We start from the raw sequence: 72,089 nt of genomic DNA, 5'->3' as shown, positions 1-72,089 counted from the left end.
CCAGGGTGATCCTCAGTGCCGGAAACATGCTTCTTCACCATGGAACTACACCCCCACGGGCAGTAGATGAGGGGGATGAATGGACCGCCGCCGCGGCGAGAAGAGCGGCAGGAGCTCGATGCAGACATGCTTCAGGGGAAGAACAACTCGTTGCAGAAGCGGCGACGCCGGCGGTGAGCGGTGCTGGGCGGGGAGTGGGTGACGACAAGACGACGCCGGCTAGGGATTTGGTGGCCGACGGCGAAAGAGGAAAATGGCTAGGCATTTGGAGGACGGTGGGGGAGGGGGTTTTAGTACAACGCGAAATTTGCAAAATAGCCCCCCAAATCAACTCGCCAGTGCAAAAGAACCCCCGCCTCGCTTGCGTGGCAGGTCAAAGAGTCAAACAGTACGCCACGTGGGACAAATACGGCGACGCAGCGTACGCGGTGACCTGCGCTGTTAACAAATGTAATGATAAGCACCGTAATCTGGGTATTCGGTAATCCAATGACCAAAGTGAACTTTGTGATCAAATACAGTGACCGCGGGTGAATTTAACTCTCCTCCCACCCATCCCAAACAAAACAAGCAAATAAAGCGTAGGCCCCCGGCGGCAGGCTCCTCGGCCCACGCCTCTCCTCCCTCCCAAAACCGGCAATCGTCAGGAAGAACACCGCCGCGGCGCATTACACGCACAGACAGCAAGCTGCCCCCCCTTTCCCCCCACCAACGTGCCAAGCAAGAACCTCCCTCTTCCTCCCCCACCGCCCAAGAACCTGGAATCCAGGATACCAGAGGTGGGTTTCTTTCTTTCTTTCTTTTTTCTTCCTTTTGTTTTGAATCAGTTGGTAGATTTTTGAGTTCTTGATTCGTTCGCCCCGTGTAAAAGTTGCCTGCTTCCGTCAAGAATCTGGCGGAACCCTAGCCGCCTTCTCGGATCAAGTTTGAATTCTTAGGCCCTCACGAATGATTCGACTCTCCACCCCTCCCAAACCCCTCCATTTGGCGTTCTTGATTTTTCCCACGCGTGGCAACTGGCAAGTTAATTATCGTCTCCCCTCAAGAATCCGAACATTTTTTTTTTCAGTTCTCAGCGGAACAGAGGAACCAGGGTTTCTGGCAATCTGTTCTGCCCACTCCGCAAGATAAGATCGAATTTCAAGATGGAAAGGAGAGGGTTTTTCCCAACTCCCAACTTCTGTTTCCGCCGCCATAAAAGAACCCCCTTTTACAAGCCGTATTTACGAATTGCTGGGCACCATTCGATTTGTTGTTGCTGTCATCTTTTTCTGTCAATCCTTAGTACTAAACCACTGCTGCCATGTGTCCAGACATGCCGCCGAGGGGGAGGAAGCACTGGTGCAAGCAGTGCAAGAGGAGCTTCCCTTCCGGGGCCTCACTCGGAGGCCACATGGCGGTCCACAGGAGCCGGCGCAAGAAACAGCCGAGCGGCACCCCGAGAATCGCCGGCGAGAGATACGGCCTCCGGGAGAGGTGCCCCAAGACGTCGTGGCTGTTAGATTCTTCTTCCAGCGACGACGATCGGTGGGCGTTGTTCCCCAAGACTGAATGCCAGTTATGCTTCAGGTCTTTTGCCTCCCCTGATGCCCTGTCGATGCACATGAGGATGCACAAGCGCCGCAGGAAGATGGCATCGGTAGGTGATGGTGATCACAATGCTCCTCTGTCTGCTGCTCCAGTGATGAAGAGGAAGAGGTCGAGGAGGATGGTTATGGACACTGTTCCTTCCCCAGTGATGAAGTCATATGGAATAGAGGAGGCCGATGCCGCACGGATTCTTGTGACGCTTTCAGGAGATAATGGCATGTGCTCAGCTTCTGTTGACTGCGGCGAAGGCGGTGAGATGGACGCCAACGTGGCATTGGCGTTCGACACGCTCGTGACAGAGACGGGGCTGAGTTCTCCTGATCATCATGGCCCGGTTGGAGATAATGAGTTGATGGAGCCAGAGCCTTCTAGCTCTTATGAGGAAGGGAAGTTTGTCAGCCTTTCAAAGGTGTTGAAGGCAACAGCTAGCTATGACTGCAAGCTTTGTGGACAGGTCTTCACGTCTGGTCAGGGATTGGGAGGCCACAGAAAGCGTCACAGTTTTGCTGATCATGGTAGAGTTGCAACAACTCAACCGTGTGAAGAGCTGCTTCCACCGGATCGCCGGTCGCTCTCTCTCAGCCCACCAGCTCCCAGCATATGGAACTGCAGCAGCACAATACCAAAGCCTGAACCGAATCCGCTGTTGGTCGCAAGCAGCCTTTGGGATGAACGAGTGCTGGGTGTTATCTGAAATTGGTTACAGTTTCTTCATAGATCTTGTAGCTAATCCACATTTTTTGCTAGCAGTCGATAGCCAAAGAGTATGATACCAGGAATGATCTCTGTAGTCTGTACAATCGTTCTGGACAACTCTGTCTTTTGGATTTGGCAGTGGTCTTACATGTTGCACTGCCTTTTTTGGTTCCCAAACATTGAAATGTACCCATTAACAATCAGGGCATTAGTTCTAGATTGGTTATTCCCTAGTAAGTAGAGAGCAGCGTCGTCCAGGTTGCAGCAATTCAATTTTATTTTTATTTTTGCCTCCGAGAGTCTGTGGCAACTGTTATGATCTCCAAATTGTTCAGCTCATTGTAATTTCCTAGTTTAGTTTTGGCTCAGCTTTGCTTTGGCTTCCAAATTGGTTCGCCTGATCATGTTTCAAAACAGCTTATCGCTCAGCTCTAGCTTTGATCAGTATGTAGTATCATATGTGGCTGTGAAGATTCAATGCTTCAGTTTCCTGGCATTCAGAATGTGTTTTGATCTTTCTTGTGTGCTTTCTTCATTCCAGACTGATACTTTCCACATGACAGAAACCAAATTACAGAAATCTCATGCATGGATTGTTGCGGATAAAACCAGTTCATGCAATCAATGATTTGTAGTCTGTGCTCTTCATACCAGGCAGCACCTTTCTGTTGAAACGATTTGTAGTATGTTCCTTGTATCCAGCAGCACCTTTCTGATGAAGAAATATGCTCACTGAATCATGCAGATAACGCTTTCTGATATCGTCTCAGCGTGATAGCGGTCTCATGTTTCAAAGTGGCCTGCCTAAGCCCTTGATTTTTCTTTTTCTGATGAAGGCTCCTATTTCTTCAACTCTAGAGGTCATTAGGTGTTAGCCCTTGATTCAGTTGCTCCAGTAGTTGTGGTTGTGCGAAACATTTTCCAAAATGTATGGCTTTGTTTTACAAGTGCTCCAAAGGTTAGGGTTCTGTGGGACTTGCATGGAAATCCTGAAGAAAACGGTAACATGGAAGTTAAGGTGAACAAAATACTTGAGCAACAGAATATCATCTTACAAGTTCTTCCCTGTTGGCGGACTCAGCGTGGTGCCTTGGAAAGGGCAAATGAACCTCAAAATCCAAGGAATTTTTAGATTAATTTTTCTCTATTGTGGTCTGATGTGTTTTTCCAGGCTCAAAATTTATAGCATACCATATGATATGAGAAAAATCATAGCAAGCAAACAAGACTGCAGATTGTGCAATAGCAGGCTCAAAACAAAAGTACCTTCTTCCAGAAATCAAGTATCCATACCATAAATTTTTTGACAGTAATGGCAAAGAGCCGGTACATATATCAACATGTCGTGTACGCCATCAGATTAACAGTTTCACAAACATGGCGTGACCAGGATGAACAGTTCCCAAAATACAACCTAACCAACTGGAGAAGGCCTTGAATGTGAACTATAATGACATACAAACATGGATGCTAAAACATCAGAAAGTTTGTGGAGCACTGCATAACAAATGACTCGAGCAATGTTCTTGTGAGAACGTAAAACAGAACGCCGAGGGTGATGGACACCGGTAGCGCGGGCAACGCCTTGCGGTAGAATGCCAGCAGTAGCAGGGTGATGCCGAGCCCCGCAATTATGGCAAGGTAGCACGCGTAGACTGTCATGTAGTCATACATAGCCGCCCTCCCGACGAGCACGCTGTAGAATATGAAGTCCCCCAGCCCAAGCTTGATTGCCCCTGATGAGCCCAACCCAATGCCATCTTCATCGTCGTCGTCGTCGTCATCGTCACTGGTTCTATCTGGCTGTGGCTGGATCAACGGTACCCTCAGTTCAGCAATATGCAGTCTAGTCTCCGGCAATGCAAGCGCCTCTCTGGCTTGTGCATTGGCAGAACCAGAGCTCAAATCTGGCACCGGTGACTCCCTGAGCCTTGAATTACTAACAGCACCAGTCAAGTTCGTCTGCTCCCCGGCTTGGGTCGTCGAATTGGGTGAATTGCCAGCTGAATTGAGAAGAGGATTTCTCCCCAGCACCTCACCAATCACCTCAACTGTGGAGCTGGGGTCCAAATCCCCGCCGGGTTGCCGCGCCCTTTCCCTCCAAAGCCGCCAATTCTGGCCGTGCCTGGGATCCACCGGCCTTGCCTCGTAGACCAGCGCCGGTATCTCCTCGTTCCTCTCAATGGCCAGCTCAAGAAGAACTCTTAAAGGGCCACCGGGGATGAGGACGGCGCCGAGGTCGTAGACGGCCATGGCCACGAGCAGCGCCCAGGTGGTCCACTCGGGGAGCAGCGTGAACCAGAAGGCGGTGAGGACGGCGATGGCGAGGAGCGCGGCCTGGTGGAGCGCGATGGGGACGGAGGCCGGCGAGATCGCGGCGACGGCGAGCGCCGCGGCCGCGTTGGGGAGGAGCAGCGCGCAGGAGACGACGTCGAGCGGGAGGCGGAGGCGGGAGAGGAGGAGGAGGCACATCTGGCCGCCGAGGAGGAGGAGGATCCAGATCGCGGAGAGGCCGAGGTAGGCGCGGAGGCAGGGGGTGCAGCGGAAGTAGAAGAGCAGCGCCATGAGGAAGGTGGCGGCCGTGACGAAGACGACGAAGACGACGGCGGTGACGAGGGCGCTGGCGAGGTCGTCGCCCCCGCCCCCGCCCCCGCCGGCGCCGCCGGCTCCGGCGGCGGCGATGGGGGCGACGAGCGGGGATGGGGACGAGGGGGAGGAGAGCAGGGAGACGAGGAGGACGACGATGAGCATGCAGGCGGAGACCGGGCCGACGATGCGGGTGATATCCTCTCCGAGAGTGTCGAGTATGGTGGCAGATGCCCCGCCGACGGGGACGGCGGCGGCCGCCGCGGGGGCTGGGGCTGGGCCCTCGTCCGCCATATCTTCTCGGTCTCGCGGCGGAGATGGGGATCGTTTGGGCCGTGGTGTTCGATTGCTGTAATAGGAGGAGGCCTTTCGGGAGTTTTGTCTCACTGCGCCGTGGGTCCTACCAGGGTCTCCTCGCCTCCCTACAAGTCCAGACTCGATGCGAAAGATACTAAATTTTGGATTTTATTTCAGTTGTCCTTTCAGGTCTTCTTTTGGAAAGGATCAGGTCTACTATAAAGTTCATCATAAGTACTCCCTCTCTTTTTATTCGTATAATTATCTTTATTATGCGTTCACACTGGTCACATTGCTTTAGAAAAAACATATCTGCTTGTATTTATTCGGGTTTTCATTTTTTTAAGTCATATCTTTTGAACCTTATGTTCGAATTCAGATCCGTTTTCATCTTTGAAATCCTTACGACGATATCTTTGAAACTAGATCCCGCATGGGTATATTTCAATGATTTTTTTATGCCAACTGTAATGCTATATGGTGCAACTCTGTTAGTACAATGTGCAACTTTAGTACTGCTTGGTGCATTTTTTTTCAAAACCAATTTTTTGAGCTACGTGATCCAACTTCCTATGAGGTTGTAACCTAGCAACCGTGGCAACCAACCTTTTTTGATGTGCAAGTAGTATGCTGGCCCTGCCAACTACCTTGTAATCGATGTGCATCTCTTCACTACTTGTGGCTATGTAATTTTTCATGCACGCCCTGTCCCACCCATCTTACCAGCAATATGTGCAACTTAGTCTATTCTTCCAGCCAACTTTCTAGTTATCGATGTGCAACTCCTTGTGTAGTTTGAGTTGACAGGGGTAACATGTGGAGTTGCACATAGTCTGCTAGGCAGTTGGTCGGGGCAACAGACGAAGTCGCACATCTCACCGGCAGGAATAGTTGGATGGTGAAAACTGGACATCCAAGCGGTACTGAAAAGATGCATAGAAACGGGGCGCTAAAGTGGCCCATCTCACTAGCAGGGGTGGTTTGGACAGGGTACTAGCTGGGAAAATTAGACTTCCACAGGGTAGGGGGAAAAATTGCACATCACTATTAGACAGTTGGTCGAGGAAGCATCTGAAGTTGCACATCCACTATTAGGGGGTAGGTTGGGGGAAGTTGTACATTAGCTACTAAGCAGTTGGCCTGAGGAACTGACGAAGTTGCACGTCTCACTGTTAGGGGGTTGGTTCGGGTGGACGTGCCATCAGTGAAACTACACGTCCATGGCTAGGGAAAAAGTTACACATCAACTCTGAGATAGTTGCACATTTACTACTAGGTAGTTGCACCTAACGGGGATTAAATTGCATACAATAAAATCTGTCGAAACATACTCATGCGGGATCTAGTCGAAGAGCATGCCGCGCAGGGTTCAATGGTGAAAGCGGATCTTAGCTCCGATGTTCGACTTAAGTTATAACTTTTTAGAAAAATGAAAACTCGAATTAAATGGGTTTATATCTATTCGTGTGAGTGAAAAGTGAACGTTCACTAGTAGGAAAAAGTTGCACATCGACAGTCATGTAGTTGCACATTGACTCCTAGACAGTTGCATCAAATAGGGATTAAGTTGCACACAAAAAAATTCATCGAAACATACCCATACAGGATCTTGTTTCGAAGAGCACGTCGCAAGGGTTTCAACGGTGAAAACGGATCGTAATTCTGACGCGCGGATTGAAAGTTATGCCTTTTCTAAAATTTTGAAACCATAAATTAAATGCACAAGATAGCAAAATGCATGCCACGAAGGATATGGCTGTACTGGCATTTAATACGCCATGGAAAAAGAGATTAGAGGAGTAATTTTTCGTAATTAAGAGGAGGGACAAGAAATATCCTAAAATGGCCGGCCACTTGTTAACCATCACGAGCGGCTGAGCGCTGGCTAGACGTGTCCGTTTTTATTTAGTCCGCGTATTAGATTTGATCAAGTCATATTTTGTAAACTTTGACAAAGTTTAGAGACAAAAATATTAACATATACAATAACAAATTAGTATTATTAGATTCACTATTGAATACATTTTCACATCATATATATTTGTTATGGTAAATATTTATATTATTTTCTCTAAACTTGGTCAAACTTCACATTTGACTTCAGTCAAATTTATATGCAGACTAAATAAAAACAAAGGGAGTACTACAAAGCATTTCAAAAATAATAAAAAGTACGTCATTATTATAAGACCACCGAACGATCGCTACTGCTGCCAGAACGAGCCGTCGACGCGCTGCTGTCGTCGCTCCCCTACCGGAGCCGGCTTGACCTTTTTTGGTGATAGTCTGGAAGTCTTCGTGCACGTGCCCCTAAGAACCAGTGCCTTGGAGCCGGAGTAGTCGCCATTGAAACCTTGCATAGATCTAAAGCATCTGACACTAAATCTTGCCACATGACGAGAAATCCTAACCTCATCGCCCCCACGGAGACGACAGAAATCTACGCCAGAGCTCCATCGACTACGTTCAAACAGACGAACTCGAGAAGGATCAAAGCCCGGAAGACAAACCTGAAGAAGAAGCGTCGTAATCCGCCCGAGCACCGCACCTGCGAGGACTAAAAAACCGTAACCTAAACAACCGACCAGAAATGGAGGCACTAGGATTCACCTTTCCACCACTGGCCGCCAAAGCGGTAGGCAAAGGGGAGGTGAATCCACATGCTCGTCGGTGAAGTCTGCAGGGAAGAATTTGCCCTATCCGCCTAGAATTAGGAGAGAAAACGAGAGGAAGTCATTGTTTGTTTTAAAATAGTCTATGTAGGTTTAACCAAGTTTTTATGTATATAACTTTGTTCATACTCGCAATCACTATATAATCAATACTTCGAATTTAAGTTCCAAGAAACTACAAAGCAACTTCTACCATACTGTCCATCGCAAAAAAAAAACAAAAACAAAAAAAAACTCTACCATATTGAAATATAGGGTTGCAGGCGGAAGGCGTCCACAAAGCCAAAAAAACTAAACTTTTTTACTTTAATAATTGTGTTAGTCTTAATTTTCACCCCGCCTGAAATTGCTCAGTGACATCTTCTCCGTGATTTTACTCTTTGCAAGACAAAATAGTGCCAAGATATTGGTAAAGAAACTACTACCTCTGTTCATTATTATAAGCTGTTTTATAAAAATAAATTCTAAAACAAATATAGGCGCATTTTAGTGTGTATGTCCACTCATTTCAATCTATATTGAAATATTTAAAACTTTTTATAATAATGAACGGCATTGCCACTCTTCCACCTTCAAGAAAAGGTTTCTAGAAGACCTTTGAATCACACAACTAAGAAGATAGCAAGCCATGACCAATGAACGGACTTGGACTGAAGATGATCAAGAAAAGAAGTGCAGGTCATCGAACCACATGATCTTTACCATTGTGTCAAGAAAAGATTTCGACTCTACAAAGAATCAAATCAACAAAAGCAATATGACACAATAACATAAATTCATTCGATCTGAATAATCAGCTCTGCGAAGGCACAAACCTCTCTGACTAGATACACCACCAGAAAAAGAACAAGAATTTTATTCGTAAAAACAACACGACCACCACTGGAAAGACGCTAATGAGTGACAATGGTCACAAAAATTCTCAAAATTAGGAGGTTCTCCACCTGTGAGCATCTACCTCGTCTCCTATGGTCTTAGGGCCATGGAGGCGTGGTGGATCCTAGCCCTTGCCGGCGAGGGCTCCTTTTTTATGTTTTTTTAGTTTTGTTAGGCTTTGTGTCCTGCTCGGAGAGGCGAGGCGGCAGCGGCTCTCTGAAGATGGAATATGGTTCTTCCCGCCTAGTCCCTGTGAAGGAAATATGCCCTAGAGGCAATAAAAAAGTTATTATTTATTTCCTCATACCATGATAAATGTTTATTATTCATGCTAGAATTGTATTAACCGGAAACATAATACATGTGTGAATACATAGACAAACATAGTGTCACTAGTATGCCTCTACTTGACTAGTTCGTTAATCAAAGATGGTTGAGTTTCCTAGCCATAGACATGAGTTGTCATTTGATTAACGGGATCACATCATTAGGAGAATGATGTGATTGACTTGACCCATTCCGTTAGCTTAGCACTTGATCGTTTAGTTTACTGTTATTGCTTTCTCCATGACTTATACATGTCCCTATGACTATGAGATTATGCAACTCCTGAATACTGCAGGAACACTTGTGTGCTACCAAACATCACACCATAACTGGGTGATTATAAAGGTGTTCTACAGGTGTCTCCGATGGTACTTGTTGAGTTGGCATATATCGAGATTAGGATTTGTCACTCCGATTGTCGGAGAGGTATCTCTGGGCCCTCTCGGTAATGTACATCACTATAAGCCTTGCAAGCAATGTGACTAATGAGTTAGTTGCGGGATGATGCATTACAGAACGAGTAAAGAGACTTGACGGTAACGAGATTGAGCTAGGTATTGAGATACCGACGATCGAATCTCGGGCAAGTAACATTCCGATGACAAAGGGAACAACGTATGTTGTTATGCAGTTTGACCGATAAAGATCTTCGTAGAATATGTAGGAACCAATATGAGCATCCAGGTTCCGCTATTGGTTATTGACCGGAGACGTGTCTCGGTCATGTCTACATAGTTCTCGAACCCGTAGGGTCCGCACGCTTAAAGTTCTATGATGATCGGTATTATGAGTTTATATGTTTTGATGTACCGAAGGTATTTCGGAGTCCCGGATATGATCACGGACATGACGAGGAGTCTCGAAATGGTCGAGACGTAAAGATTGATATATTGGACGACTATATTTGGACATCAGAATGGTTCCGGGTGAATTCGGGAATTTACCAGAGTACCGGGAGGTTACCGGAACCCCCCGGTAAGTGTATGGGCCTTATTGGGCCTTAGTGGAATAGAGGAGGAGGAAGCATAGGAGGGGGAGCCCCCCCCAAGCCCAATCCGAATTGGGTGAGGGGGGCGGCCCCCCTTTCCTTCTTCTCTCCCTCCTCTTTCCTACCTCTCCTACTCCAACTTGGAAGGGGGGAATCCTACTCCCGGTGGGGGTAGGACTCCCCTATGGCACGCCCTAGAGAGGGCCGGCCCTCCCCCTCCTCTACTCCTTTATATACGGGGAGGGAGGCGCCCCTTGGAGTCACAACAATTGATCATTGATCTCTTAGCCGTGTGCGGTGCCCCCCTCCACCATAATCCACATCGTTCATATCGTAGCGGTGCTTAGGCGAAGCCCTGCGTCGGTAACTTCATCAACATCGTCATCACGCCGTCGTGCTGATGAAACTCTCCCTCGAGCTCTACTGGATCGTGAGTTCGCGGGACGTCACCGAGCTGAACGTGTGCTGAACACGGAGGTGCCGTACGTTCGGTACTGAGGATCGGTCGATCGTGAAGACGTACGACTACATCATCCGCATTGTCATAACGCTTCCGCTTACGGTCTATGAGGGTACGTGGACGACACTCTCCCCTCTCGTTGCTATACATCACCATGATTCTGCATGTGCGTAGTAATTTTTTTGAAATTACTAGGTTCCCCAATAGTGGCATCCGAGCCAGGTTTATGCGTAGATGTTATATGCACGAGTAGAACACAAGTGAGTTGTGGGCGATACAAGTCATACTGCTTACCATCATGTCATACTTTGGTTCGGCGGTATTGTTGGATGAAGCGGCCTGGACCGACATTACGCGTACGCTTACGCGAGACTGGTTCTACCGACGTGCTTCGCACACAGGTGGCTGGCGTGTGTCAGTTTCTCCAACTTTGTTTGAACTGAGTGTTGCTACGCCCGGTCCTTGTTGAAGGTTAAAACAACACTAACTTGACGAAATATCGTTGTGGTTTTGATGCGTAGGTAAGAACGGTTCTTGCTCAGCCCGTAGCAGCCACGTAAAACTTGCAACAACAAAGTAGAGGACGTCTAACTTGTTTTTGCAGGGCATGTTGTGATGTGATATGGTCAAGGCATGATGCTATATTTTTGTATGAGATGATCATGTTTTGTAACAGAGTTATCGGCAACTGGCAGGAGCCATATGGTTGTCGCTTTATTGTATGCAATGCAATCGCCATGTAATTGCTTTACTTTATCACTAAGCGGTAGCGATAGTCGTAGAAGCAATAGTTGGCGAGACGACAACGATGCTACGATGGAGATCAAGGTGTCGCGCCGGTGACGATGGTGATCATGACGGTGCTTTGGAGATGGAGATCAAAGGCACAAGATGATGATGGCCATATCATATCACTTATATTGATTCCATGTGATGTTTATCCTTTATGCATCTTATTCTGCTTTGATTGACGGAAGCATTATAAAATGATCTCTCACTAAATTTCAAGGTAAAAGTGTTCTCCCTGAGTATGCACCGTTGCCAAAGTTCGTCGTGCCGAGACACCACGTGATGATCGGGTGTGATAAGCTCAACGTTCATCTACAACGGGTGTAAGACAGTTTTGCACACGCAGAAATATTCAGGTTAAACTTGATGAGCCTAGCATATGCAGACATGGCCTCGAAACACTGAGACCGAAAGGTCGAGCGTGAATCATATAGTAGATATGATCAACATAATGATGTTCACCATTGAAAACTACTCCATCTCACGTGATGATCGGTTATGGTTTAGTTGATTTGGATCACGTGATCACTTAGATGATTAGAGGGATGTTTATCTAAGTGGGAGTTCTTAAGTAATATGATTAATTGAACTTTAATTTATCATAAACTTAGTCCTGATAGTATTAGCATATCTATGTTGTAGATCAATAGCTCACGGTGTAGCTCCCCGTTTATTTTTGATATGTTCCTAGAGAAAAATAAGTTGAAAGATGTTAGTAGCAAAGATGCGGACTAGCTCCGTGATCTGAGGATTATCCTCATTGCCGCACAGAAGTATTAAGTCCTTGATGCACCGCCAGGTGACAGAACTATTGCAGGAGCAGATGCAGACGTTATGAACGTTTTGACAAAAGCTCGGTATGATGACTACTTGATAGTTTAGTGCACCATGCTTTACGGCCTAGAACCGGGACGTCAAAAATGTTTTGAACGCCACGGAGCATATAAGATGTTCCAAGAGTTGAAATTGGTATTTCATACTCATGCCCGTGTCGAGAGGTATGTGACCTCTGACAGTACTTTGCCTACAAGATGGAGGAGAATAGCTCAACCAGTGAGCATGTGCTCAGATTGTCTGGGTACTACAATTGCTTGAATCAAGTGGGAGTTTATCTTCCAGATAAGATAGTAATTGACAAAGTTCTCTAGTCACTATCACCAAGTTACTAGAACTTTGTAATGAACTATAATATGCAAGGGATGACGAAAACAATTCCCAAGCCCTTCGCGATGCTAAAATCGGCAAAGGTAGAAATCAAGAAAAACATCAAGTGTTGATGGTTGACAAGACCACTAGTTTCAAGAAAAAGGGCAAAGGGAAGCAGGGGAACTTCAAGAAGAACGGCAAGCAAGTTGCTGCTCAAGTGAAGAAGCCCAAGTCTGGACCTAAGCCTGAGACCAAGTGCTTCTACTGCAAAGGGATTGGTCATTGGAAGCGGAACTACCCCAAGGATTTGGCGGATAAGAAGGATGGAAAAGTGAACAAAGGTATATTTGATATACATCTTATTAATGTGTACTTTACTAGTGTTTATATCAACCCCTCAGTATTTGATACTAGTTCAGTTGCTAAGGATAGTAACTCGAAACAGGAGTTGCAAAATAAACATAGACTAGTTAAGGGCGAGGTGATGATGTGTGTTGGAAGTGATTCCAAGGTTGATAAGATCACCATTGCACACTCCCTTTACCTTCGGGATTAGTGTTGAACCTAAAATAAATGTTATTTGGTGTTTGCGTTGAGCATGAATATGATTGGATCATGTTTATTGCAATACGGTTATTCATTTAAGACAAAGAATAATTGTTGTTCTATTTACATGAATAAAACCTTCTACGGTCATACACTCAATATAAATGGTTTATTGAATCTCGATTGTAGTGATACACATATTCATAATATTGAAGCCAAAAGATGCAAAGTTAATAATGATAGTGCAACTTATTTGTGGCACTGCCGTTTAAGTCATATTGGTGTAAAGCGCATGAAGAAACTCCATGCTGATGGGCTTTTGGAATCACTTGATTATGAATCACTTGATGCTTGCGAACCATGCCTCATGGGCAAGATGACTAAGACTCCGTTCTCCGGAACAATGGAGCGAGCAACTGACTCATTGGAAATAATACATACTGATGCATGCGGTCCGATGAGTGTTGAGGCTCGCGGCAAGTATCGTTATTTTCTGACCTTCACAGATGATTTAAACAGATATGGGTATATCTACTTGATGAAACATAAGTCTGAAACATTTGAAAAAGAATTTCAGAGTGAAGTAGAGAATCATCGTAACAAGAAAATAAAAGTTTCTACGATATGATCGCAGAGGTAAAATATTTGAGTTACGAGTTTGGAATTTAGTTAAAACAATGTGAAATAATTTCACTACTCACGCCACCTGGAACACCACAGTGAGATGGTGTGTCCGAACGTCATAACTGTACTTTATTAGATATGGTGCGATCTATGATGTCTCTTACCGATTTACCACTACCGTTTTGGGATTATGCATTAGAGACAGCTACATTCACGTTAAAAAGGGCACCATCTAAATCCATTGAGACGACACCTTATGAACTATGGTTTAGCAATAAACCTAAGCCGTCGTTTCTTAAAGTTTGGGGCTGTGATGCTTATGTGAAAAAGTTTCAACCTGATAAGCTCGAACCCAAATCGGAGAAGTGCGTCTTCATGGGATACCCAAAAAAAATTGTTGGATACACCTTCTATCACAGGTCCGAAGGCAAGATCTTTGTTGCTGAGAGTGGATCCTTTCTAGAGAAGGAGTTTCTCTTGAAAGAAGTGAGTGGGAGGAAAGTAGAACTTGATGAGGTAATTGTACCTTCTCCCGAATTGGAAAATAGTTCATCACAGAAATCAGTTCCAGTGATGCCTACACCAATTAGTGAGGAAGATTAATGATGATAATCATGAAACTTCAGATTAAGTTACTACCAAACCTCGTAGGTCAACCAGAGTACGGTCCGCACCAGAGTGGTACGGTAATCCTGTTCTGGAGGTCATGTTACTTGACCATGACGAACCTACGAACTATGAGGAAGCGATGATGAGCCCAGATTCCGCAAAATGGTTTAAGGCCATAAAATCTGAGATGGGATCCATGTATGAGAACAAAGTACGGACTTTGGTTGACTTGCCCGATGATCGGCAAGCCATTGAGAATAAATGGATCTTCAAGAGGAAGACGGACGCTGATAGTAGTGTTACAATCTACAAAGCTCGAATTGTCACAAAAAGGTTTTCGACAAGTTCAAGGTGTTGACTACGATGAGATTTTCTCACTCGTAGCGATGCTTAAGTCTGTCCGAATCATGTTAGCAAATTGCCACATTTTATGAAATCTCGCAAATGGATGTCAACACTACATTCCTTAAGGAATTTCTTAAAGAAGAGTTGTATATGATGCAACCAGAAGGTTTTGTCGATCCTAAAGGTGCTAACAAAATGTGCAAGCTCCGGCGATCCATCTATGGACTGGTGCAAGCATCTCGGAGTTAAAATATACGCTTTGATGAGTTGATCAAAGCATATAGTTTTATACAGACTTGCGGTGAAGCCTGTATTTACAAAAAGTGAGTGGGAGCACTACAGCCTTTCTGATAAGTATATGTGAATGACATATTGTTGATCAGAAATAATGTAGAACTTTCTGGAAACCATCAAGGAGTATTTGAAAAGAGTTTTTTCAAAAGAAAGACCTCGGTGAAGCTGCTTACATATTAAGCATCAAGATCTATAGAGATAGATCAAGACGCTTGATAAGTTTTTTCAATGAGTACATACCTTGACAAGATTTTGAAGTAGTTCAAAATGGAACAGTCAAAGAAGGAGTTCTTGCCTGTATTACTAGGTGTGAAGTTGAGTAAGACTCAAAACCCGACCACGGTAGAAGATAGAGAGATAATGAAAGTCATTGCCTATGCCTCAGCCATAGGTTCTATAGAGTATGCCATGCTATGTACCAGACCTATTGTATACCCTGCCCTGAGTTTGGCAAGGGAGTACAATAATGATCTAGGAGTAGATCACTGGACATTGGTCAAAATTATCCTTAGAGGACTAAGGAAATATTTCTCGGTTATGGAGGTGATAAAGAGTTTGTCGTAAAGAGTTACGTCTATGCAAGCTTTGACACCGATCTGGATGACTCTGAGTCTCGATCTAGATACATATTGAAAGTGGGAGCATTTAGCTAGAGCACCTCCGTGCAGAGCACTGTAGACATAGAATATTTGCAAAATACATACGACTCTGAATGCGGCAGACCCGTTGACTAAACTTCTCTCACAAGCAAAACATGATCACACCTTAGTACTCTATGGGTGTTAATCACACAGCGATGTGAACTAGATTATTGACTCTAGTAAACCCTTTGGTATTGGTCACATGACGATGTGAACTATGGGTGTTAATCACATGGTGATGTGAACTATTGGTGTTAAATCACATGGCGATGTGAACTAGATTATTGACTCTAGTGCAAGTGGGAGACTGAAGGAAATATGCCCTAGAGGCAATAAAAAAGTTATTATTTATTTCCTCATATCATGATAAATTTTTATTATTCATGCTAGAATTGTATTAACCGGAAACATAATACATGTGTGAATACATAGACAAACATAGTGTCACTAGTATGCCTCTACTTGACTAGCTCGTTAATCAAAGATGGTTGAGTTTCCTAGCCATAGACATGAGTTGTCATTTGATTAATGGGATCACATCATTAGAAGAATGATGTGACTGACTTGACACATTCCGTTAGCTTAGCACTTGATCGTTTAGTTTACTGTTATTGCTTTCTCCATGACTTTTACATGTTCCTATGACTATGAGATTATGCAACTCCCGAATACCGGAGGAACACTTTGTGTGCTACCAAACGTCACAACGTAACTGGGTGATTATAAAGGTGCTCTACAGGTGTCTCCGATGGTACTTGTTGAGTTGGCATAGATCGAGATTAGGATTTGTCACTCCGATTGTCGGAGAGGTATCTCTGGGCCCTCTCGGTAATGCACATCACTATAAGCCTTGCAAGCAATGTGACTAATGAGTTAGTTGCGGGATGATGCATTACGGAACGAGTAAAGAGACTTGCCGGTAACGAGATTGAGCTAGGTATTGAGATACCGACGATCGAATCTCGGGCAAGTAACATACCGATGACAAAGGGAACAACGCATGTTGTTATGCGGTTTGACCGATAAAGATCTTCGTAGAATATGTAGGAACCAATATGAGCATCCAGGTTCCGCTATTGGCTATTGACCGGAGACATGTCTCGGTCATGTCTACATAGTTCTCGAACCCGTAGGGTCCGCACGCTTAAAGTTCTATGACGATCGGTATTATGAGTTTATATGTTTTGATGTACCGAAGGTAGTTCGGAGTCCCGGATATGATCACGGACATGACGAGGAGTCTCGAAATGGTCGAGGCGTAAAGATCGATATATTGGACGACTCTATTTGGACATCGGAATGGTTCCGGGTGAATTCGGGAATTTACCGGAGTACCGGGAGGTTACCGGAACCCCCGGTAAGTGTATGGGCCTTATTGGGCCTTAGTGGAATAGAGGAGGAGGAAGCATAGGAGGGGGCGCCCCCCGCAAGCCCAATCCGAATTGGGTGAGAGGGCCGGGCCCCCTTTCCTTCTTCTCTCCCTCCTCTTTCCTACCTCTCCTACTCCCGGTGGGAGTAGGACTCCCTTATGGCACGCCCTAGAGAGCGCCGGCCCTCCCCCTCCTCTACTCCTTTATATACGGGGAGGGAGGCACCCCTTGGAGTCACAACAATTGATCATTGATCTCTTAGCCGTGTGCGGTGCCCCCCTTCACCATAATCCACCACGGTCATATCGTAGCGGTGCTTAGGCGAAGCCCTGCGTCGATAACTTCATCAACATCGTCATCACGCCGTCGTGCTGACGAAACTCTCCCTCGAGCTCTACTGGATCGTGAGTTCGCGGGACGTCACCGAGCTGAACATGTGCTGAACACGGAGGTGTCGTACGTTCAGTACTGAGGATCGGTCGATCGTGAAGACGTACGACTACATCATCCGCGTTGTCATAACGCTTCCGCTTACGGTCTACGAGGGTATGTGGATGACACTCTCCCCTCTCGTTGCTATGCATCACCATGATTCTGCGTGTGCGTAGGATTTTTTTGAAATTACTACGTTCCCCAACACCCCGTTCCGATGGTGTTTCTAGCATCCTCGGAGGGCGTGTGGAGGTTTGTATCCGGCGGATCTCGCGGGATTCAGTCGGTGTTTGTCTTCGGTGGATCCACGTGGATCATGTCTTCGTTCGTCTGAGTTAGTGTGTCTACAAGTTGGATCCTTTCGATCTACGCTTCTCTTCATCGGCAGCGGTTGCTGTTCAGATGCGCTGGTTCTATAGGACCTTAGCACAACGACTTCCTGACTATCTACTACAATAAGGTTTGCCCGACTCCGATGAGGAGGGGCAAAGACGGCGGTGCGCCTTCGGCTCGCTCCAGTGCTTGTAGTCGTCGCTAGGTGGTCTACAGACCTTGATGTATTTTTTATTTCTAGTGTTTCTTTGTACTATCTTGATAGTTGATGAATAGATTGAAAGTTTTCTCAAAAAAATAAAAGAAGGACAAGATGGCTGGCAGAGGTGAGGAGACCGAAAGAATTTCCAGGAGCGGTGGCTGATCTTTTTCGCCCTCAAATCCTAGCACCCGTGGTTTAACCAAGGTTTTAAAACACGATTTTCATGACTTGGCAATGAATAGACATCGGCCTTGGCCAGGCTGAGCTTTGTAAAACCCGATCAGAAAATGCTCAGTCGGTTAAGACCCGTTAAAAACGCCTATTTAATTTTGTATTTAAGGTTTTCATGATAAGTTAACAAACAATTGCAGTATTTAAAACATTTCTAACAGTATATTTTTATGACATGTTTTCGTGGCATATAACATATAATTCCCGCACAAAAACATATTTTGTGTATACAACAAAAACAGTCATAAAAACATGATGTGATTCTCTTCTTCAACTTCCCATTCAACAGTTCCCGGAAAAAAACATTGAACAAAATTGTATACATCCTGATATAAGTATCTAGGGAGAACATGGGCCTCCTCATAGCTCAGCGATTTCTGGCCGTCGGATCTCTTGTTTGATGCGTTTTGGACCGTCCGATCTCGCCTTCGGATGACATCGGCCGTCGGATCGACCCGGTGACACTGCTACAATGAATAGTCCTGCTCGTTCATGCCACCGCCTGTAAAATTGGGTGGCCACCGAGGGCATTCTCGTCATTTCGCACACATCCATATAAAAGCAGCACGCCCGTGGTGAAAACCCTAGCCGCCTCTCTCCTTTCCCACTCCTCGGTCCTCACCCCGACTCCCCTCTCTCTTCCTCCCGCACGCCACCACCCCGATTGAACCCTAGCCGCCGCTCCCCTCCCTCCATCCTTCCCGTCCGCCGCCACGCCATCGCCGCCAGCCGCACGTCGAGCTCGCGCGTCGCGTTGTCTGGGCGAGAGGAATCTGGTGCTTCTCTTCCCAGAGGAGCACGCCGTCGCGCCGTCGATGGAGGAGGCCAGGCGGATCGACGCGAGGAGGCCAACAGGCGGAGGCGCACCTTCGCCACCGGCTGCGCCCTGGGCGACCCCGACATGCTCAAGGGGCCCGGCCAAGTCTGAGGCTAGACGGTGCGCGCGGCCGAGGAGCGCGAGCAGCAGGCACTCGATGCAGCGCTCCCCCGTCACTCCTCCTTCTACGTTCGCTACAGGTGCCCCCCCGTCGCTCCTCCCTCTCCATTGTCAGGAGGGGCTCGGCTGCAGTTCTACTACAGCCCCCCTTCTCTCTCTCTCTCTCTCTCTCTCTCTCTCTCTCTCTCTCTCTCTCTCTCTCTCTCTCTCTCTGACCACCGGTCCACCCATCATCATGGAACTGCAGGAGATGAACATGTTGTGTTGTGACGGAGGAGAAGGGCATGGGATCCGAGCCGATTGCATCTTTGTTCACGGACCTTTGGGTCATCTGCAGGTCAACCCCTCTTCTCCACATACTTTTCAATCTTATTTTAGGGCTAGATGTATGCCGGTATGGCCATGTGGTTTTTTAGGCTCGCTATATTCTGTTTGTCGTGCACGCTGGTATGCAGGCTGGGAAGTGAGGGCCTTCTGTTGTTTTTTCTTGTCTTTGGTAAAAGCCAAAAGTGCTACGGCTTGTTATTGGTGGAGCATATATTTATGCCTCTTCTTATTTGTCTGGATCCTTGGCGGGCGTGTGATTGCAGCTCCTCTGTTGGTGGAGTGTTGGTGTTTTGTTGCTTTAGGTCTAGCTAGGCTCCAAGGAATGGGCTTTCTGGATCTTAGTGCCAGATTTATTCGGTGACATGATTTTGGAGATTTAGTTCAGTTTATAAGATCATGCCATGTGACCTTCAGTATTTATGTCTAGATTAGAGATCATATGCAAATAATCTTTTTCAATGGGTATGGTAATTTACAGTAGATAAATGTTATTAGCTCCATACTGTGGTTATTTCCCATGATTTTTGGGCCTGGTTGGCGTAAATGATATTATCTTACAACTATCCCTTCCTTCCTATAAGTACAATGTCTGTCCAGATCTTGTACTAAGCCATTAATTATGAAGAATTACCTTTGGAGAAATTTACAATTCTTTGTGCTAGCTGGCTTTGCTTATCCAGATTGCATTGACACTCAATCTTGCCTTCTGTTGTTACTAATGCAGGTTGCAAGGTCAGTTTAATGTACTGCAACCAGGATGAATGTGCATAAGTCTGGAATTGAGATTCCCAATATTCACATTGTCGATAACAAGGTACCTAACTATAGTGAAGTCTACTTCTTTTGTCCTTCCATTTTGTTCGCTATTAGCCAACCAACCGGATTTGAATCATTATATGAGTGCAAGGAGATGTCAAGTGTCATGTAAATTGTAATTTCTGTATGGCTTGGTTATTGCAGTTTTTAGTTGGGTTGTGAGCACCTCATCTACTCAACATCAGCTATACTTGATGTGTACTTGCATATATGTATCTGCCGCATATCACCCGATTGACACTAATTTGTTTGTATGCTTTCTTATTTGTTTTGCAAATACAGATCATGGTGTTTATTGCTGACTCGCCTTTCAGCAGGCAGTGGATGCAGATTTCTTGGGTGTTCAGGTAGCTTATTTTACCTCCCCCCTCCTATTTTTTTACTTATGTTTGATGCAATCTTGATAATTGTTTGTTCTCGAATGTGTTCATAGATGGTAGTACAACTTCTGAAAACATTTGATTTCTCCTTTCATAACTGAGTTGTAGGAGATTCTCCATCTACAATTGCAGTGAACTATACGTTGCAGTACGATAAGGGACACGTGGATTTAGATTTGCTAGCAAGAATACATGTGTGAGGAGAAAAAAAACAATCTTGGCTTTAGAGCCACAAGGTGTTGATATAGTTATAGAGATTTCATATTTGTAATTTGATCCCGATATAAACAATAGTGGATGTATGTCCTGTCTTTTATAATGAGAAGTCCTTTCATGTGCAGTGGAAACAAATGATTTTATTAGTATGCCTAATCAAATAGTTTTATATGTAATTTGAACCTGACACTAATCTGGTATCTCCTGCTTGCGATGACTATTAAATTATGGAGTTTCTTTGTTATCTACTCAAGCAGTCAAGCATGTAATCTAAGCAGAATATCATTAAAAGGTCATTGACCCAACAGATTTAACTTAATCTGACCCCCTGTTTCTGCTATATATCCCTATTTTTCTGAACTTAACAACAGAACAACATCATATATTAGATCAGCACACAAGTGAACTGGTAATCATTTTATTCAGATTCTTGGTACCCTTAGTGTAAAATTATTCCTTACTTGTTGGGGATTTGGCGATGTAGTATCTGGTTGATGAAGGATTTTCGACTCCTAAGCTCCACACATTCTCTCCCATGTAAAACAAGCGACCTGGTCAAGTGGTGTAGTAGTTGATGGTCGAGAGCTAAAATCAAGGCACCGTCTTGTTTTAGGATTTGTGTAATCTTTAGATCCACCTTACCATCTCAAGTATTTGCCTGAGCTCTGGTGATTACTCCCAAGGATTACTCCACCAAATACCATTACTGAGGTATCACTGTGTGCCTGCCTGGCTATTCATGTGCAGTACTGCAGTGTGTGGCCTTCTCTGTTCTGTGAAATGCCAGTACTTGTGTTGTGATCCTTGATGGTCTGTCAGCTTCAAAAGTGTCGCATAACTATGAATCTCTGTATCTTGAATATCAACATGTCGTAAACCTGTAACCCTTTGAAACAGGACCTTATGTCTATTGGTCTTACTGATATAAAAGAGAGATTTGGTTTGTGATGATGCAGGAGGGCAGCAGCCTCGATGCGGCGATCAAGTCACTCCTTAGCGCGGATAAGTAGTGACACCTGATCGGCAGCAGGAAGTCCGCTGATCGTCGAGATCTGCTTAATGACCAGATCATCCTCCTCTCCAAGAGGAGGGGCCGGCTCAAGCAGGTACAGCTAGCTCACCACAGCTCGCTCCTCCTCCCTGTTTCTTCTTCGATTGTGTCAAACTTGAGCCTCTAGCTACTATCGCCTAGGGGAGGACTGGGCAGCGATCTTTTTCACAACTGGAGTTCTGCTCTTGCTACCGGGAGATCATGCATGGTTGGGTTTTCACCCAGAACCAAGGGAGTGTGGAGGACTAGAGATGTACTTATGTTTGCCATATCTTTAATTAGATGTAGGAAAGCATAATTTTGTATCGCATTTGTTAGTGGAGGTAGCATCAGAACTCACAAGCAGTCAATTAGCTTATTTTAATTTTGTATACCTGTGCCATTTGTTTAGGGTGCTTAGAGAGTGAACAATACCCTGCCTAAAAAACCAAGCAAAGATGATATGGTTTGGTTTCAGTCTAGCAACTGCCAGTTTAACGAACCCTGGTACTAACCAGGTGCCAATATATAAATAAAATTACTAACATGTATCAGTTCATCATTCCATGTGAATGTTTGTCGACCATCATTGCCTTGGTCAAAAATGTTGTCTTCTTATGAACTGATAAAGCCAAAAAAGAATGTGCGTTGTTGTTGTGCTCACTGCCCAGAAGAAGAATCCAGCCATAGTGAGGTGAGCACAAATAAGAGTTGGGACAGAAAAATGTCGTTGTATTTCCTCTCATGCGACTGGCCAATTTTGTGTGTTTGTTTCATGCCCATAGTCTTGCAGGTTGTATGCGTGTCCGACATTTATATCTGGTTCCTTGTGTCTTTGTTTCATGTTTATTTCGGGCTTTCCTTTGTGGCCTCAAATTAAGTGCATCATTGATTCCATATTGAATAAATGACTGCAGTCTCAGTTTGCACTTTGTTCTGCAACATGAAAATTTAGACTGCTCCTCTTCATCTCCAGCCTCTGGTCCACTGCTACTCTGGTTTTATAAAAAGGTAGATATTGTTCTTTTCCTAGCTCATTGGTACTTATAGCCTTATGGGAGGCTGATTCTTAAATTGGCTAATAAGCAAGGCTTAAATGTAGATGATTGCCCTTTCTCACTCTTTAGCCTTATGGAAAAGACGTCTGTGTGGGCGCATGTCTTGCCATTCAATTAGGATTTAAAGTTAGGATCTCCTCTGATTTATTTACATACGTATCTTCCACTACCTAATCTTTCCCCGTCCTATATGCCATATATAATGCGGTTTGTCTCTGAGACACTTTGAGATGATGCAGCTAATTAACTTTACTTCTACTTGCATGGACCAACATTACCTTTGAAACCGAATCAAGTTCACAATAGATGTAACATATATTACCTATGTTGGGATGAGGTGGTGCACGGCTATTCTCAAACTCTAATACACTGGCTTGTTTTCTTTAAGTGGATGGTAATGATGCAGCTAACTAATTGTACTTCTATTTGTATGAACCATCATTACATTTGAAACTGAATCAAGTCAACAGTAGATGTAAAGGATTTTTTTCTGTCATGTTGTTTGTCAAAATGGTGCATGATACATATCATGCTCATTGATATGCACGTGGTTACAGTTACTGTTCTGATTACAAAAACACCCAGGCTCTCTCATGAGAAATACAAGATAACAAAAAACAGTTGGTTACTTCTCTCCGATTTCACATGGATAGTTGGATTTTGTGGTACATGTGTAGTTTTAGTTCTGGCGTAACTTTGATTTACTCCATGGTTAGTTGTTTGCACACTGTTGGATGCTGAGTTCAGGTAAAAATATCATGCAGTATAAGTAAGAATACTAATGAGCTTTTGCTCATTCTAGGGCTGCAGTGACAACTAAGCATCCGATATATAATAACATCATGCAAGGGGCATGGAGCGTCGATCCAATATCCACCAGCGATGAAGGTATATTTGTACACAATATGTATATGGTACCGTCATCTTGGGCTTCCTCGGACTTCCTGTTTGACCTTTTTGCCTGTTCATATAATGATGTGATTCGACGTGTTGATTGCCTTTCTATCTGCTGGTTTCTTTTCTCTCTTTTTATGATTTGATTTTCAGGAAAATACCACTGTATGATTATATCAGTTTAACTCCAGTTCACATTCTTTACTTTGTCAAGTGCATGCTGTGGTTCATATAATAACTCCATTTCTGGATATTTCACTTTGTCAAGTGCATGTTATGGTTCAGAGCAAAATTTAGTTTCCAATTATAATTCAGTGATGTTCTCACCTTAGATTTTATTTTGCGTAATTGTAGGAAGTGGGGATGGACATCCGTCGATCTGCCGTCCCTGCTTTGTGGAGGTATAATCTTTCATAATGTGTCGCTAACATATCTCTGGAATAAGTTCTTATGTTCAGTACATATAGTCTGGCTGATTATTTTTTAGGGGCCTTCTTTGAAAGGCTTCTACGGACTGTTTGAATTACTGCCTTAGGTTAATAGAATTTGAACATGTGACTTTATCTTAGTGTCAACCATCAAAGGAATTAGTGACCTGTTCTTAATGATATATAGAGGAGTAGGCAGTAGTGCATGGTAATAATAAAAAATGCATCATGTGTGTGTGCAGGACCCATGCCCATGATTCATAATGATTTGGGACAGTCTTAGAAGAAAATTTCCCATTGCTTTCATCCCATTTTGAGTGTTAATTGCAAAGTTCATCTGTTGGTGAAAAGAACCTGTACTCTTCTTTGTTTAGTGCTCTGTCTCCCTACTTTTATGACAGAGAATGGTGTAGGTATACAATAAATGTTCTCTACTCTTGCAGCCCACGTATACTTATTGACAGGGTTTGTCTACACTTATCTTTAAGGCTACAACCTGGAGTCTCATGGGTGTGAAGATGATCTAGGGCATTGCTTTGTTAGGGCATTGCTTTGTTAGGGGTTCACTTATGTACAGGAATGTCATGTTCTTTCCCGTGTACTTCCTCCGTTCCTAAATATAAGTCTTTGTAGAGATTTCACCATGAACCACATACGGATGTATATAGATGCATTTTAAGTGTAGATTCATTCATTTTGTTCCGTACGTAGTCCATCTAGTGGAATCTCTACAAAGACTTATATTTAGGAACGGAGGGAGTAATATATTGTGGTTTTTTTCTACTCAACACCATCTGGACTATGTATTACTGTAACCTGCTCTATGTTTTGGGTCTGGGCACTGGACCATGGTGTTGGACAGGGCACGACGCCCTAAGACCGCTCTTTGGAATTCCAATATACTCGGAGATCGCTAGAAGTGAAAGTTGAGGACCAACATGTATGTTGTATCACGGATGTCCCCCTTCATAGCATTGTTTTATGAAATGCACTGACACTCCGAGAAGGTTGCTCTGAGTATATTTGTTACAACAAAGTATGCTTTGGTATGAAACTTGCCAATGTTGTGTGATTAACCTTGATGTTTAGTACTGAATCATTAATAAGTGTTTACTAACCTCCTTTTTGAGATGTTACCTTTGTAGTGAAGTTGTTTTTGTTATAACTTTAGCCTATGTTGGGTAGCTGCCTTGCTTATATATGGATGTGCTGCAAACTTTGTTTTAGATTAGGACATGTTCGTGCTATTAGTACTAAACTTAATGGAAGTGGTTACCTTTCGTGGTCTCATGACTCAATGTCTTCTATTAGAAGTGAATGTTTCATCCTTCTTTTATTTTGTTATCCTATTTGAATACTTAGCTAAACCATGATTACTACTTGCTTGACCACATCGTTGGGACCGGCACCCTCGCGCCAAGGCGCGTTGCCGATCTAGTAGTTACTAATGTGTTGGGTCAGGACTGAATAAAACAGTCATGAATAAGGTTACGCAGTAGCACAGATAACAATATTTTTATCATACATATGGGCAACAATTGGATGTCTTTAGTGTTCGCTCATACACCATTCCCATGAAAAATTTCTCCTTATCTAGTAAGAACAGATAAAAACCACATCACAGAGGTCTCAATCATACTGTCTTGACTTAGGGCTGGATGAAGCCAATCATGCCTACCTTATGACACCTCTCCTGCAGAAGAAAACATGTGGCTAAGTGGCTAACCATCTCCCACCCAAGTCTTGACCTGCACTAGAAACCAGGATGCACGAACTGAAACCAAGCAATCTAAGCTTAGAACCCGTCGCTGAATTAAGTGGCAGCAGAATGAAAACCAAATATATCATATCTACAAATAAAAGGGAAGTGAGATCACACAAATTACAGCATGCGTCTCCTCAGTCCGTACAAAACTCAAAATCACACGAACTATTAAGCACACAACTGTGTGGGCCACCTGTGTGGCTGTGGGGTTTCATACATTGAGTGTGGTCTATCTGCATCGGTATTTGCCCGGATTTTCACTAATTAACTAGGCAACTATCTTTTGCTTTATTAATTCGATGAGACAAATCTTTTGCTTCCGTTTCGGAAAAAATACAGGAGAATTTATTTTTACTGAAGCTTCTGGTAGGAAGTGCACCACAGGAGAAAAAAAAATGCTTGGAGTGCCATTGGCTATGCCCTATCATCTGCAACTAATCTCTGGTGCACATTTCAAAAATAAAATGAAGTTCTAGCTCCTACAGCACAACAAGTGCTACAAACCTACAACAAGAATTCCCCATCCTAGCTCCAAACAGCTCATCATTAAACTCTTGCTATCAAATACAATTTACTTATTTCATCAAACACATCAATCAAATCTTCAGGCTGTGAATACCTAACTGGCTTGATGGTAAAAAACAACTGAGAATCAATCAAACAGACACTGCAGTCAGCGGAGTACATACCATGGAGTGGAGAAACGAGAAACCCCTCGGCCCGGATAAATTCAGTGCACACCTCCAGCTGCATCCAAACCCATCTGCCGGGAAGGACACCTTGGCATCAAAGCAGACACTTGCCTTTGGGCTGCTATCACAGCTCTAACCAGCTTTATAAAGGTCCCCACGGCTAGGACTCCACCACCCAAGCATAATTGCACAAGAACAACTGAAGCAGCTCTGTCCCAGGCCACTAGGCAGTGACCTCCCCATCACTGCTTCCGTCCTTTTGTAGATAAAGCTCTACAACATTTGTCAATCGCCTTGATCAGCCAGGCCAGGATCACAAGCAATAACATGTGGTAGATGGGAAAACACAAGAGGATCGTCTTTGTGAGCACCAACTGTCCTCCCCTAGTGAGCATGCTAGCCTTCCAGCTAGGGAGTTTGGCAATCACCTTATGTAGGATATTGCAAGTCCTGCTTGCGTAGCGTCCTTAGACAAGGGCATGCCAAGGTAGCTGCAGGGGAACTCCTTGACAACACGAGCTAGACACATGGTCGGAGTTGGAGCGATGAATGAGCATTAGGGCGCATTTGCTCACATACCTCCTCATGAACTACAGATGGTAGGCATTATAAGTCTGTTATTAGTGAAAAGAGGCACATCACAGTTGTCCATATTCTCATAAATTAATTATCAGCAGGCAGCAATACTACATGATGTCATGCAGTGCAACAATCATAGTCATAATTGTTCATATCAGTAAACAAACACTAAGAACAGAAGTTTTAAGAAAACATCATCATCGGCTAAACCCGTCACTTTGTCCATTCATTTCAAAACTATTAGAGCCCTTGGACCTTAGGTTGATACCGTGCCATAGAGGTGCTCTCGGGCCAATGAACCGCCGGCTGGTTTGATGTCGTGCTATTAGCTTGCTGTTGTTAGGGAAGGGTAATGGATGTAGGAAATTGAAGGGGGATTCAGGCCTAAGAATTTGTTTATTGATAGCTTGGCTAGATCACCCGTGGCTGCCTCTATTTATAGCGGATGGCCTTGCACGTGAAACTCCAACTAGAACAGACTTTTTCCTAAACATGTTAATGAATTACCTACTCTTGCAACAATCCAAACTTGATAATCATTCTTGATCTGATCCAACAGGTTACCAATCCTAACTGGATCTTATGACTTGTGTCCTACTCCAACCAATTACCAATTCCTAGCCACGTAGTAAGTGGACTTCACGCCTCTGGTAGGGAATTCCCCACATGACAAAAGCTGTCATCCATTTATAATATTCTTGCACAACAACAACAAAGCCTTTAGTCCCAAACAAGTTGGGGTAGGCTAGAGGTGAAACTCATAAGATCTCGCGACCAACTCATGGCTCTGGCACATGGATAGCAAGCTTCAACACACCCCTGTCCATAGCTAGTTCTTTGGTGATACTCCAATCCTTCAGGTCTCTCTTAACGGACTCCTCCCATGTCAAATTCGGTCTACATATTTTCTCAAACGCATATCAGTTATAAAAAATAAGGGATCAAAAGTATAAACAGGTAAAAGGTAAGATAATTACCAACGAACTAAATCTCTAACTCAAGAAATTAACCTCCATGGAGGCTTGCATAATGGGAACAGGTCTTGCTGTTGCAAAGTTGATTTATTCGAGAGTGACATGCCCTGGGTCCAAAGGAAAGACCTCTCTCATCTCCTGAACGTACCTGTATCCTTGTCCTTGATGAAGTGAGATAATCATGTTTTCCGTACTGATCTTTTCCTGCAAGAGAAATCCCGGTTAGCGATACTTGTTCATATAAGAGGAACAATCATAATTTCGTCTCTAAGATTCAAAGCATTCTTGATATCTGCCCACAGTTCAGATGGGAAATTTGATTTTTCATTTACCTACGCATGGCTACCATCATCTTAGTCTTGCTTTTTTCTTAAATTATGACACCAAAGTCTTCATCTTCTATATTTATTTAAATCTCAGTGTCATCAACAAATATAAGCATCCCCATCAGACTATGAACCTGCTGCATTGCAACAACACAAAATAATTGTAATTAAAAATCACAGGAAGGATATCAGAAGACACCAAAAATAGTATCAACCCACCATGACTACAACCTATGAAATTATCGATGAGCTTCATTAAAGCTTCTTGACCCATAAAATTCAATGATGCCTAATTAGAGACAGGTTGTGCTATCGCAGTGTTTGGCCTAACTAAAACAACTCTGAGCAATTTTACTTGCAAGTGCACCAGGTTATGCATCAGTAAAATCCTCAATGTTTTCATCATGCAAAACACTATATACTGTGAAGCATAAAGGTGTAAAAAAACTAAGATCGATACTTTTACCTTATATGCTTTAAAACCTGAGAACATGATAAGACATTGTATTCAGGAGTCGGGAGGCTGGACTGAAATCTCTAAATTGCTGAAGAAAATATGTTTTAAACATATATGGATTATCAATTGATAAAAACGGACATCAAATTATCAGACTGAAATTGTTAACCGCACTTGTTCCATCCTTCCCACCCAGATGTTCAAGTGTGCCTGGATGCACATATTTCCACCTGACAAGCATGCTAATTGGTGCAAACAAAGTTAATTATCTGTTTAGCCAATATCAGTTGTGTGTGGCTTTGTGCAAATAAAAAATCATTCTATCTCCACAGATCACCTTCATAAAGAGAAATTGGTACCTCAGTAGTTTTTTTTTTTTGCATATGTACAAAATAGGACCATTAATTTTAGCCCAGGAACTTGCGCCAGAAATTTGCATGAAAAGTTGAAAACCAAAATATCCTAATCTGAAATAGCACAACAAATAGTAACCACCGAGCAGTGCCTCAATAATTAAAGTAGCACTACATACATTGCTAAACCTGCTTTACTGACCTGATATGCATACACAACTTAGGCCCAATATACATGAGTCGCAATGCAAACTGACACAAATGGACAACGAGAGGTCACCTGAAAAGCACAAGAACCAACAAACAATTAGATTTCCAGAACAGATTATAAACAAGCACCACAAACAATCAGAACTGAAAAACAGCGTCTAAAGAAGTTGAAAGGGGTCAATAGAAGAGAACCCCACCTAAGAAGTTTTCAGTCTGGTTGCAATGTGATCAATAGAAAAAGACTGGACCATGTGCGACTTTATTTTGGAAGTTAACTTTGTGCAATGAAAATAACTATCTGTGCCATGGATCAAGAGGCTACCATTTTTCTGAACCAAAAACTGTATGCGAGGCCTGGAGCAGTAATCAAGAGGCTACCTGCTTATCTGCGACCACTCCCATCTCTATGCATATCTATGGGTACCTGCTTATCTATAACCACTCACAAGTCAAAACCTCATTAACACTCAATTGCCTCCCCTCCAGACTCCAGTTCAACACATGGGATGTTTCTTACAATCTAGTTTCAGTGTTTTATTATAAACCCTTTTTCAGCAAATACCAATGGATTATAAAGAAAATAAACAATGTTATGACAAATAGGGCAGAGGAAAATCATAATACGACACCCCACTAATTGTCGGAGACACAGGATAATTCAAAATATCTAAAAAAAGGAACCCTCAATGATTGAGCAATGAGCACCATGAAATAAGGTTTCACAGGCAGAAGCCAGAAAAGGTACCCTTAGTTTTGTACCTACCATATTGATCAAACATACCACTTCCTTTGAAGTAGAAAAAGTTGATTTAAGAGGATATCAGTCTTCAGCAGCTTCATGCATGGATTCATGATCTGCATGTAATAGTTCGACCTCATTCTTAGAAGTTATTTCTTTTCTGCAATTTCTTATAATGTTTAACCTTCTCATTGCATTCTCCATCCTCCATTCGAGAATTTGATCCTTATATGAGGGAACAAAGCCCCTATCCTCTATATCATTCAGTAGTTTCTGTCCTTCCAATATTCTGCCTGTTGCACAGATAGCCCCAATCATTGTGGTGTATGTTGTAATGTTCGGCCGAAGTTGCTTAGATTTCATCTCTTCATAAAGATCTAATGCATCAGAAACACACTGGTTGTTGCATAAACCTGTGATTAGAACATTATAAGTGACTACATCAATCTTCAATCCATACAACTCCATTGACCCTTTGAGGTGCAGAGCATCCGCAATCTTGCCTTCTTTACAGAGACCATGCATTAGGGTAGTGAAAGTAGCAATTGTTGGCACCATTCCAGCACGTATTATGCTACAGAAAACTATGATACCCTCTTCAACCTTTCCACATTTACTAAGGCCTCTAACAATTGAGCTTTCAGCAACTTCAGCTGGCACAACACCAAGAGCTGCCATTTCCTCTTTCAGCCTGAATGCTCCATTGATGTCCCCAAGCCTGCATTTTGCATTGATTAACGCAATATAGTGTGTATGATTCGGTTCAAGTCCACTCTCGACCATGTCACGTAAAACATCACAACTCTGCTGCAGCCAATTTTTCCTGATCAATCCATTTATCATGGCACTGTATGCTTTACTGCTAGGTGACATATATAACCGCTTCATGCAGTTGAAGAGCTGTAAAGCATTGGACATCCTAGATTTCTCACTACATACAGTTATGAGTACATCAAATGTTAATCTATCCGGATAAATGCGTTCTAAGACCATCTTGTCCAAGAACTTAATCGCAATTTCAGTCATACCATGTTTTGAAAATCCATGGATAAGCAAACGATATGTCACATTGTTTGGCCTAATCCCTTTCCTTACCATATCTTTGTATAGATAAACAGATCTTGACAAATGTCCCTTCTTGATGTGCCCATGCATAAGAATGTTATAGCTGGCTGGGTTTGGATAAACCTCATTATGATGCATATCCCGAATCGTCATATCTACTTTATGTATCATTCCTGCCTTTAGGTACCCGTTCATCATTGAGTTGTAGGCAATACAATCTGCATACATACCTTCCTTGCATATGATCTCCTGGAACAGGTAAGAAGCAACCTTAACTTGGCCTTCCTTGATCAAGCCATTCAACAAACAGGTATATGTAACAATATCAGGGACAAACCCTTTCTCCAACATCATCTGCAACAGGATGATTGCAGGAACAATTTTGCCTTTTCTGCAAAAACCACTAAGAAGAACAGTGTAAGTATGGATGTCAGGTAGAAAGTTACTTGTAACCATTTTCTCACATAAATCCAGAGCTTCATCTAGAGTTCCGTCTTTGCAAATCCCCAGAAGTAATGCATTGAAGGTTTCCTGATCAATGGCATAAGGTATGTCAACAAGGCAGGCCATGAACTCCTTTGCTTGTACCAAGTAGCCGCCCTTGCATAACCCTCTAAGCAAATTCCTATATGTGTCAACATTTGGAGAACAACCATATCTATGCATATTATCATACACTGAGAATGCCTCATGCATATTACCTCTGGTGCAGTAAAAGTCTATTATACAGTTGAAAGAGGCAACATCAAATGATATCTTCATCCTAGACATGTATTGTTTAAATTGCTCAGCCTGTGTAACCATTCCTTCTCGATACAGTGCACATAACAATGTATTGTGGATGAATGAATTGGCAGCTAGGCCCCTCCGATAGATATCCACAAAATACTTTAGTGCTTCTCCGACATACCCAGCCTTGCAACAATAGCAAACTAGAGTTGTATAAAGAACCTCATTAGGCAAAACTCCTGTTTTTTGCATCCTTGACAAAATCTCTTTTGTTTCGTCCAACTTACCCATCTTGCACATACCATTGATCAATGCTGAATAAGTAACAACATCTGGATTGATCCCAACCACAAGCATACTCTTTAAAATTTGCTTGGCTTTAGAAACCACTCCTAGCTGACAGAAACCATCAATCAGGATAGTATACATAGTCCTATTGATTGCTGTGCCTCTTGCTTTCATATCTTCAATAAGATTCAGTGCATGTCCCGGCATGGAAGCTTTGCAATAACCATTCAGCATTGCACTATAAGTTAGTTCACTTGGTTTCACACCAGCAACTTGCATTTCATACAGAACTCGTAAAGCTTCACCAGTTACCCCACTTCGGCAGTACCCATCAATCAAGGTAGTGTAAGTAGCTAGGCTTGGCTTCAAGCTCTGTTTCAGCATTTCATTGAAGATATAGATAGCAAGTTTCATCTTACCTTCATCGAAAAATCCTTTGATCAAAGTATTATATGTACACTCATCAGGTGATAAGTTATTTCCCCTCATTTTTTTGAGCAAAAGGTAAGCACGCGTACTCCTCTTCATTTTGCATAACTTATCAATCATGATGTTATAAGTATATACATCTGCCTCTACACCATTCTTCTCCATATCTTCTAAGACACGCATGGCAGCCTTGAACCTTCCCTTCTTAACATACCAGTAAAGTATTGTGTTATAAGTAACAACGTTTGATATGGACCGACTCTTCATCTTTTGTAGCATAAGATTAGCCTTTCCAAGGTTACCATCAAGGCAAAAATAATTCAGTACAATATTACAAGTGGTGACATCCAATGGGAACTTCCGGGCCAAGCTCTCTTTTAAGAAGAACCAAACATGTTTTGATTCCCCAACTTCCACAAGAGCATTAAGGACAGCATTGCAGGTGTGAGTTGAAGCCTTAAATCCACAGTTATCCATCAACAAAATTGCCTTACTTGCATCAACAACTTTTCTTTCCTTCAGATATGCATTGATAAGAAGGTCAAAAACCATGGGATTGGAATCACAACGCGAGATGGTTCGGAGAAGGGAGCTAAATATAGCAGAGCAAGAGAAGCCCGCCATGGCAAGATGCTTCAGCACTGACATTGCTTGTGAATGCATTTGAGCTTGGATGAGGATATGAGCAGCCAGGCAGTAAACATGAGTGATTCGCTCCAAACCTGATTGTTGCACAATAGAACCCAGTATCTTCAAGGCTAGCTTTCCATGAACCTTGTCAAGCTTCCCAAACTTGTACGCCATGTGATTCAAGGTCTCCCAGTGATGCATAGTTAGGACACTGATGATGCTATTCTCAACTCCATGAGCTGAAAGAGATCATCAAATCAATACGACAACAACAAAATGATGCAACGTCAAAAGAGCCAAAACTGCATCGGCATCGAGTACTTCTAGTATTGCAGATGAGAAGCAACCAATAAAAGTGAAACAAGTTAAATATGCAAAGAATCAGCTGAAGCCAACAAATATGTATTGACATCCTAGAAAGCTGTGGGGGCTTGTATCACTTAAGCAATGTAGCTCATTTTGGTAAATGCCGACAAGAAATCAACCAAGTTGTCGATTAAAATGCCATCACCAAGTAATTAACTTAAGCAGGAGCATATACAAAACTGATGAATGTATCGTAACAGTTTAATACACATTACCACAAGCAACTGATGTGCATTAGTAAGTCTAATACAGAGATATTTTACACTCAGGCATAGTAATTGAACTGAAGGGAGTAGCTAAAATTTATCGTAATTCTGAGGATTGCGTGGCTCCACAGTTTCCAGTTATTCAGAATTTACAAAATTGACAGAACTCAATAACGAAGGATCTACAATGGCAAGCAAACTAAATTTATGTGATGTCAGGACTAGTTCTTCTAGAACAACCAAGGCAGGAGATATCTTTCAATTATAGTGGGTACTAGTATCTTAGCTGTAGATTCCACGCATTTCAATATGTGCAAACTTTGACATACCCTTGCGAACTAGGGTGAAACAGTGAAATCAGGATAAAGCTAATACACTAACTCGCATTTCGACAAACAGCTTCAGTGCATCCCACCAATCAGACGCGATACACAGAACAGAACAGAAATTGGATTCCTTCAGTCGAGAAGGTTTTTAGTTACCTCTGGCGGCGGCGCCAATCCTGGTGTGGGCCGGCTGCCTGGAGCGGGAGGGGAGGCGAGAGGAGTAGAGCGCGTGGGAGGCCGCCGCTTTGGAGTCGAGGATCCTGCGGCGGTACGAGGAGGACGCCAGGGACGACGACATGGCGAGCGCAGCCGAAGCCACTCCAAGAGTCAAGTGAAGGTGCGGCTGGCGTGGCGGGCGGCGCTAGATAGGCCGGCTCGGCGTCCGCGTTGGCGCGCAGCGCGGGTGGAGAGGAGGCGGCGGCGCTGGCACGCAGACGCAGTGCGGAGAGAGGCGCGGCTCCTCACTCAGCGCAAACAGGGGGAGTGGTTCCGTTCCGCAGCCGTTGTTCCTGGGGCTGCTGGGCCGGTTGTGCTTTCTCCCACGTTCTTGGGACTGGGAGTGTATTGCACTATGCATTGTAGCTCTCCAATGCCACACACCCCTATATAAAAATAGCACTAAAATAAATATCAGATTTTTAAAAAAAAATTCTGAAATTTTGGGATATGAAACCTGAGTGCCCGTTATACACCCGTGTTCGTTTTCGTGGGGAACCGATGCCCATGGTATCCGCAGCGTAGAAATTACTGGCATTGTCACGATCACTCATTTCCCACAAAACTGCGCACGTGTGTACAACAAGCACCCAAGTTTCACAATCCAAAATTTCAGAGTTTTTTGAATTATCCTAATATGTTTTTCAATATTATTTTCATATAGGGTGTGTGGCGCCCGAGAGCCACAAATCCTCATGGTTGCGTATTTCATCATCGGAATTTGCACATGTGTAACATACATTCATATGAACATGTGAAATTGTTTTTGGAATTTTTTACAACTTCAAAATATTATTATTTTGACGCTATTCAAAATATAGGGCTCCAATGCACCCGTCCACCAAAGTGACTTTTTGTTGTTTTTAGTCGTCTTAGTAGCATTCATTTTCTCAACAAGACGATCAGGCGATGACTGCAGCGTACATGTGTGTAAATTGGCATAATGAAATAATTAAAGGTCAAGAACGAAAGATTTATCGCTCAAGCAACCTCAATCTTATTACTTCTAATTTCCTGACTGTATGATGAAGTTCCAAGATTTGTACTTTCTTTTCGAGATGGAAAAATATATCATGTATAATTTTTAAACCATCATCATATGATGATGTATAGTAACAGAAAAAAATGCACCTATGCCACTAATGCTCGTGGCTGACTTTAGAGTGGTACTTGGGTTGCAAATAGGGGTATGGAGATGGTACTTGGAAGTGGCCAGTGCTCACGGCCCAATGTAGAATTGGCCAAGAGAGCTTTAGATCTAGATTTGCCAGGAAGCCACGAGCTTGTCACATTACCATGTCATGACGCGTTGAGAGGATAAGGCGACCACACATGTTGAAGTTGGCAGACTAATTGTAGATGCACGCTCGATGCACTCACATTGATAGGGGCGCACACCACTGAGCAAGAGGGACTAGATAGTGGTGTTGGCCACGCGGTGGAGCTTGGTGGTGGCGGGAGGGGAAGGAGGATGGAGTTGAGGGGGATATGGTGAGGAAATTAAGATGAAATATGAGGAGAGATGGGGTGTGACAACACACATGCTAGGATTATGGCACGGGTAGTACTTTGGGGTTTAAATAGTTGAACTTCACTAAAGAGCGATAATTTGGCTCACGGGCACCATGCAGTTTTGTACATGTATGTGTTTTTTTTTATCAAATAATACGTTGATATGTATAGGCTACAAAAAGACAAAATTTATGGCTCGATCTCGCGCGTCCAGCATCCCGTGATCTACATATGTCCTTGTGTACACCATAGTTAGAACAATTTTAGGTCTCCATATATATTTTTGTATTTTTTAAAGGGCCCCGTTCAATCTCGGATCTGTTTTTTTTTTGAACTTCTATGGATCTAATGAGCCGAAAAGGATCAAATATGATTTTTCTGAAAACATATTCTATGACATATTTTTAGTTTCACAATGATCCTTTGGAGAAAAGCATGACCAAACTGTGGTACCAAAAATTACGCCTCTAGCACAATCAAGAGCCGATGAAAAGATGAAAGAGAGATTGTGACAAGACAGATTAGTCCAACTCAAAATAAAGCTAGGCATTGTTTAGCGGCACAGGGTGAAACGATTTGGCTTGGAGGGGGTATGGCTGATGTTGCAATCTCCTTTCCCCCCGCAAAAAAAGACCTCAGCATTCCGCATCGTCGTGAAAAGACCAAATCAAAGGAGGGAAGAATAATGCAACGCAAGGAACTGAACACGCTATTATCCTTAGTTGATTTCTCCGGGCTGGTTACTTCATTAGATCTTTTCCTCCTTGTTGTTGCTCTTGTGCAAAACTCATCATGTTTGTGTTCACAAATACCAGATCATTTCTTCAGTAAGTACCACAATGAGAACGGCACTTCTTAGGCATAATGTAAGAAATAACCTATTGGTTACCTCCAGTATCTCAGGCAGACTCCGTCAGAGGACTTTCTGCACTTCTTTCTGTATTTAATTATTCCTCTTTTGCCATCAGTCCAATAGATGATACAATGGTGGAGAGATCACACGAAAGCTGAACCAATATATAGAAGGTGACTTGTGTTCACCGGAGTAGTTGTATCTGTATGCAAGCCAACATGCATGTTCTATTATGCAATGCATGATCAGAACACACAAAAAATGTTCTCTCCGCTTCTTCAATTTTTCTCATCAAGGAGAGATCAACAATCACATTAATGTGACACATCGAACTAGTGCAGTGTCATTTTGTTCACTTGATTAAATGAAATAAGCCCTATTATTTTATTTTTTTGGAAAAGTCTTTCAGCTAAATGACCTTCTCTTGGACTACCTATCGAACCATTGACCCGCAAAAAAAAAGAACCATTGACCCAAGAGTGCTGCTATATGAACGACACTGTTTGGCTGATTTTTGGACGATGCTATGGATCCAACCCTACATGGGTGTTAAATAGCCTGTGTCGTCTGAAAATCGGCCACTGACTGTCGGGCGGAGAGTACTTACGGACCGATTCAGTGTTGTGTCACCCACATCGTCCTGCCCCGCAGACATCCTGCCTGCTGCCCAATGTCGCGGACCAGCGAGGCGGAGTTCCAGGCCATCGAGGCCGCCGGGCCGCCTTCCCACGACGCCGGTGCCGGTGCCACCCCTGTCCGTCCTTGAGCGAACCTGGTCCCAACACCCGGCGGCGCTGCCTAGCTGTCATGGATCCTCTCGCCTCCAACTTGCCAAGGTGCAGCTCCCCTCTTCTTGTTTCCCCTATCCGCTTTCTTGCAAAATTTTGAACCCCAAAATACATCGATCCACCCACGTTGCGCTCGGTCATGGATATTGCATCTTTGCACCGGGATCAACATGACATCTATAATCCATCTACCTGCATGCTTAGGCTAACCCTTGTGTACTTCCATGTTGACGTATGCTTCCAATTAGTTCAGAAGAAATCCATCTTGTACGTGCATACCTATCGAAAAGCATAAAGCACTCACGCGAGTCACTTTGGGAGATCATGGTTATGTCACAAATTGGTACTAGATCACAGGTTGTTCGTGATGCGGAGCATCCCTCGACCATCACCATGAACGTCACACCATCACCGCAAGGACGGACAAGACCGATGACAAGAGCACACGCACGTGCCACCGAAACCGAGGTTGACTCCTTCCTCTTCAAACTTCATTCGGTTTCATATGAGAGTCGGGTCCTACCTCAAATAGAAGCGTTGTGCCTTGTTAGGTACCAAGGAGATGACCGGGAGGACACGAGGACGGAGATCCAAGCAACCATGGAGAAGGAGGAGAGAAGCGAGAATAGAGAAGGAGAGGCTCTGGACACTCCCGGTGCCCGGGCACTTTGGCCCCGGAGGCCCGGCCCCCCTGGCGCTGCTCCCAGCCAGCCCCGGGTGCCCGGCCTCACAAGGCCCAGCTGCCGCCCAGGCCACCCCGGGTGCCCGGCCGCCCGCCCAGCCATAGGCCGCCCGCCCGGGGGCCCGCACCTTCGGCCCCGGGTGCCCGGCCCCTCCTCACCTGGGCGCCATCTACCACCCCGGGTGCCCGGACTGTCAACCCCCGGGTGCCCGGTCCCCCTTCAGCCACCCCCGGGTGATGGTCCTGACTGGTCCGGGTGCCCGGTCCACTCCGAGGGCCTGCGTGCCTCTTTGGGTTTTTACCCATGTATCCCCCCTCCTCCTCTTATTTGGTCCCTAGACTATAAGTACCCCCCCCCACCTAGCTCATTTAGAGGATAGCAAAGTATATGAGATGATTATGTGAGATTTGCTCCTTGTACCCACTCCTCTAGGAGATCAAGACCTCCTAGGAGAAGATCCCTAGTGGATATCAAGCCCCCATCTTGGGAAGGATCCCCATCATAGGATCATCAAGACCTCTCTCCTCATAGGATTGGGATGAACTAGTACCTTGTATCTTTCCTTTGTTGTTCTTGAATCATTGTGACCTCTTGTGTGTTCTTGGATCTAGCATATGTGTGATTGGATCTAGTCAATTTGAGTGTTTCCCCGTCTTGTGTTCTTCGTGTTCTTCGCGTTCTTAGGGATTTCCCCTCCGATTCGTGAAAGATCTCCATCTAAGGTTCCACCCTACAACATCTTGGTATCATGAGCCACGTTTATCACGAATTTGGAGTCCCCCCCCCCACCGTTTTCTAGCCTTGTTTTGCTTGATTTCGTCCCAAAATCCGAAAATCCCCACCAAAAATAGCCCAAATTTTTGTGTGATTTGTTGGTTTGATGAGGTTTTGTTGGATTTGATCCATGGATTTGCTTGGTTTCAAGTAGATTTAGCACTCCCCCATCCATCTCCATCTTTCCCTCCATGAAATCCACCAATTTCTTCCACTTTCCCACGAATTTCCGCCCAAATCCGACACCCCCGGGCACCCGGACCCCCCCCCCCCCCGTGCCCACCCCCGCTGACCACCCCGGGTGGCCGCACCCCAAACCCCGGGCTGTTTGCCTCGGACCACCCCGGGTGCCCGCACCCCCAAACCCTGGGCACCCGCACCCCCCCCCCCCGTTTCAGCCCAACACCATTCACCATTTCGGCCATAACTTTCACTCCCGGAGTCCGATTTTGACGTTCTTTAGCTCGTTGAGTAGCTATTGACATCCCCCTTCATCTAGAAAGGTTCCAACACCATTTGACTCCATAAAAATTTTGGCATTTTGGCATCTTTGCATAGGCCATCCACCATATCATCCGCCAAACCACCATAGCTTTCCGCAACCTAACCCATTTTCGATCCATATAGCATTTGTGGTTGATTGAGTGGTGACTTGAGTCTCCTAAGGTGTTTCGGCTACTTAGGGACGGTTGCTTCGTCATCAACCACCACCACCACTTCTGCATTGCTAACTCCGAAACCACCAACGCATTCCGCTACCACCATTTGACATTTGCCTTTGGAGATTTTGAGTTTGCAGTTTTTACCGTTTCCTAAGGTGTTTCGGCTACTTAGGGACGGGTCTACATCATCTTGGTATCTACATCAAGAACACCTCCACTCATCATCGCCACGAGGTCGTCTTCGACATCGACCACTTCGCCATTTTGACACCCTAACCGTAAGCAAGAACGATAACCTCTATATCATCTTGCCATTACATTGTTAACCCCTTAGCCCATTTTGCCTCACTTGCCTATCGAGACTAGCCTTTGAGTATTGCCGGCAACGTTACTTGTGCACATTAGTGATCCGTACCTCCCATTGCATACATACCATATCATATTGGTATCATCTTGGTATCATCATATCATCTCTTGTGTCACAAGTTTGTTCCCGCATATACAAAATTGCTATCTTGGTTTGTGCATTTCGCATAGTGGCCATATAAAAAAAGCATTTAAGCAAAAAGAGAGCAAAGAAGCTTGTGAGCAAGAGCCATAGCATCATACCACATTGCACATAAGATTGTCATATCCGATCATCTTGGATCATCTTGAGAAGAACACCGGAACATCATACATCTATAGCATACTTGGGATAGAAAGTTGATACATTTTGCATCTTATAGGTTGTGCACAAGTGTCGTATCCGCCTATTGAGCAATCGTGCTAGCGTCTCTTTTGAGTTGTGCAACACGAGCGTTTTCCGTGGATTCCACATTTTGTGCTCATTCCTTGGTTGCACGACCCCATTTATCTATCCGTGTGTGTGTTTCCGTGTGCCACATATTGTTATTGGTCTACTTGTTTCACTTGTGAATTTGTGCATCTTTTCCAACATTATTGACTCTTGCTAAAATTTTGCATCAAATTTTTGTGCCACTATCCTCACCGAGCTCCACCATAAGCCTTACGTGTGTAGGTGTGAGAATTGACCGGTACCAATTGTGCTATTTCCTTGTTACATTATTGAGTGATCATTGATCCATCTTCAACATTGGATAAGGTACATTGGTCTAGTTCTTTCCTTTCTCCCACTTACATTTGCTCGAGTCTTGTGATGGATAGGCAAGGCATTTCATCTCCGGTCTTCCACGACAACGACAACGCGAACAACTACATCATCAAAACGTCCATCTTCGGACTACAACGAGCAATGCAAGGCATTGAGCGACTTGCCATCGACATTCGCCAAAACGAAGCAAGGATAAGGGACTACCTCGACACCAAGTTGGCCGAACAAAGGGATCAAGTACGAGACATGGTGGCCAACTACAAGTCATCTTCCCCTTCGTCATCTTCAAGGCGGCGACGCTCAAGTGGCCAATCTTCGGAACGTCATCGAGCTCAAGCACTACAACACCATCAAGATGAAGATGCTCGCGATGCGTACACCTACAAGTCCCAAAAAGCTCTACATCAAGATACGGCCAAACTTCATGAGCACAAGAGAAGACCGCGAGACAAGCACCACCAAGACGGAGCTACGACTACTATGACCACTTCGGCATCTTCGCCAAGTGTCATCAAGGCATCTTCGCCTTTGGACGTATGGCATCTTCACCTACCTCCGACGAGTACACCTACATCGGCCTTCCTCCACGGCGATGGTGACGAGATGATCGAGCATGGGATTTTCCCTTCGGTCATGGAGGAGAGCGATGATGTGCAATCTTCGGCCTTCATCCACGGCGATGACGACGAGATGGTTGAGCATGGGATTTTCCCTTCGACCACGGCGATGTATGATGACTTGAGTGACTTTTGCCACCATATTGAGAGTGAGAGTGACTTCACCACTAGCCCCATATATGATGAGCTGCCATAATTTCCATGTGAGGAGAGCCACAACCCTCACCAGTTGAGTGAGATGAGTGACTCCACCATATGTGACAATGAGTGCACCTACCTTGAGGGAGTGAGTGAGCCACCACCACATAGAAAGAGTGAGGAAGTGATAGGGCACGTGAGGCCATTTGCATTTCTAACAACTTGACCTCTACCTCTATTGTGTCTTCTCATTTGGTGCTAGGTCCCATATATGCTGATGCGCCGATCCGCGACGACTTCGTCCTTCCTATGGACAAGACGATGGCCATGGTGGAATATGATGCACCCCCACATGGTTCCATCAAGATGAAGATGATGACCACCATTTGGTCTTTGCCGCCTCACCTACACCACTTGAGTGGAATGAAGAAGGTAATACAGGTGAAGGTGATGCTCTAGTCCCACTAGTGGACATTCTCGACATTGATTGCTTGCATGATGTTGATCCACCTATTGTCATGCTTCATGCTAGTTCGATTTCCCCATGCGATGATTTACCCATTTATGATGAGTTTGATGATTGCCATGTGGAGTCTATTAGTTGTGATGCCATGTTACATAGGATTTCTTGTGAAAATTCTTTTGGTCACATCATGTTTGACAATCCGCTTGACTTGTCATATGCTATGCATGAGATCAACCATATGTCATATTTGCAATCTCTTCATAGTGACTATGCATATGCCATTAAAATTAACCCAATTTGCACTTATGGCATAGATGACAAGCCCTTGGTTATTGGCATTTGTTTCTCTTGTGATGATATTGATATGCTCCCTTTGCATCATTTATCTCATATGCCATGCCATGACCACCTAGCTTCGGATATGCATTGTTTTGGATGTTGTCAATATTCTCCATGTGATGTTTCCATTAATGCTCATGAGGAGACCCACATAGTTTCCTCATACATATTAGGAGATTTTGATGCATTCCATACTTTGCATGATCCCAATACTTGTGTGCACCATATGCTCCCCATGAATAAACATGCTAGTGGTGTGCCATATGCTTGCATTCTCAATTTGTGTCCCCATCGTGTCATACATAACAACTACTCTTTCATGATGGATGACATGTTCTTATACCATGCATCAAATTTCTTTGAGCGATGCTTATCTTCTGCTAACTCACACTTGCACATACACATCATGATGGATGATGTGTACATTTACCACGCGCACAATTTCTTTGGTCTGTGTCTCTTTTGTGTAGGTACCCATGAATACTTGTCAACCTCACAATCCCATGAGTTGACAAAACAAGCTCTAGAGAGCAATGATGACTTGGGATCCCATGGATTTCCTTTCCCACCGCTCTCTTCGCGCAAAGACTTCGCGCATTTCTTCTACATTGCACTCACTTGGCTATGGGTTATTGTCCATTACATATTATATGCCCATATTGCCATGTTCACTTTGCATGATATGCTCATTTCTTTCCATTTGCCATGCATTTGTGACCCATGCTTTGCATTACACATGATGATTGATGCTACTACTTGTATGTGTATTTGCAAGCTTGATGGAGATATTGCTTATTCTTGCCATGTTTCCTTTGTGATCCTTTCCTATGATGATATCTTTCTTTGTAATCGTGCTTGTGATATGCCATGTGCATTGCCTATGACTATTATTTGCTCACATGACATGATTGCCATGATTTCCTCTAGTGTGTTGCATCTTCGCTCCACTAGTTTGCACGACGTGATTTCTATGCTTTCTCATGTTGCATCCAATTCTTGGATTACTTGCTCCTATCATATGTTTGGTTGCAACAATGTCATTACTTCACATATGCCATGTACCATTGCTTGTCACATGATTGATTTGATTGCCTCACACATGCTGAACAATTGCTCTTTCTATTGTGTTGAGTGCCACACGATTTTCACTACACCATATGCACTTTATGCTTGGATTGTCTTGCACTTACTCCATGTGTTTCGACATCTTCTCTTATTTGGTGTTGTGAATGACTCTTATGCCTACCATAGACCGTTCATCGAGAGTCTTATGCATGCTTGCTATGAGCTTGAGGTAGATGCTTATTCTCTTGACACACATATTTGCATCGCTGCCTCCCATTTACATGCTTGTTTCCATGATGTCCTTGACTTCGCTCAATTTATGTGCTTGCATGACATGTCACAATCCATTGTCACACCATATGCTATGCTTGATGACGACACTTGTTTGGTGAATCACCTCTTGAATGCTTGGTGTTGCACTAACGCTAACCACATTCATTTTTCCAAGTGTTTGTTGTTCTTGCTCCTTTTGAAGGAATCACAAGACGGTGCGACATTGGAGAGTGCCCATTTCGAGCTTGGTGATGATGAGTCCTTGGTGCCACACTCTCTTTCTCATGGTGATGATGATCACGATCCATGGACGGATCTCTCCCAAGGGGGGGGGGAGATGATGCGGAGCATCCCTCGACCATCACCATGGATGTCACACCACCACTGCAAGGACGGAGAAGACCGATGACAAGAGCACACACACGTGCCACCGAAACCGAGGTTGACTCCTTCCTCTTCAAACTTCATTCGGTTTCATATGAGAGTCGGGTCCTACCTCAAATAGAAGCGTTGTGCCTTGTTAGGTACCAAGGAGATGACCGGGAGGACACGAGGACGGAGATCCAAGCAACCATGGAGAAGGAGGAGAGAAGCGAGAAGAGAGAAGAAGGAGAGGCTCTGGACACTCCCGGTGCCCGGGCACTTTGGCCCCGGAGGCCCGCCCCCCTGGCGCTGCTCCCAGCCAGCCCCGGGTGCCTGGCCTCACAAGGCCCAGCCGCCGCCCAGGCCACCCCGGGTGCCCGGCCGCTCGCCCGGGTGCCCGCACCTTCGGCCCCGGGTGCCCGGCCCCTCCTCACCTGGGCGCCATCTGCCACCCCTGGGTGCCCGGACTGTCAACCCCCGGGTGCCCGGTCCCCCTTCAGCTACCCCGGGGCGATGGTCCTGACCGGTCCGGGTGCCCGGCCGGTTTGCCCCCGGGTGCCCGGTCCACTCCGAGGGCCTGCGTGCCTCTTTGGGTTTTTACCCATGTATCCCCCCTCGTCCTCTTATTTGGTCCCTAAACTATAAGTACCCCCCCCACCTAGCTCATTTAGAGGATAGCAAAGTATATGAGATGATTATGTGAGCTTTGCTCCTTGTACCCACTCCTCTAGGAGATCAAGACCTCCTAGGAGAAGATCCCTAGTGGATATCAAGCCCCCATCTTGGGAAGGATCCCCATCATAGGATCATCAAGACCTCTCTCCTCATAGGATTGGGATGAACTAGTACCTTGTATCTTTCCTTTGTTGTTCTTGAATCATTGTGACCTCTTATGTGTTCTTGGATCTAGCATATGTGTGATTGGATCTAGTCAATTTGAGTGTTTCCCCTCTCTTGTGTTCTTCGTGTTCTTGGGGATTTCCCCTCCAATTCGTGAAAGATCTCCATCTAAGGTTCCACCCTACAACAGTTCGTCCATGATTTTTAAAAAGCAAGTACAAAATCATGGTGTTACTGAAGTTAGGACATAATTTCCTCCTTGAATCATGTCACAATAAAAAAGAGATATCACGTCCCTAATAAATTAGAAAAGAAATCTCAGAATCACGTATGATAAAAGAAAGAGATCTCACGTCCCTTGTATAAATAAAAAACCAATCGATCTCACCCCAAGAAAAGAAAACTCAGAATAATCACGTACGGTAAAAAAAAGATCTCATCGCTATAAAAAAAAAGATCTCACGTGCCACATAGATAGATGAAAAAAGAGGCCTAAATACTAGAAAGTGCGCGCGCACTATCTGGCGTTCGCGAGCGGCCGCTCCCTGGCCACACGATGTGGCCTGAACCACCGCGCGCATCGGCCAGGTGCTACCTGGTCAGGCACTCTCACCCGCTCGCGTTTGTGTCTATCCCCACGCGTCCACGCCCTTTGCCCCAATCCTCCTCGCATGGCCGCCGCCGCCACACCTCAGGCCAGCCATCTCCGCCCTCTCGAGTCAGCCGCCTCGGTCACAACTCGCGTCGGCCGCCGCCGACCCACCTCCCGAGCGTTCCATCCCAGAGGTGCATGAGTTTACTTTTCTCCCTTCGCTGGAGTTGGAGAAGAAGGTGCTAACTGCTGGAATTAATTGGACGGGAGATCAAATGGGCCGGCGTCGCAGTCGGCTGTCACCGCGCACCTTTGTTCGGCATGGTGACGACGGCGAGCACTGCACGGTAGCGGTGCCCACCAGCTCGTCTCGCTGCAGGCGGACTCTCGTTGTGGTGCTCGCCGGCGGCGCTTGCTGGGGCAGCGGCCGTCCAGTCAGGGTGCATGGAAGATTTTGTGAGATGTGGGTGAATCTGTGGGTCGGAGTTGGAGTCAAGGTGGAGCTTATCATGTGGATTTCGTGGAGCCACTTGTTGTGAAGGCCGGAGCAGACAAGGAGATCTATGACAGTGTGAAAGAAGAAACCAAGATTGTCTCTTGTTTGGGTCTGCAAGCAGCAAGCCTGTCAGTTTCTTGATGCTACTACGTCTCTTGTTTGCGTCTGCAAGTTCAGCTGAGTGACTACATTTTCCTGCATAGCAGTGAGATAATCTGTGAGTTTGCTCGTTTCAGACTTTCAGTGTGCTACCAGCTGCATCAGGTCAAAGTTTGTTCATCATCCAAGCTTATTTGGCTACAAGAGGATGCTGCCATTTCTCATGGAGAACGGTGGCCAAGTTCAGAAATTGTCTAAATTACCATCAGATGAGATTCAGTCTCCACTGTGGAAGTTCATTTGGATGGCAGTGCAGCTAAAGTGCACAAATCCACATCAGAAGAAAAGTTAGCTTCGGTTGGAGAATCATTTGCCGTGCGTACATTGCTCCAAAGGTAAAGTAAGTAGCCACTACATCACTACCACGACCCGCACATTTTGTTAAGTAATAACTTTTTTGAGGAGTAATGGATTAATTGATACTACTGCTACTACAAATGGTGTACGTTTGGTCTTTGTTGTTAGAAAAAAATTGCACATCAACGGCTAGTTAATTGGTTGGTTGGGGCGAAGTTGCACAATGGCTCATGTATGGTTGGCCATAGGAGCAGACAAAGTTGCACGAGCTGCGGTAAATAGATGAATGAGGCAGTATATAAAGTTGCAGATCTCACCGGCAATGATAGTCGTGTTGATAGAACACTCTCGTTGGTATAGTAGCTCATGGACAACTGCGGGAGTTGCACATGCGTGGGGGTATAGTCGCACACAGAGGATCATGGAGCTGCACACTCTCATTGGTGTAGTAGCACACACGGCCGCAAAGCTGCACATTTTCGCCGGTGTAGTAGCTCACGCGCGGCCATGGTCACACACACATGACCACAAAATTGCACTCTCATCGAAATAGTCGCACGACCACGCGCGGCCATGGTCACACACACATGACCACGTCTTCAGAAGTTGCACATTCTCATTGGCATAGTCACACATGCATGGCCACAGAGTTGTACAATCTCGTCCACATATCGCATATGAATTGCTGTGGGAGGTGCTCACGCCCGGCAGCGGAGTTTCATACTCTCGTCGGCATAGTCGCACAAGCATGGCCACAGAGTCGCACAATCTCGTCCGCATAGTTGGACATGAATTGCTGTGGGAGGTGCTCACGCCCGGCCGCGGAGTTGCACACTCTCGTCGGCATAGTCGCACAAGCATGGCCACAGAGTCGCACAATCTCGTCGCGTATAGTCACACATGAATTGCTGAGGGAGGTGCTCACGCCCGGCCGCGGAGTTGCATACTCTCATCGGCATAGTCGCACATGCATGGCCACAGAGTCGCACAATCTCGTTCGCATAGTCGCACATGAATTGATGTGGGAGATGTCACCGGCATAGTCGCACATGCATGGCCACAGAGTCACGCAATCTCATTCGCATAGTCGCACATGAATTGCTATGGGAGATGCTCGCGCTCGGCCACGGAGTTGCACACTCTCGTCGGCATAGCCGCACAAGCATGGCCACAGAGTCGCACAATCTCGTCCGCATAGTAGCACATGAATTATTGTGGGAGGTTCTCACGCCTGGCCGTGGAGTTGCACATCGTCGGCATAGTCGCACATGCATGGTTACAGAGTTGCACAATCTCGCCTGGATAGATGCACACGAAATGTTGTGGGAGGTGCTCACGCCTGGCCGCAGAGTTGCACACTCACGTCGTCATAGTCGCACATGCATGGCCACAGAGTCGCACAATCTCGTCCGCATAGTCGCACATGAATTGATGTGGGAGATGTCATCGGCATAGTCGCACATGCATGGCCACAGAGTCACTCAATCTCGTTCGCATAGTCGCACATGAATTGCTGTGGGAAATGCTCGCGCTCGGCCACAGAGTTGCACACTCTCGTCGGCATAGCCGCACAAGCATGGCCACAGAGTCGCACAATCTCGTCCGCATAGTCGCACATGAATTGTTGTGGGAGGTTCTCACGCCTGGCCGTGGAGTTGCACATCGTCGGCATAGTCGCACATGCATGGTCACAGAGTTGCACAATCTCGCCTGGATAGACGCACACGAATTGTTGTGGGAGGTGCTCACGCCTGGCCGCAGAGTTGCACACTCACGTCGTCATAGTCGCACATGCATGGCCACTCGCACAATTTCGTCCGCATAGTCGCACATGAATTGATGTGGGAGATGTCATTGGCATAGTCGCACATGCATGGCCACAGAGTCACACAATCTCGTTCGCATAGTCGCACATGAATTGCTGTGGGAGATGCTCGCGCTCGGCCACGGAGTTGCACACTCTCGTCGGCATAGCCGCACAAGCATGGCCACAGAGTCGCACAATCTTGTCTGCATAGTCGCACATGAATTGTTGTGGGAGGTTCTCACGCCTGGCCGTGGAGTTGCACATCGTCAGCATAGTCGCACATGCATGGTCACAGAGTTGCACAATCTCGCCTGGATAGATGCACACGAATTGTTGTGGGAGGTGCTCACGCCTGGCCGCAGAGTTGCACACTCACGTCGTCATAGTCGCACATGCATGGCCACAGAGTCGCACAATCTCGTCCGCATAGTCGCACATGAATTGCTGTGGGAGGTGCTCACGCCCGGCCGCGGAGTTGCACACTCGTTGGCATAGTCGCATATGCATAGCCACATAGTCGCACAATCTCGTCCGCATAGTCGCACACGAATTGTTGTGGGAGTGCTCGCGCCTGGCCGCGGAGTTGCACAATCTCATCGGCTTAGTCGCACATGTGCTTTTGTAATACTCACGCCCGGCGACTACCTGGTAGTTGGCCAAGGCACCGAGACAACAGACGAAATTGCACATTTCACTGTTAGAGAGTAGTATGGGATGGTGCCATTAGTGAAAACTGCATGTCCACATTTACAGAAAAAAGTTGCACATCGACTGTCAGCTAATTGCACATCGACGACTAAACAGTTGCACCAAATGGAGACTAAATTGCACACAAAAAGTTTGTCAAAACATACCCATGTGAGATTTAGTTTCGAAGAGCACGCCGCCAGGGTTCCAACGGTGAAAACGGATCTTAATTCCTATGCGCGGTTTAAAAGTTATAACTTTTAAAATTTTGAAAACTCAAATTAAATATGTTCACACGTGTTTACATGGGTGTTTTCGTAATACTTTACTGTTACATGTACCTTTTCAAATATATGGATTAAAATTGTTTTTTTATATTAATTAAAAGGGACAACTTATTACCCTTTACTCCCTTCATTCTTTAAAGAGTGTACTTCCAACTTTCTTAGAAAGTCAAACTTTTTTATGTTTGACCGTGTTTATATAATAATACATCAAAATTTATGCCATCAAATTAGTAGCATTAGATTCGTGATAAAATATACTTTCATCATATACCTATTTGATTTCACAAACATTGATATATTTTTACACAAATTTAGTTAAATTTTGAGATAGTTTGACCCTCCAATAAAGTTGGAAGTATAGATTAGGACAAAAAATTTCTATTTTAGGCCGGCCGCTCGGGAAGGCCAGCGAGCAGCCGGCCACTACCTAAACTCGTCCTTAAGTATGATAACAGACCAAGACTAGAAAACATCGTGTACTACACCCAAAGCACATATGGAATAGATCAAACACAATACTTTACCTTATTGTAGGCCAATGCAATTGACACGGCACCTCTCATGAGACCCACCAATAATAATCTGAAGAACCCACATCATGTAAGTAAAAAGAGTATAGTCTTGAAAGGACATAACACACATAAGAAATTTCTAAATAAGACACACACTTGCTGCCTAAGAGATCTTCTCGCCTGGAGTTCTTTTGGTCAAATTGGAGAGATAAGATAGTGGGAAAACAAATGCAGCTCTTGCAACCAGCACCAACGCCAAAATACCACCAAAATAGATTTCATTGGGCTGCATAGTACAGAAAATGCGTTATAAAACAAAACTATCTGTGGATTTGAACAACAAATATGTTACTACAAACATGGAAAGAAGCAGATAGAGAGCATGCATACATGTTTCACTATCAATCTTCCACTTCTCTATTCCAATGCATCAATGCCAACATAGATAAAGAGAAACGTCTCAGAGATGAATGACAACGTGGCGAAGGCATTCCTGGTGTGTGTCGAATGACATAAGCATAAGCGAAGTTCAGATCTCAAATGATGGAGTCACACGTATTTCTGATACAGACAATGCAGATACATACTTGGTTGTGACCCTGGAACTCGCTATTGCGTTGTGCCACATATAATGCGACATTACAATACCGCAGAAGAAAACCATGAGAATACCACTCAAATCAAGCAACTGACACACAAAGCAACCAGTCAATACCAATTAGAGCTAGCTGATAGTGACAGATTACTACATCTACATGAAGTTAATAGTGCAGGGTGCTTACTTAAGCCAGCATGTAAGATAAATAAGCCATATGGAAACATCCATTGTGACAGATTACTGCATCTAGCTGAAATTAATAGCGCAGGGTGCTTGCTTAAGCTGCCAGCATGCAAGAAATACTAATATATTTGTTACCATTGTAATATGATATCCCAATTAGGGTGCGTGTGTGCGTATGTGTGTGCCCGTGTAGCTGGTCAATTTGCAAATGAAACTGCTCCAAAAAAATGCAATTAGAGCTAGCTGATGGTGACAGATAACTATACATCTATGTGAACCTGCATTATCCTACAGTCATGCATACTTGAGCTAGCTGATAGTGACAGAGTATTACATCTATGTGAACCTGTATTACCCTACTATGCTGCTCTTCACCCTCTTTGCTTTGCATTTGGAAAATTAATCCTAAACTTGTTAAAACATGCTTTCCTACCGGTAAACTGTAGCTACATTTTTCTTATAAAAGAAGGGTTCTCCCCTTCCAATTTTCATTAGAGAAAACCACATCATATCAAGTACGGACTACAGGACTAAAAACATAAATGATGCAACTAGCATGCGCCCCCTCCAGCCCTCTGTCACACCCCCTGATGGAGATGTTTTTTCAGAGCCAAGCTGGGTGACACACACCAAAACACAACAAAGTCTTAATACATTCATCCATAACCCAGCCAACAAAGGGGGGCAAACTGGTAAGCTACATATGTACTGTACTGGAATGGATAGCAATTAGGATAGCGGGAGTACCTCAAATCGGAAATAAGCATAGCAAAGTGCCGAAGTGGGGAATAAAAAACCGGCGTGGGCTTGCGGTTGCAGGGGCACCAGCCGCGGCGGCATGATACGTCTCCAACGTATCTATATTTTTTGATTGTTTCATGCTATTATATTGTCCATCTTGGATGTTTTATATGCTATTTTATATGATTTTTGGGACTAACCTATTAACCTAGAGCCCAGTGCCAGTTTCTGTTTTTTCCTTATTTTTGAGTTTCACAGAAAAGGAATACCAAACGGAGTCCAATTGACGTGCCAATTTTTGATGATTTTTTATGGAGCAAAAGAAGCCCCGGAGTAAAATAGTTGGGCCAGAAGAGTCCCGAGCCACCCACGAGGGTGGAGGGCGCGCCCTACCACCTTGGGCGCGCCCCCTACCTCGTGGATGACTCGGAGACCCCCCCTGATGTGAGACCGATGCCAAAACTTTCTATAAATACAGAAAGCCCCGAAAAGAAACCTAGATCGGGAGTTCCGCCGCCGCAAGCCTCCGTAGCCACCAAAAATCAATCGTGACCCTGTTCCGGCACCCTGCCGGAGGGGGGAATCATCACCAGTGGCCATCTTCATCATCCCGGCGCTCTTCATGACGAGGAGGGAGTAGTTCACCCTCGGGGCTGAGGGTATGTACCAGTAGCTATGTGTTCGATCTCTCTCTCTCTCTCTCTCATGTTCTTGATATGGCACGATCTTGATGTATCACGAGCTTTGCTATTATAGTTGGATCTTATGATGTTTCTCCCCCTCTATCTTCTTTTAATGGATTGAGTTTTCCCTTTGAAGTTATCTTATCGGATTGAGTCTTTAAGGATTTGAGAACACTTGATGTATGTCTTGCGTGGGATACCCGTGGTGACAATGGGGTATTCTATTGATTCACTTGATGTATATTTTGGTGATCAACTTGCGGGTTCCGTGACCTTGGGAATCTATGCATAGGGGTTGGCACACGTTTTCGTCTTGACTCTCCGGTAGAAACTTTGGGGCACTCTTTGAAGTTCTTTGTGTTGGTTGAATAGATGAATCTGAGATTGTGTGATGCATATCGTATAATCATACCCATGGATACTTGAGGTGACATTGGAGTATCTAGGTGATTGAAGGAAATATGCCCTAGAGGCAATAATAAAGTTATTATTTATTTCCTTATTTCATGATAAATTTTTATTATTCATGCTAGAATTGTATTAACCGGAAACTTGATACATGTGTGAATATATAACAAACATAGTGTTACTTGTATGCCTCTATTTGACTAGCTCGTTGATCATAGATGGTTGAGTTTCCTAGCCATAGACATGAGTTGTCATTTGATTAACGGGATCACATCATTAGGAGAATGATGTGATTGACTTGACCCATTCTGTTAGCTTAGCACTTGATCGTTTTAGTATGTTGCTATTGCTTTCTTCATAACTTATACATGTTCCTATGACTATGAGATTATGCAACTCCCGTTTACCGGAGGAACACTTTGTGTGCTACCAAACGTCACAACGTAACTGGGTGATTATAAAGGTACTCTACAGGTGTCTCCAAAGGTACTTGTTGAGTTGGCGTATTTCGAGATTAGGATTTGTCACTCTGTTTGTCGGAGAGGTATCTCTGGGCCCTCTCGGTAATGCACATCACTATAAGCCTTGCAAGCAATGTGACTAATGAGTTAGTTGCGGGATGATGCATTACATAACGAGTAAAGAGACTTGCCGGTAACGAGATTGAACTAGGTATTGAGATACCGACAATCGAATCTCGGGCAAGTGGAACAACGTATGTTGTTATGTGGTTTGACCGATAAAGATCTTCGTAGAATATGTGGGAGCCAATATGAGCATCCAGGTTCCGCTATTGGTTATTGATCGGAGACGTGTCTCGGTCATGTCTACATAGTTCTCGAACCCGTAGGGTCCGCACGCTTAACGTTTGGTGACGATTTGTATTATGAGTTTATGTGTTTTGATGTACCGAAGGTAGTTCGGAGTCCCGGATGAGATCGGGGACATGATGAGGAGTCTCGAAATGGTCGAGACGTAAAGATCGATATATTGGACGACTATATTCGGACATCGGAAAGGTTCCGAGTGATTCGGGTATTTTCGGAGTACCGGGGAGTTACGGGAATTCACCGGGAGAAGTATTGGGTCTTATTGGGCCATACGGGAATAGAGGAGAGAGGCCAAAAGGAAGGAGGCGCCCCCCCTTGGTCCGAATTGGACAAGGGGTGCAGCCCCCTTTTCCTTCTCCCTCTCCCCCTCTTTCCTTCTCTCCTACTCCGGAAAGGAAAGGGGAATCCTACTAGGACTTGGGAGTCCTAGTAGGACTCCCCACACTTGGCGCGCCCCCTCTAGGGCCGGCCTCTCCCTCCTATATATACGGGGGTAGGGGGCACCTCTAGACACAACAATTGATCTCTTGGATCTCTTAGCCGTGTGCGGTGCCCCCCTCCATCATAATCCACCTCGATAATATCGTAGCGGTGCTTAGGCGAAGCCCTGCGTCGGTAGAACATCATCATCGTCACCACGCCGTCGTGCTGACGGAACTCTCCCTCAAAGCTCGGCTGGATTGGAGTTCGAGGGACGTTATCGAGTTGAACGTGTGCTGAACTCGAAGGTGCCGTGCGTTCGGTACTTGATCGGTCGGATCATGAAGACGTACGACTACATCAACCACGTTGTGCTAACGCTTCCGCTTTTGGTCTACGAGGGTACGTGGACACACTCTCCCCTCTCATTGCTATGCATCACCATGATCTTGCGTGTGCGTAGGAAAATTTTGAAATTACTACGTTCCCCAACAGTGGCATCCGAGCCAGGTTTTATCGTTGATGTTATATGCACGAGTAGAACACAAGTGAGTTGTGGGCGATACAAGTCATACTGCTTACCAGCATGTCACACTTTTGTTTGGCGGTATTGTTGGATGAAGCGGCCCGGACCGGCATTACGTGTACGCTTACGCGAGACTGGTTCTACCGACGTGCTTTGCACACAGGTGGCTGGCAGGTGTCAGTTTCTTCAACTTTAGTTGAACCGAGTGTGGCTATGTCCGGTCCTTGAGAAGGTTAAAACAACACTAACTTGACGAACTATCGTTGTGGTTTTGATGCGTAGGTAAGAACGGTTCTTGCTCAGCCCGTAGCAGCCACGTAAAACTTACAAGAACAAAGTAGAGGACGTCTAACTTGTTTTTGCAGGGCATGTTGTGATGTGATATGGTCAAGGCATGTTGCTATATTTTATTGTATGAGATGATCATGTTTTGTAACCGAGTTATCGGCAACTGGCATGAGCCATATGGTTGTCGCTTTATTGTATGCAATGCAATCGCCCTGTAATGCTTTACTTTATCACTAAGAGGTAGCGATAGTCGTAGAAGTAAAAGTTGGCGAGACGTCAACGATGCTACGATGGAGATCAAGGTGTCGCGCCGGTGACGATGGTGATCATGACGGTGCTTCGGAGATGGAGATCGCAAGCACAAGATGATGATGGCCATATCATATCACTTATATTGATTGCATGTGATGTTTATCCTTTATGCATCTTATTTTGCTTTGATTGACGGTAGCATTATAAGATGATCTCTCACTAAATTTCAAGGTAAAAGTGTTCTCCCTAAGTATGCACCATTGCCAAAGTTCATCATGCCGAGAACCACGTGATGATCGCGTGTGATAAGCTCTACGTTCATCTACAACGGGTGCAAGCCAGTTTTGCACACGTGGAATACTCGGGTTAAACTTGATGAGCCTAGCATATGCAGATATGGCCTCGGAACACTGAGACCGAAAGGTCGAGCGTGAATCATATAGTAGATATGATCAACATAGTGATGTTCACCATTGAAAACTACTCCATCTCACGTGATGATCGGACATGGTTTAGTTGATTTGGATCACGTGATCACTTAGATGATTAGAGGGATGTCTATCTAAGGGGAAGTTCTTAAGTAATATAATTAACTGAACTTTAATTTATCATGAACTTAGTCCTGGTAGTATTAGCATATCTATGTTGTAGATCAATAGCTCGCGTTTAGCTCCCCTGTTTTATTTTTGATATGTTCCTAGAGAAAAATAAGTTGAAAGATGTTAGTAGCAAAGATGCGGACTAGCTCCGTGATCTGAGGATTATCCTCATTGATGCACAGAAGTATTATGTCCTTGATGCACCGCTAGGTGACAGAACTATTGCAGGAGCAGATGCAGACGTTTTGTGACACCCGGATATTTAAGCTACAGTGAACCTCCTCTAAGGATGCCACGTCACCTCGATTACTGTTGCTAGTCTCATGTTAATTCGAAATCGATTCAAATTCAAATTCAAAATCAAGCAAACAATAAATGTTTTCAAATATTAAAACCAAATTGTTCTGGATGTGATAAATAATTCGTAAGTAATACTGGTGGACAAACAACATTTTTGTAAAATGTTTGACTGCCCTAGACTAATTAAAAACAGTGGCTAAAATAATAATTTAATTGCTTTGAAATTATGAAAATACTAAACTAATATATTTTGGCTACAAACTAGGTTTGGCAGTGGCCTGTATTGATGATACTAACTTAGGTGCTAACTTGGTATTTCATAAAACTAAAATAAAAGAAACTATAATTGAAAACAGAAAAGAATAAATAAAAGAAAAAGAAAAACAAAACAAGCAACAAGAGAACAACAACCCCCCCCCCCCCAACTGGGTCAGCCGGCCCAGCTAAACAGCCGACCGACCAAGGTCCCTCACTCAGCCCACCTAACCCCTATATCCCCGGTCCACCCCCGCAAACCCCAACCCACCCCCACGATCCCCACTTCCCCCCCACTCCCCCGATCCCCTCCTGGATCGGGATCGTCCTCGACGCCCCGGCTCGTCCCCGCCGCCTCGCCGTTCGCCGGCGCCACCCGCCGGACCGCCTCATCCTCTTCTCCTCTCCATCGTCCCCTCGTCACCGGGCCGCACCCGCTCGTCGTCGCCGTGCACCACCACCGCCGCCGTCCTCTCCGTCACCGAACCGCCCCCGAGCTCGTCGCCTCGTCCCCGTCGTCCTCCCCGCGCCCACTGCCATTTCCCTGCAACCGTCGGTGAGACGCCGTGCCTCCCCTCTCCCCCTGTCGGACGCCATCCGCCGCGCCCGACCGCGCCGGTGCACGGGCCAAGCCCCGCTCGCTGCTCCTCCCGCTCACGCACCGTCGCGCCATGCCTGACCCCGCGACGCACCTCGCTGCCGCACCCGCCGTGCTGCTTCTCCCCGACGCCTGCGCCCTCGCTCGCCTCTGTGCTGCCCGCCCCTCGCGGCCATGCCATCGCGCCACTCCCCACTGCCCCTCGCCTCGCAGCGCCGGGCCGCGCCCCGCGCGCGCTCTCATCGCTGCCGCTTTGGGCCGCGCGGCCCCCTCCGCCTCCGCGCCACTCCGGCCGCCTGCCGGTGCCGTGGCCGCCGGTGCCCCGCGGCGCTGGGCGGCACCCATTGCGGCTGTGTCCGGGTGACCCGGTGCCCGCACCCGTAACCACTGCCCAGCGCCCGCTAAGGCCCTGGGCCATTGACACATGGGGCCCGCCCCTGTTAGATAATGTAAAAAAAAAGATTTAAAAAAATATAATAAAAATTAATTAACTAATTAATTAACCCTATTTAATTAATCTAATTAGCTAATTAACTTAACTAATCTGTTAACTAGACTAATTAACTTGGTTAGTTACCAAACAGAGTATGACAGCTGGGACCCACAGGTCAGTTTGACCCAGTCAATGCCCTGTTGACTGCTGACGTCATGATGACGTCAGCAAACACTATTCTGGATAATGTTGCTTTAAAATATTTAAATAAATAATTAAAATCAGAAAATGATTAAATCTTTAGAAAATCATATAAAATAATCCGTAACTCGGATGAAAATACTTTCTACATGAAAGTTGCTCAGAACGACGAGACGGATCCGAATACGCAGCCCGTTCGTCCGCCACACATCCCTAACCTATCGAACTCACAACTTTCCCCCTCCGGTTCATCTGTCCGAAAACGCGAAACACCGGTAATACTTTCCCGGATGTTTCCCCTTTCGCCGGTATCACCTATCCCTACGTTAGGTCACCCCTAGCACAACGTATCGCCGCGTCTTGCTTTGTGTTACATTTGATTGCTCTGTTATTTATTGTGTTCCCCCTCCGTTACTTCTTTTCGGTAGACTTCGAGACCGCTGCCGATGTTCGTGTGTTCGACTACATCGAAGACGACCCCTCCTACTTGCCAGAGCAACCAGGCAAGCCCCCCCTGATCACCAGATATCGCCTATTCTTCTCTCTACTGCTTGCATTAGAGTAGTGTAGCATGTTACTGCTTTCGTTACTCCTATTCTGTTGCATAATCTGTCATTGTTGCTACAGTTGTTACCCTTACCTGCCATCCTACTGCTTAGTATAGGATGCTAGTGTTCCATCAGTGACCCTACACTCTTGTCCGTCTGCCATGCTATACTACTGGGCCGTGATCACTTCGGGAGGTGATCACGGGTATATACTATATACATTATATACATGACACATGTGGTGACTAAAGTCGGGTCGGCTCGAGGAGTACCCACAAGTGATTTTGATGAGGGGGCTGAAAGGACGGGTGGCTCCACCCCGATAGAGGTGGGCCTGGGTTCCTGACGGCCCCCGACTGTTACTTTGTGGCGGAGCGACAGGGCAGGTTGAGACCACCTAGGAGAGAGGTGGGCCTGGCCCTGGTCGGCGTTCGCAGATACTTAACACGCTTAACGAGATCTTGGTATTTGATCTGAGTCTGGCCATTTGGTCTATACGCACTAACCAGCTACGCGGGAACAGTTATGGACACTCGACGTCGTGGTATCAGCCGAAGCTCTTCTTGACGTCAGCGACGGAGCGGCGCGCGCCGGATTGGACTGGAACGCCTGCTAGGCTAGGTCTGCTTCCGGCCTCCCTCGCAACGTGCAGGTGTGCAATGGGCGATGGGCCCAGACCCCTGCGCGCATAGGATTTAGACCGGCGTGCTGACCTCTCTGTTGAGCCTAGGTGGGGCTGCGACGTGTTGATCTTCCGAGGCCGGGCATGACCCAGGAAAGTGTGTCCGGCCAAATGGGATCGAGCATGTTGGGTTATGTGGTGCACCCCTGCAGGGAAGTTTATCTATTCGAATAGCCGTGTCCCTCGGTAAAAGGACGATCCGGAGTTGTACCTTGACCTTATGACAACTAGAACTGGATACTTAATAAAACACACCCTTCCAAGTGCCAGATATAACCCGGTGATCGCTCTCTAACAGGGCGACGAGGAGGGGATCGCCGGGTAGGATTATGCTATGCGATGCTACTTGGAGGACTTCAATCTACTCTGTTCTACATGCTGCAAGATGGAGGCTGCCAGAAGCGTAGTCTTCGACAGGATTAGCTATCCCCCTCTTATTCTGGCTTTCTGCAATTCAGTCCACTGATATGGCCCTTTACACATATACCCATGCATATGTAGTGTAGCTCCTTGCTTGTGAGTACTTTGGATGAGTACTCACGGTTGCTTTTCTCCCTCTTTTCCCCTTTCTATACCTGGTTGTCGCAACCAGATGCTGGAGTCCAGGAGGTAGAGATACCGAGGATGATTCTACATGGAGTTCGGCTTCGAGGAGTAGTTAGGAGGTCCCAGGCAGGAGGCCTTGCCTTTTCGATCGTTGCTTCTTTTGTGCTAGCCTTCTTAAGGCAAACTTGTTTAACTTATGTCTGTACTCAGATATTGTTGCTTCCGCTGACTCGTCTATGATCGAGCACTTGTATTCGAGCCCTCGAGGCCCCTGGCTTGTATTATGATGCTTGTATGACTTATTTATGTTGTAGAGTTGTGTTGTGATATCTTCCCGTGAGTCCCTGATCTTGATCGTACACATTTGCGTGCATGATTAGTGTACGGTCAAATCGGGGGCGTCACACGTTTTGAACGTTTTGACAAAAGCTCGGTATGATGACTACTTAATAGTTTAGTGCACCATGCTTTACGGCTTAGAACTGGGACTTCAAAAATGTTTTGAACGCCACGGAGCATATAAGATGTTCCAAGAGTTGAAATTGGTATTTCATACTCATGCCCGTGTCGAGAGGTATGAGACCTCTGACAGTACTTTGCCTACACGATGGAGGAGAATAGCTCAACCAGTGAGCATGTGCTCAGATTGTTTGGGTACTACAATTGCTTGAATCAAGTGGGAGTTAATCTTCCAGATAAGATAGTAATTGACAGAATTCTCTAGTCACTATCACCAAGTTACTAGAACTTCGTGATGAACTATAATATGCAAGGGATGACGAAAGTAATTCCCGAGCTCTTCGCGGTGCTGAAATCGACGAAGGTAGAAATCAAGAAAGAGCATCAAGTGTTGATGGTTAACAAGACCACTAGTTTCAAGTAAAGGGACAAAGGGAAGAAAAGGGAACTTCAAGAAGAACGGCAAGCAAGTTGCTGCTCAAGTGAAAAAGCCCAAGTCTGGACCTAAGCCTGAAACTGAGTGCTTCTACTGCAAAGGGACTGGTCACTAGAAGCGGAACTGCCCCAAGTATTTGGCGGATAAGAAGGATGGAAAAGTGAACAAAGGTATATTTGATATACATGTTATTGATGTGTACTTTACTAGTGTTTATAGCAACCCCGCGGTATTTGATACTAGTTCAGTTGCTAAGAGTAGTAACTCGAAACAGGAGTTGCAGAATGAACAGAAACTAGTTAAGGGTGAAGTGACGATGTGTGTTGGAAGCAGTTCCAAGATTGATATGATCATCATCGCACACTCCCTATACTTTCGGGATTAGTGTTGAACCTAAATAAATGTTATTTGGTGTTTGCGTTGAGCGTGAATATGATTTGATCATGTTTATTGCAATACGGTTATTCATTTAAATTAGAGAATAATTGTTGTTCTGTTTACATGAATAAAACCTTCTATGGTCATACACCCAATGAAAATGGTTTTTTGGATCTCGATTGTAGTGATACACATATTCATAATATTGAAGCCAAAAGATGCAAAGTTAATAATGATAGTGCAACTTATTTGTGGCACTGCCGTTTAGGTCATATTCGTGTAAAACGCATGAAGAAACTCCATGCTGATGAGCTTTTGGAATCACTTGATTATGAATCACTTGATGCTTGCGAACCATGCCTCATGGGCAAGATGACTAAGACTCCGTTCTCCGGAACAATGGAGCGAGCCACTGACTTGTTGGAAATAATACATACCGATGTATGCGGTTCAATGAGTGTTGAGGCTCACGGCAGGTATCATTGTTTTCTTACCTTCACAGATGATTTGAGCAGATATGGGTATATCTAATTGATGAAACATAAGTCTGAAACATTTGAAAAGTTCAAAGAATTTCAGAGTGAAGTGGAAAATCATCGTAACAAGAAAATAAAGTTTCTACGATCTGATCGTAGAGGAGAATATTTGAGTTACGAGTTTGGTCTTTATTTGAAACATTGCTGAATAGTTTCGCAACTCACGCCACCTGGAACACCACAGCGTAATGGTGTGTCTGAACATCGTAACCGTACTTTATTAGATATGGTGCAATCTATGATGTCTCTTACCGATCTACCACTATCGTTTTGGGGTTATGCATTAGAGACAGCTGCATTCACGTTAAGTAGGGCACCATCTAAATCCGTTGAGATGATATGAACTATGGTTTGGCAAGAAACCAAAGTTGTCGTTTCTTAAAGTTTAAGGTTGCGATGCTTATGTGAAAAAGTTTCATCCTGATAAGCTCAAACCCAAATCGGAGAAATGTGTCTTCATAGGATACCCAAAGGAGACAGTTGGGTACACCTTCTATCACAGATCCGAAGGCAAGACATTCGTTGCTAAGAATGGATCCTTTCTAGAGAAGGAGTTTCTCTCGAAAGAAGTGAGTGGGAGGAAAGTAGAACTTGATGAGGTAACTGTACCTGCTCCGTTATTGGAAAGTAGTTCATCACAGAAATTTGTTCCTGTGACTCCTACACCAATTAGTGAGGAAGCTAATGATGATGATCATGTAACTTCAGATCAAGTTACTACCGAACCTCGTAGGTAAACCAGAGTGAGATCCGCACCAGAGTGGTACGGTAATCCTATTCTGGAGGTCATGTTACTTGACCATGACAAACCTACAAACTATGAGGAAGCGATGATGAGCTCAGATTCCGCGAAATGGCTAAAGGCCATGAAATCCGAGATATGATCTATGTATGAGAACAAAGTATGGACTTTGGTGGATTTGCCCGATGATCGGCAAGCCATAGAAAATAAATGGATCTTCAAGAGGAAGACGGACGCTGATAGTAGTGTTACTATCTACAAAGCTCGAATTGTAGCAAAAAGGTTTTCGACAAATTCAAGGTGTTGAATACGATGAGATTTTCTCACTCGTTTTGATGCTTAAGTCTGTCTGAATCATGTTAGCAATTGCTTCATTTTATGAAATCTAGCAAATGGATAACGAAAATTGCATTCCTTAATGGATTTATTACAGAAGAGTTGTATATGATGCAACCAGAAGGTTTTGTCGATCCTAAAAGTGCTAACAAAGTGTGCAAGCTCCAGGGATCCATCTATGGACTGGTGCAAGCATCTCAGAGTTGGAATATACGCTTTGATGAGTTGATCAAAGCATATAGTTTTATACAGACTTGCGGTGAAGCCTGTATTTACAAGAAAGTGAGTGGGAGCACTACAGCCTTTATGATAAGTATATGTGAAAGACATATTGTTGATCGTAAATGATGTAGAATTTTCTGAAAAGCATAAAGGAGTGTTTGAAAGGAGTTTTTCAAAAGAAAGACTTCGGTGAAGCTGCTTACATATTGAACATCAAGATCTATAGAGATAGATCAAGACGCTTGATATGTTTTTTCAATGAGTACATACCTTGACAAGATTTTGAAGTGGTTCAAAATGCAACAGTCAAAGAAAGAGTTCTTGCCTGTGTTACAAGGTGTGAAATTTGAGTAAAGACTCAAAGCCCGACCACGGCAGAAAATAGAGAGAGAATGAAAGTCATTCCCTATGCCTCAGCCATAGGTTCTATAAAGTATGCCATGCTGTGTACCAGATCTATTGTATACCCAACACTAATTTTGGCAAGGGGGTACAATAGTGATCTAGGAGTAGATCATTGGACAACGGTCAAAATTATCCTTAGTGGAATAAGGATATGTTTCTTGATTATGGAGGTGACAAAAAGGTTCGTCGTAAAGGGTTACGTCGATGCAAGTTTTGACACTGATCCAGATGACTCTAAGTCTCAATCTGGATACATATTGAAAGTGGCAGCAATTAGCTAGAGTAGCTCCGTGCAGAGCATTGTAGACATAGAAATTTGCAAAATACTTACGGATCTGAATGTGATAGACCCGTTGAGTAAATATCTCTCACAAGCAAAACATGATCACACCTTAGTACTCTTTGGGTGTTAATCACATAGCGATATGAACTAGATTACTAAATCTAGTAAAACCCTTTGGGTGTTGGTCACATGGCGATGCGAACTATGGGTGTTAACCATAGAAAGATGTGAACTATTGATGTTAAATCACATGGCGACGTGAACTAGATTATTGACTCTAGTGCAAGTGGGAGACTGAAGGAAATATGCCCTAGAGGCAATAATAAAGTTATTATTTATTTCCTTATTTCATGATAAATGTTTATTATTCATGCTAGAATTGTATTAACCGGAAACTTGATACATGTGTGAATATATAGACAAACATAGTGTCACTAGTATGCCTCTACTTGACTAGCTCGTTGATCATAGATGGTTGAGTTTCCTAGCCATAATCATGAGTTGTCATTTGATTAACGGGATCACATCATTAGGAGAATGATGTGATTGACTTGACCCGTTCCGTTAGCTTAGCACTTGATCGTTTTAGTATGTTGCTATTGCTTTTTTCATGACTTATACATGTTCCTATGACTATGAGATTATGCAACTCCCGTTTACCGGAGGAACACTTTGTGTGCTACCAAACGTCACAACATAACTGGGTGATTATAAAGGTGCTCTATAGGTGTCTCCAAAGGTACTTGTTGATTTGGCGTATTTCGAGATTAAGATTTGTCACTCCGATTGTCGGAGAGGTATCTCTGGGCCCTCTCAGTAATGCACATTACTATAAGCCTTGCAAGCAATGTGACTAATGAGTTAGTTGAGGGATGATGCATTACATAACGAGTAAAGAGACTTGCCGGTAACGAGATTGAACTAGGTATTGAGATACCGACGATCGAATCTCGGGCAAGTAACATACCGATGACAAAGGGAACAACGTATGTTGTTATGCGGTTTGACCGATAAAGATCTTCATATAATATGTGGGAGCCAATATGAGCATCCAGGTTCCGCTATTGATTATTGACCAGAGACGTGTCTCGGTCATGTCTACATAGTTCTCGAACCCGTAGGGTCCGCACGCTTAACATTCGGTGACGATTTGTATTATGAGTTTATGTGTTTTGATGTACCGAAGGTAGTTCGGAGTCCCGGATGAGATCGGGGACATGACGAGGAGTCTCGAAATGGTCGAGACGTAAAGATCAATATATTGGACGACTATATTCGGACATCAGAAAGGTTCCGAGTGATTCGAGTATTTTCGGAGTACCGGGGAGTTACGGGAATTCACCGGGAGAAGTATTGGGCCTTATTGGGCCATGCGGGAATAGAGGAGAGAGGCCAAAAGGAAGGAGGCGCGCACCCCCCCTCTGGTCCGAATTGGATAAGGGGTGCAGCCCCCTTTTCCTTCTCCCTCTCCCCCTCTTTCCTTCTCTCCTACTCCGGAAAGGAAAGGGGAATCCTACTAGGACTTGAGAGTCCTAGTAGGACTCCCCACACTTGGCGCGCCCCCTCTAGGGCCGGCCTCTCCCTCCCTCCTTTATATACGGGGGCACCTCTAGACACAACGATTGATCTCTTGGATCTCTTAGCCGTGTGCGGTGCCCCCTCCACCATAATCCACCTCGATAATATCGTAGCGGTGCTTAGGCGAAGCCCTGCATCGGTAGAACATCATCATCGTCACCACGCTGTCGTGCTGATGGAACTCTCCCTCAAAGCTCGGCTGGATCGGAGTTCGAGGGACGTCATCGAGTTGAACGTGTGCTGAACTCGGAGGTGCCGTGCGTTCGGTACTTGATCGGTCGGACCGTGAAGACGTACGACTACATCAACCGCGTTGTGCTAACGCTTCCGCTTTCGGTCTACGAGGGTATGTGGACACACTCTCCCCTCTCGTTGCTATGCATCACCATGATCTTGCGTGTGCGTAGGAAAATATTGAAATTACTACGTTCCCCAAAAGTGACATTAGGGTTTTGGTTGATTTGTGTCTTAAGGTGTTATTTTACTACGAACTCTAGGGCTGTTTGTCACACTTATAGGAATAGCCCAATGGATTGATCGGAAAGAATAACTTTGAGGTGGTTTTGTACCCTACAATAATCTCTTTGTTTGTTCTCCGCTATTAGTGACTTTGGAGTGACTCTTTGCTGCACGTTGAGGGATTGTTATATGATCCAATTATGTTATTATTGTTGAGAGAACTTGCACTAGTGAAAGTATGAACCCTAGGCCTTGTTTCGAAGCATTGCAATACCATTTACGTTCACTTTTGCTACTAGTTACCTTGCTGTTTTTATATTTTCAGATTACAAAAACCTATATCTACCATCCATACTGCACTTGTATCACCATCTCTTCACCGAACTAGTGCACCTATACAATTTACCATTGTATTGGGTGTGTTGGGGACACAAGAGACTCGTTGTTATTTGGTTGCAGGGTTGTTTGAGAGAGACCATCTTCATCCTACGCCTCCCACGGATTGATATACTTTAGGTCATCCACTTGAGGGAAATTTGCTACTGTCCTACAAACCTCTGCACTTGGAGGCCCAACAACGTCTACAAGAAGAAGGTTGTGTAGTAGACATCAAGCTCTTTTCTGGCACCGTTGCCGGGGAGGTTAGAGCTTGAAGGTATATCTTTAGATCTTGCAATTGAATCTTTTAGTTTCTTGTTTTATCACTAGTTAGTCTATAAAAGAAAACTACAAAAAAAATGGAATTGAGGTTGCCACATATGCTTCATCTTTTTAATGTCTTTCATGAAAATAAGGATTCCGATAATTGTGCCAAAGTGTTAGAAGAAGAATGCAATAAAATGTTTGGCACTAGATCTTTGAAAGATGAGTATGATTGCAATGTTGTAAGTATGAACTCTTTGAATATCCATAGTACTAATGATGATTGCACTAGTCATGATAAAAATGTCTCTTATAAGCATGTCAACTTTTGTGGAGTGCATAGAGTTTGCAAGTACACACCAAGGGAAGACAGATTTTGCAAGAGGCATAAGTATTTAGAAACTAAATGGTTGCAAGAGAGGCTAGATGCTTGTGCTGAAGAATCTAATATTTTTAGCCATCCTTGTGAACTTTGCTATGAACATGGTCATTTAAATCTCCAATGCAAATTATTTCATGATCGAATCGTGTACAAAAATTGTGATGATTTGATTTCCCTTACGCATCATAATGAACTTAGTTTGCTGATGGGATATGTAGAAATGAAACGCATAACTAAGGGCATTCCAGAATATAACCTTGTGAGATTTCTTGCTTTTGATCTAGAAGAAATTTATATGTATTGTGCGGTGAATTGCATTGAAAATCCTTATATTGCCAATTACATAAAGACAAAGAAACAAATAGAAGATGAAGAGAATAATAATGAAAGGGAAGAGGTTTCCCAATATCCTCCTATTATTTCTTATGATGAATTAGGTAACGAGGAAGAGCCTTCTATTCAACCAATATCATTAATAAGGAGCTCCAAAAAGAGGATTAAACCCACACATAATGTGGAGAAGAAAAAGAAAAGACGGAGAAGAAAAGGTAAAAAGGTATCCCTCCCAAATGATGTTGCTCCTATTATGGTTATGCCTACTACTCATTGTGATGACAATAATTACTATACTATTGGTGCTATCCATACTATTAATGATGAGAGTGATTATGCTTATGATATGCAAAGGCCCAAGCTTGGGGATGCTGTGTTTGATGAAAATGACATGTTTGAGAATTTATTTGATGCAATTAATGTTTGTCCCAAGCTTGGGGATGCTATGTTTTATGAAGATGATATTTTTAGCCCCCCAAGTTTTGATGAGCAAATTTATTATAATGAAAGCATGCCTCCTATTTATGATGATTATATTGATGAAAGTGGGTTTGGAAGAGTGTCAACTTTAGGAAGTAATGATCCCACTATTTTGGAGGGTGTTGAATCTTATTGTGACAATTATGAAAGTGGATTTGGAGAGGTCATGACTTTATTTAGTAATGATTCCACTATCTTGGAAGAGGTTTCAATTGATTATGATGAGAACAAAGTTGCTACTTATGATGATTATTGTGATGATACTTATGTTATAAAAAGTAGTGATGATTATATTTATAAAACTTGTCATGATTATTATTACCCTTTTTCTGAACATTACTCTTTTAATGTGGAAACAATTTATAGTATCCGAGTTTCTTATGATACTCCCACTATTCCGAATGAGAAGAATTTTGCTTATGTGGAGAGTAGTAAATTTTCTATGCTTGTAGATCATGAAAAGAATCTTTATGTGATAGTTATATTGTTGAATTCATTCATGATTCTACTGAAAATTATTATGAGGGAGGAATATATGCTTGTAAGAATTGCAATAATACCAAGTTTCCTCTCTATGTGCTTAAAATCTTGAAGTTATGCTTGTTTTGCTTTCCTATGCTAGTTGATTCTTGTTCCCATAAATTGTTTCCTCACAAAATCCCTATGAATATAAAGTTGGTTAGACTTAAATGTGCTAGTCATATTCTTCATGATGCTCTCTTTATGTTTCAATTCTTATCTTTTATGTGAGCATCATTGAAATCATCATGCCTAGCTAGGGGCGTTAAACGTTAGCGCTTGTTGGGAGGCAATCCAATTTTATTTTTGTTCTTTGACTTTTGCTCCTGTTTAGTAATAAATAATCTATCTATCCTCTGGTTAGATGTGGTTTTATGTTTTAGTTAGTGTTTTTGCCAAGTAAAACCATTGGGAAGACTTGGGTGAAAGTTAATGCGATCTTGCTGTAAAAAACAGAAACTTTGCGCTCACGAGATTAGCTGTCATTTTTTCACAGAAGAGTGATTTTAAGTTGATTCTTTTTGAAGATTAATAGACAAATTCCTCACGTCCACCAATTTATTTCAGAATTTTTGGAGTTACATAAGTATTTGAGAGTTACAAATTACTACAGACTGTTCTGTTTTTGGCAGATTCTGTTTTCTATGTGTTGTTTGCTTATTTTGATGAATCTATGAGTAGAATCGGAGGGTATGAACCATAGAGAAGTTGGAATACAGTAGATATTACACCAATATGAATTTAGAATGAGTTCACAACAGTACCAAAAGTGGTGATTTATTTTCTTATACTAACGGAGCTTACGAGTTTTCTGTTGAGTTTTGTGTTGTGAAGTTTTCAAGTTTTGGGTAAAGATTCGATGGACTATGGAATAAGGATTGGAAATAGCTTAAACTTGGGGATGCCCAAGGCACCGCAAGGTAATATTTAAGGACAACCAAGATCCTAAGCTTGGGGATGCCCTGGATGGCATCCCCTCTTTCGTCTTCGTTCATCGGTAACTTTACTTGGAGCTATATTTTAATTCACCACATGATATGTGTTTTGCTTGGAGCGTCATTTTGTTTTATTTTTTTTGCTTGCTGTTTGAATAATATCCCAAGATCTGAAATTCTTAAATGTTAGAGAGTCTTCACATAGTTACATAATTATTCGACTACTCATTGATCTTCACTTATATCTTTCGGAGTAGTTTGTCGTTTTCTCTAGTGCTTCACTTATATCTTTTAGAGAACGACGGTGGTTTTATTTTGAAGAAATTAATGAACTCTCATGCTTCACTTATATTATTTTGAGAGTCTTTTAGAACAGCGTGGTAATTTGCTTTGGTTATAAATTTAGTCCTAATATGATAGGCATCCAAGAGGGATATAATAAAAACTTTCATATAAAGTGCATTGAATACTATGAGAAGTTTGATTATTTATGATTGTTTTGAGATATGAAGATGGTGATATTAGAGTCATGCTAGTGGAGTAATTGTGGATTGTAGAAATACTTGTGTTGAAGTTTGTGATTCCTGTAGCATGCACGTATGGTGAACCGTTATGTGATGAAGTTGGAGCATGAGGTATTTATTGATTGTCTTCCTTATGAGTGGAGGTCGGGATCGCGCGATGGTTAACTCCTACCAACCCTTCCCCTAGGAGCATGCGCGTAGTACTCTGTTTTGATGACTTGTAGATTTTTGCAATAAGTATATGAGTTCTTTATGACTAATGTTGAGTCCATGGATTATACGTACTCTCACCCTTCCACCATTGCTAGCCTCTCTTGTGCCGCGCAACTTTCGCCGGTACCATACACCCACCATATACCTTCCTAAAAACAGCCACCTTACCTACCTATTATGGCATTTCCATAGCCATTCCGAGATATATTGCCATGCAACTTTTCGCTATTCGGTTTATTATGACACGCATCATTATTGTCATATTGCTTTGCATGATCATGTAGTTGACATCGTATTTGTGGCAAAGCCACCGTTCATAATTCTTTCATACATGTCACTCTTGATTCATTGCACTTCCTGGTACACCGCCGGAGGCATTCATATAGAGTCATATTTTGTTCTAAGTATTGAGTTGTAATTCTTGAGTTGTAAGTAAATAAAAGTGTGATGATCATCATTATTAGAGCATTGTCCCAGTGAGGAAAGGATGATGGAGACTATGATTCCCCCAGAAGTCGAGATGAGACTCCGGACGAAAATAAATAAAAAAATAAAAAAAGAGGCCAAAAAAATGAGAAAGGCCCAAATAAAATAAAACAAAAAATGAGAGAAAAAGAGAGAAGGGGCAATGCTACTATCCTTTTACCACACTTGTGCTTCAAAGTAGTACCATGATCTTCATGATAGAGAGTCTCCTATGTTGTCACTTTCATATACTAGTGGAAAATTTTCATTATAGAACTTGGCTTGTATATTCCAATGATGGGCTTCCTCAAATTGCCCTAGGTCTTCATGAGCAAGCAAGTTGGATGCACACCCACTTAGTTTCTTTTTGAGCTTTCATACACTTATAGCTCTAGTGCATCCATTGCATGGCAATCCCTACTCACTCACATTGATATCTATTGATAGGCATCTCCATAGCCCGTTGATACGCCTAGTTGATGTGAGACTATCTTCTTTTTTTTTTCTCCACAACCACCATTCTATTCCACCTATAGTGCTATGTCCATGGCTCACGCTCATGTATTGCGTGAAAGTTGAAAAAGTTTGAGAATACTAAAGTATGAAACAATTGCTTAGCTGAAATCGGGGTTGTGCACGATTTAAATATTTTGTGTGATGAAGATAGAGCATAGCCAGACTATATGATTTTGTAGGGATAGCTTTCTTTGGCCATGTTATTTTGAGAAGACATGATTGCTTTGTTAGTATGCTTGAAGTATTATTATTTTTATGTCAATATTAAACTTTTGTTTTGAATCTTATGGATCTGAATATTCCTGCCACAATAGAGAAGATTACATTGATAAATGTGTAGGTAGCATTCCACATCAAAAATTCTGTTCTTATCATTTACCTACTCGAGGACGAGCAGGAATTAAGCTTGGGGATGTTTGATTGTTCCATGCTATTATATTATCCATCTTGGATGTTTTATATGCTATTTTATATGAATTTTGGGACTAACCTATTAACCTAGAGCCCATTGCCAGTTTCTGTTTTTTCCTTGTTTTCGAGTTTTACGGAAAAGGGATACCAAACGGAGTCCAATTGATGTGCCAATTTTTGATGATTTTTTATGGACCAAAAGAAGCCCCTAGAGTAAAATAGTTGGGCCAGAAGAGTCTCGAGCCATCCACGAGGGTGAAGGGCGCGCCCTACCCCCCTGGGCGCGCCCCTGCCTCGTGGATGACTCGGAGACCCCCCTGACGTGAGACCGACACCAAAAATTCCTATAAATACAGAAACCCCCGAAAAGAAACCTAGATCGGGAGTTCCGCCGCCGCAAGCCTCTGTAGCCACCAAAAACCAATCGGGACCCTGTTCCGGCACCCTGCCGGAGGGGGGAATCATCATCGGTGGCCATCTTCATCATCTCGGCGCTCTCCATGACGAGGAGGGAGTAGTTCACCCTCGGGGCTGAGGGTATTTACCAGTAGCTATGTGTTTGATCTCTCTCTCTCTCTCTCTCTCTCTCTCTCTCGTTCTTGATATGGCACGATCTTGATGTATCGCGAGCTTTGCTATTATAGTTGGATCTTATGATGTTTCTCCCCCTCTATCTTCTTGTAATGGATTGAGTTTTCCCTTTGAAGTTATCTTATCAGATTGAGTCTTTAAGGATTTGAGAACACTTGATGTATGCCTTGCGTGGGATACCCGTGGTGACAATGGGGTATTCTATTGATTCACTTGATGTATGTTTTGGTGATCAACTTGCGGGTTCCGTGACCTTGGGAATCTATGCATAGGGGTTGGCACACGTTTTCGTCTTGACTCTCCGGTAGAAACTTTGGGGCACTCTTTGAAGTTCTTTGTGTTGGTTGAATAGATGAATATGAGATTGTGTGATGCATATCGTATAATCATACCCACGGATACTTGAGGTTACATTGGAGTATCTAGGTGACATTAGGGTTTTGGTTGATTTGTGACTTAAGGTGTTATTTTACTACGAACTTTAGGGCTGTTTGTGACACTTATAGGAATAGCCCAATGGATTGATCGGAAAGAATAACTTCGAGGTGGTTTCGTACTGTACAATAATTTCTTCATTTGTTCTCCGCTATTAGTGACTTTGGAGTGACTCTTTGTTGCACGTTGAGGTATTGTTATATGATCCAATTATGTTATTATTGTTGAGAGAACTTGCACTAGTGAAAGTATGAACCCTAGGCCTTGTTTCGAAGCATTGCAATACCGTTTATGCTCACTTTTGCTACTAGTTACCTTGCTGTTTTTATATTTTCAGATTACAAAAACCTATATCTACCATCCATATTGCACTTATATCACCATCTCTTCGCCGAACTAGTGCACCTATACAATTTACCATTGTATTGGGTGTGTTGGGGACACAAGAGACTCTTTGTTATTTGGTTGCAGGGTTGTTTAAGAGAGACCATTTCATCCTACGCCTCCCACGGATTGATAAACCTTAGGTCATCCACTTGAGGGAAATTTGCTACTGTCCTATAAACCGTTGCACTTGGAGGCCCAACAACGTCTACAAGAAGAAGGTTGTGTAGTAGACATCACGGCACTACTGCCACACCTGGGCAGCACGCAGCGCAACCGTGTAGGGCGGTGGGAGCCACGGACGAGTGGAGGCTTCGAGCACCGGGCGAGCGAGACGGAGAGGAAGGCCACGGCAGCCGATCCGGTGGAGACGAGTCTCGCGCCTCCGCGCCCGCCTCCGTCAGCGCCTAGCACTGGGTCGGCCCGCGAGCATGCCGAGCTCGAGCGGATCCTCGGGCACTTCAGCGACCAATTCGACGAGGAGGGGCTGAGAAGAGCGGGAGAGTGCGAGACCTCGCGC

The 72,089-nt window shown here is 44.2% G+C and overlaps 3 protein-coding genes and 1 long non-coding RNA gene across 24 annotated transcripts; 2 read left to right on the top strand and 2 right to left on the bottom strand.

Annotated features, from left to right (window-relative positions):
* The first annotated feature begins 599 nt into the window (after positions 1 to 599).
* On the top strand, positions 600 to 2,898 carry LOC123099574 (uncharacterized). The gene is made up of 2 exons (XM_044521707.1): positions 600 to 779; positions 1,314 to 2,898. The coding sequence occupies exon 2, from the start codon at positions 1,316 to 1,318 to the stop codon at positions 2,282 to 2,284; it is 969 nt and encodes a 322-aa protein (XP_044377642.1). The 5' UTR covers positions 600 to 779; positions 1,314 to 1,315; the 3' UTR covers positions 2,285 to 2,898.
* A 658-nt stretch (positions 2,899 to 3,556) lies between these two features.
* On the bottom strand, positions 3,557 to 5,237 carry LOC123096119 (presenilin-like protein At2g29900). The gene has a single exon (XM_044517740.1). The coding sequence runs from the start codon at positions 5,164 to 5,166 to the stop codon at positions 3,757 to 3,759; it is 1,410 nt and encodes a 469-aa protein (XP_044373675.1). The 5' UTR covers positions 5,167 to 5,237; the 3' UTR covers positions 3,557 to 3,756.
* A 13,384-nt stretch (positions 5,238 to 18,621) lies between these two features.
* Positions 18,622 to 25,646, top strand: LOC123096118 (uncharacterized). 4 transcript variants are annotated; one of them, XR_006446465.1, is made up of 7 exons: positions 18,622 to 19,071; positions 19,239 to 19,328; positions 20,043 to 20,132; positions 20,417 to 20,481; positions 21,687 to 22,771; positions 23,621 to 23,706; positions 24,067 to 25,646. It is a non-coding gene; the product is annotated as an uncharacterized lncRNA (long non-coding RNA). The 4 variants fall into 4 exon arrangements; XR_006446466.1 differs by having other exon boundaries at positions 21,687 to 23,706; positions 24,067 to 24,113; positions 24,584 to 25,646; XR_006446464.1 differs by having other exon boundaries at positions 18,624 to 19,071; positions 21,687 to 21,836.
* On the bottom strand, positions 25,609 to 34,825 carry LOC123096116 (pentatricopeptide repeat-containing protein At5g55840). 18 transcript variants are annotated; one of them, XM_044517736.1, is made up of 11 exons: positions 34,431 to 34,825; positions 30,260 to 33,615; positions 29,489 to 29,566; positions 29,293 to 29,400; positions 29,108 to 29,175; positions 28,943 to 29,021; positions 28,483 to 28,610; positions 28,299 to 28,354; positions 27,026 to 27,187; positions 26,595 to 26,870; positions 25,663 to 25,888 (listed from the first exon to the last, which is right to left on the bottom strand). In XM_044517736.1, exons 1-2 carry the CDS (start codon positions 34,570 to 34,572, stop codon positions 30,317 to 30,319), a joined length of 3,441 nt encoding a protein of 1,146 aa, XP_044373671.1. In that variant the 5' UTR covers positions 34,573 to 34,825; the 3' UTR covers positions 25,663 to 25,888; positions 26,595 to 26,870; positions 27,026 to 27,187; positions 28,299 to 28,354; positions 28,483 to 28,610; positions 28,943 to 29,021; positions 29,108 to 29,175; positions 29,293 to 29,400; positions 29,489 to 29,566; positions 30,260 to 30,316. The 18 variants fall into 18 exon arrangements, with proteins under 18 accessions (XP_044373667.1, XP_044373665.1, XP_044373671.1 ...); XM_044517737.1 differs by having other exon boundaries at positions 28,483 to 28,613; positions 29,108 to 29,400; XM_044517733.1 differs by having other exon boundaries at positions 29,108 to 29,400.
* Between the last annotated feature and the right edge of the window lie 37,264 nt (positions 34,826 to 72,089).

The sequence above is a fragment of the Triticum aestivum genome, chromosome 4D, assembly GCF_018294505.1.
Source record: "Triticum aestivum cultivar Chinese Spring chromosome 4D, IWGSC CS RefSeq v2.1, whole genome shotgun sequence".
In the NCBI taxonomy this organism is placed as follows: domain Eukaryota; kingdom Viridiplantae; phylum Streptophyta; class Magnoliopsida; order Poales; family Poaceae; genus Triticum; species Triticum aestivum.
This window is presented reverse-complemented; position numbering and strand designations above follow the sequence as displayed.

Bases quoted from the DNA above. Each gene is read 5' to 3' on its own strand.
- LOC123099574 (XM_044521707.1), top strand. From the start codon at position 1,316: ATGCCGCCGAGGGGGAGGAAGCACTGGTGCAAGCAGTGCAAGAGGAGC.
- LOC123096119 (XM_044517740.1), bottom strand. From the start codon at position 5,166: ATGGCGGACGAGGGCCCAGCCCCAGCCCCCGCGGCGGCCGCCGCCGTC.
- LOC123096116 (XM_044517732.1), bottom strand. From the start codon at position 34,572: ATGTCGTCGTCCCTGGCGTCCTCCTCGTACCGCCGCAGGATCCTCGAC. The intron at 33,616-34,430 runs GTAACTAAAAAC...GATCTCTTTCAG, and splicing joins GATTGGCGCCGCCGCCAGAG to CTCATGGAGTTGAGAATAGC.